The sequence below is a fragment of the Sciurus vulgaris genome (assembly GCF_902686455.1).
Source record: "Sciurus vulgaris genome assembly, chromosome: X".
Classification (NCBI taxonomy): domain Eukaryota; kingdom Metazoa; phylum Chordata; class Mammalia; order Rodentia; family Sciuridae; genus Sciurus; species Sciurus vulgaris.
This window is the reverse complement of record NC_136471.1, coordinates 38,008,730-38,080,818: the sequence shown is the minus strand read 5'-3', so window position 1 is coordinate 38,080,818 and position 72,089 is coordinate 38,008,730. Positions and strand designations below refer to the sequence as shown.

Here is a 72,089-nt window from a genome sequence, read left to right as displayed (position 1 = left end):
AGCAGAACCTACAACTTTTGGAACACTGCTTGCAACTTCTGTACTACCCAGCTTCAGAGCTGCCATCCCTTGGTCTATAGTATTCATGCCAGGAGCCTTATTGAGGGTCTCATTGGCAAAAGCTGACTGTCCATCAATCATGGCTCCACCTAAGGAGCTAGGTGCATAAGCATAATTGCTACTATATCCAGAGCTGTGAGTAGACTGTCCCTGAGAACTGTTATTTCCCCATGCTGAGAAGTTGATCCCACTAGGAAAGAAATTAAAGCCAGGCTGACCAAGAAATGGAGGGCTACCTAGGGCTCCTGGCCACCCAAACATTGCATCTGGTAAGAAGTAGGGCTCTCTGTTGCTCAGCTGTCTATAAGACGTTAGACAGGGCATGGCTGTGTCACCCCCAGTTGACCAAGCAGCTTCACCCAAAGAATAGGAGAAGCCAATGGAGGGGCTGTAGTAACTGGGTAAGTAGGAGTCTGACATAGCAGTACATGCATTATTGGGCCTTGCCTGTGGACTCAAGTAAGGTTCAAAATCATCATCATTTAATCCATCCTTTTGATGTACAGATCCATTTTGTACTTTGTTTCCTTGACCTTGGGGTCTCTGCTCCAAGAGGCTGCTGGCCGACATGGCTCTCGGATCCTCACGGGTGGCGACAGCTGTTGAGTCCCGGTGGCGGTGGCTTTTGTCCCTGACACCTCCCATTATTAATTCTAATATTATTTCTTCCCATATTTCTTTCTTTTTCATGTCCTTCTGGATATACCCTTTCAGATCCATGTTATTATCCTTAATGGTATCCCACAGATCTTTGAGTCTGTTTTTCTTCATCTTTTGGTTTTTAGGTCAGACACTCTCAATTGATCTTTAAGTTTGCTTATTCTTTTCCCTGACTGCTTAAATCTGTTATTGAATCCTTCTAGCGAATTTTTTATTCCAGACTTCATTTCTTTATATTTTTCAACTCCAGAATTTGTTTCCTTTTTATAATTTCTGTTTATTTATATTCCCAGTTTGGTGAGATATCACTCTCATATTTCATGTAAGTTTTTTTAGCCATGGTTTCTATCAGTTCTACATAGATTTTTTTTTTTTTTTTTTTTTTCAGTGCTGGGGATCAAACCCAGAGCCTTGTGCATGCTAGGCAAGTTCTGTACTACTGAACTGCATCCCCAGCCCTATTTTAGTCATACTTAAAATGGCTGATTCAGAGTCTTCATCTAACAAGCCCAGCATCTGGCTCTTCTTAAGGAGACTTTGTATTATTTTTCCCCTGTACATGAGCCATACTTTCCTGTTTCTTTGCTTATCACATAGCTTTTGTTGAAAACAGGACTTTTCAAATATTCTAACATAGTAACTTTAGTCAGACTTTCCTCACTCCCTAAGGTCTATTTTGCAACTGTTTGTTGCCATTCATTTGTTTAGTTCCTTTTCTGAACCGATTCACGATGTCTCTATTCTTTGTTGTATGCAGTCACTGAAGTTTTTACTTAATTATCTTAGTGGTCATGTGACATCAGTAATTCACCCAGTGTTTGCCAAAGAGCTTTTTGTGCATGTTCAGGTCCACATTCAACTCTCTGTCAGGCAATTGTAAACTCCAATTTATCTTTCACTTTCCACCTGTGTAATGTCTTAAAGTTATCAGGAAGTGAAAGCTTAACGACTTCTCATATCTTTCATGGATATGCACACAAGTAAACACATGCAGGCAACTTTCTATATTTCCAGGAATATATGTGAACTTCCAAAACTACTTTGGTCATCTTAATTCCTAGATTTTCCTTTTAAGTTTTTTATTCATGCAGCAATTGTCTTAATTTCTTTCTTTCTCCTTTCCTTTTACTTCCTTTCCTTTCCTTCCTTCCTTCCTTCTCTCTCTTTTTTTGACAAATGTCCCAAGAGAAAAAGCTTTTCACCTGAGCAAGTTCTATGTCTAGTCAAATAAAGACAGATTGGCAAGTTGAATCTTCCAAGTTACCACAAGGAAGGTTGTATAATGAAAAGTCTCTGAGATGAAACTCTGAAAGGTCTCCCACTTCATTCTGCCTCCTGGCAGAACAAGATTAAAGGATTTGTCCTGGGTTTGTAGCTCAGTGGTAGAGCACTTGTCTAGCATGTGTGAGGCACTGGGTTTGATTCTCAGCACCACATAAAAATAAATAAATAAAATAAAGGTCCATCAACAACTAATATATATATATACACACACATGTATATACCTATATACATATAAACAAGTAAAACGTGTGTGTGTGTGTGTGTGTGTGTGTGTGTGTGTGTGTATGATTAAGGGATCTTGTTTTTCAAGACTACTGTGCAGCTAGAAGAGAGGGACAGGAATTGGACAAATTAAAATGCCACCAAGTTTACTGTTCTTCCTAAGACAGCTCTCTTTTGTCCTTGAATAGTAGGTTCATCAGATTGCTGCAAGCTTTTGGTGAATTTCTGTAGTTCTGAGAAGATTGATTTTTTTCATTTCTGTCTGCTTTCTCATTGCTTTTATGGAGGGAATTTACTTCACCATTTTTGCTGATGTCTCTTTGTCTATTTTTGTAAATAACTTTGCACTGGGAAACAGCCATACTCATTCCTTTATGTATTGTCTATGTATGCCATTGCAATGACAGAGCTGATTAGTCATGACAGACTGTATGTGCTACAATTTCTAAAATATTCACTACTTAGCCTTCTACAGAAAAAGGTGACCATCTTCTGTTACAGAAGACATTTTTATTTTGTGTTGGAAGTTAGACTGGTTCAGCTGTCCATAACCTGGATTCTAGTCAGAACCACCTATGAGACTGGCTTAAAACTCAGATTTGAGGGCTCCATACCCAGAAGGTCCAATTCAGTGACTATGGGGTAGAGTCAGCAGGTTTATATTTTTTGTGTGTTTCAGACTTCTGATGCAAACAATCCTATCATTAGTAAAAACTGAAACAACTTATTTCTAGTGTCCTTTCTAAATGTATGATTCCGTATGTTAGACTTCAGATAGCAAGAATGAGTAAGAGAAAATGGAGAAAATGGTCATATGTTCATTACGTTTTCAGTTCTATTATTAATTTTATTTAGATTGATTCATCTCTAGCTTATTATAGTCATTAGTCCATGGAGGAAGAATTAATAACTTGAAAGCCTACATTTTTACAAGTATGCATGAATTGTCCTTTATTGATATTTCCTAAGGGCCCAGACTTACTTAATTTTCTTACTTGACTGATCTCAAGAAGACTGAAGGCACTACTTAAGATTATAAACAGTTCTTTACATAATAGAATTATAAGTAAGCTTTTAATTGATGAATTTGAAGCAGAGGCTATTTTTCCATGGATCCATCCTATGTTTATGACATGTATTTAATTACTTCATTTGATGAATGGGCAATTACTAAAAGAGGGACTTAGCCATAAATTAGAAAAGACCACTTAACATTATTTATTCTTCCATCTTAAATCCTTTTCTGATATTCTTTTTATAAATGATTTTTTAGTTGTAGATGGACACAATACCTTTATTTTATTTATTTTTATGTGGCACTGAGGATGGAAGCCAGTACCTCAGATGTGCTAGGCAAGCATTCTACCACTGAGCCACAACCTCCAACCCCCTTTCCTGATATTCTTTATTTGTAAAAGTTTTTACTAATAAATTGCACTTAGATATTAGGGCAATATTTAACTAATTTGGCCCCTTATCATAGGCAATAAAATTACTAATGCATTCTAAAAACTCCCAGAATTACCCTTTCAATTTAATATAAAATATCTCTAAGAGTAAATGCTTCTGTGTGGATGGCTAGAAGATGTAATGGATTTTGATTCCCTAGGCCCACAATTACTGAAGTATGAAAGTGAATTTACCACCCACAGTTTCACTTCTGCTCAAGAAAAAATAAATAAACAAAAAATATCTGAAATTTTCTCTGTCTCAAAAAGATGTTTAGGTAGGCTATAACATCAAAGGTACCTTTGATTGGCCAATAATAAAAATATCAAATATTATAGAGCAGGCTCAAGTAATTCAATGAATCATTTATTTTCTAGTTTGAAAATGTTTTTCTTTATTGTAAACAGGATTATTTCTCATTATTTAATGAACAAAAGGTGAGTTCAAATGAATTGTAGTAGTCTTCTATGGCAATCACAAACTATATAGCACTAACCCAGTGTCTTAAACAATAGACATTGATCATCTAACAGAAGTCTAAGATTAAAGTGTTAATAGGGTTGGTTTTCTCTGAGGCCTTTCTCCTTGTAGATGACTACTCTCTTGCTGCTGCTTTGCATGATCATCCCTGCACACACAGGCACCATTGGTGTCTCTTCCTGTTCTTACAAGGGCCCTAGTGATATGGGATTAGGACCCTATCCTGTCAAACTTATTTTTAATTAGTCACCTCTTTAAAGACCTTATCTCCAAATAGTTACACTCTGAGAAACTAGTGGTTAGGACTGCAACATATGCATTTGGGGGGAAAGTCATTCAGCTCATTACAGATGATTACAGAGGCAACTGCAATTTATGACAGTCATGTTTATATGGGATAGTAAGTCTTTATAAAATCATGCAAATGATACATTTGTAGAAAAGACAGATGCTGAGCATGGTGGCACACACCTCTAATTCCAGCTGCTCAGGAGGCTAAGGCAGAAGGATGGCAAATTTGAGGCTGGCCTCAGCAACTTAGAGAAGCCCTAAGCAAATTAGAAAAACCCTGTCTCAAAATTTAAAATAAAAAGGGCTGGGGATGTGGCTCAGTGGTTAAGCATCCCTGGGTTCAATACCCAGTACTGCAAAAAACAAAAACAAAACCAGAAAACAACAGGACAGATCACATAGGAATGATGGAACCTATAATATGAATATATACTTAAAGTTAAAAAGTAAGAATCTCTTTCATGCAGCAACAGTAGAAGAAATGTTGTAGAGGTAATAAACTTCATTAGTCAAGTGGTACTTCAGTTGTATTCTACAAGTTATGTACAATGTTGTCATTGTCATCTACTCCAATTATGTTCTCTTTCTGATTGTCTATTTATTGATCAGATAATTATTTTAATAATTTTTTATATTTCCAGAATTATGAGATTTTAGTCATCATTACTAATTATGAATTTTAATATACTGTGGTACTAGAATGTGGCTAACAGTATTAACTTTGGGTATTTATTAAACTGTTTTTTGTACTAGTACATGGTCAGATTTTAGAAATACTCTATTTGTACTTGAAAATAATGAATATTCTGGAATTATTGGGTGCACAGTTTTACAAATATCCATTAAATTAAACTGGCTGAGCTGTTCAAATATTTTATAGTGTTATAAATTATTGGTTTGCAGAAGCATTCAGTGACTGAGATAGGTGTTAAAAATTTGTCAGTATGAATTGCACTTAATAATGTCTATATGTCTATATATATATAATTTTTTATACTTCAGACTATATTATTTTTGATGTATGCAGGCTCAGAGTTGTACATTTTTCTAGTGAAATGCTCCTTGTGATTGTTATGTAAACATGTTATTTTTCAAAATACCTTTAAGTTAAATGTCTGTATTGACAATATTTCTGCCAAACCAACTTTCTTTTGGATTGCATCTATTTTGTGTATTTTTTTATTTCTTTATATTTTGTTTTAAAATTTTGTTATGGAAATGCTTAAGGTTGCAAAAACCAGAGATTGGCTTAATGGACTGTCAATGTAATTACCTATACACTTAATTATCCATATTTTGCAAATCTTATTTTATCTCTCTCATACCTGTATACTTACCTAGTTTTCTTATGGATTTTAGGAAAACAACTTAAAGTATTTTATTTTACATTACACACTTCCCAACTTATATTTATGTATTTTATTTAGTATTTCATTTCTTCCTGGTAGTATTAAAGGTAATCTTGTTTGGGCATATTACTGACCTGATTTTACTTTTGAGTGGGAGAAATTACAGATAAAAATCATTCAGCTAGAATGATCAAGAATTGAGGGCTGGGAACATAGCTCAGTTGGTAGAGTGCTTGCCTTGCATGCACAAGGCCCTGGGTTCAATCCGCAGCACCACCAAAAAAAAAAAAAAAAAGGGAATTAGGAGACAGAATAGTTAACCCAGAAAATAAAGGGCGATTTTGAGGTATCCACAGAAGTAGGAATGTAAAAGACTCTCTACTGTACGATACACAAGTACTTCAGTTGTTGGATCATGAGGAAGTGTGAAGTTCAATAGAAGGAATCAGGCAGTGAGAGTAAATGGGTAGTGGGAGGTAGCACCCTAGGAGCTTATGGAAAAAGTTATTTGTTAACCTGTGAGGAAATATTTTAGTACTGTAACAAAGAGTATAACCTTACCAACTTTACCAGGTATCAGACTTGGGAAAACAGTCAAGGAGCCCAATAGCATAGCTATCACATGTAGTGAGTGTCTAAATTAAAATTCCTAAAATTAATGGTAGTGAGTTTGTAAGGAAGTCATAGAGACATTAGGGTGTTTTTTAAAGCATCCCTCCAATTTCACATTTGAGGCAGTTTACTGCTCTTCTTATATTTTGAGTTCATCCTTATGTATGGTTCTCTTGTGGAATTTTAATCTGCTCTAAAGGAAATATAATTTCTCCTCAACCCTCCTAAATTTGTAGGTGGGACTAATCCCTGAAACAAAAAACAGGGAGAAAAACAAGCAAGTTTATTGATGAATGCAGGGCACATCACACGAGAGAAATCTTAAAGCCAACTCAGGGCAGTGACTTAGAACTCTGGCTTTTATAGCATCTTCTACAAAGAACAATAGATTCAGAGAGAAATGATAGGACAAAGCAAAGTGGTTTTCAGCTCCCAAAGGTGGGAAAACTGCAGGAAAGTAAATATGTGGGACAATTAATGAAATAATTTTTGTTTACAGATTCCTCTAGTGCCATCTCTGTGCTAATATGCATTATTTCTACAAAGGAAAATTTATATTCTCTCTTTAAGCATTAAAAAAGTGGAGGACAAGGAGAGCTTTTCCTCCAGTTTCTGCTTCTAAATTGCCTTTAGCTCGAAAATAATTTTATGTCAAATATGCATAGTTTGGGTGACATAGTCTGGATTTCTTTAATGTCATTAATTACACATCTTAGGACTAAATGTAGTATGTTTTTGACATTTTGCCATCACTAAAATGAGAGAAATTCTACTCTCTACCCACATCTATATGCAAACATTTGGCACAAGACCTGAGAAAACCAATAGGATATAGTTTTACCTGTTCCATTCTGTCAATTTTCAGATCATTGATTTTACACCAGGCTTATGAGTGTTATTTCTTCAATATGTTTACTATTTCATTTAAATTGGACAAATTATATAAAATGATTATTTTAACTGAAGAGTAAATATAGAAAACAAAGGTAAGTTAGTGAATATAACTTATTCTAAAAAAATTTAACTAGAAAAATGGGCAGAAAACATCAATTTTATATTTTTGCAATGCTAAAAAGTTACTAAATAGCAGAGGTAGTTTGTGCTATTTACTGCTATTTATAGAGTTACAACTTGCCTTCTTAGCTCTATATGTTGTACTTTCATGAAGAGAGTTCATATTAAGATAAGAATATTTTAGAATATATGTAAAATTGAATCAGTTGTTATTCCTAAAATTTTAGCACAATATTGGTTCAGATATATTACTCAGTGTAACAGAGATTGAAGTTGCAAACTAGGTGAAGCCTTAAGTATATATACCAGAAAGGAAGAAGATGAGGAGAAATGAGAGTTGAATTTAGGCCACCATTCTAATTCCCCACCATCTGGATGAAGTACATGGACTTGGGGAAGTGACATATAAAAGGAAGACATTAAGAGAAAATGATGTTGCCTCATTCACTTGGTGTTCATACTATCCTGAAGAAAACTTCCTGTTTCAGCTCGAGCATGTAAAAAGCTTAGAAGTTATTGCTTCAATTCTTGTAATAAGAAAAAACTGAAAATCGATTCTTTTTTTCTTGACTTTTTAAAGAACTAAATACATAGCCCAACAGTAGGCCAAGACTGGAGTGAATGGTGAATCTGAAGTGTTATAGCTAAGATCTGCTTACTTGGAAAGCTTCTGTAAGCCATGGATTTCTAGTAAAAGAAGTGATAATTTTGATGAATTGCTAGATACTGAGCATAATACAGAGGGAGAAACTCCTGGGGGATGCAGTGTCAGAGAGGAACCAACATTTCTCAGGCTTTATGTCTAGGGAAGCTCACCACATTTTCACAATAAGAATCGAAGTAAGATCTCCTCAAGTCCCTGGAAGGGGAAGGAAAAGAGCAATCTTCAGGAAATATTTCTGAGCATTTTCCATAACAAAGGTATGCTCCATAGGGGTAAAGTCCTTGTCCCAGGGTCTTATTTAAATTTGGAGATGAAAACAAATTCTGTACCTAATAAGCACTTATAAAGGTAATAGTCTAAAGACATCCATGTACTAAAAATTATTATTTAATTAGAAAATTATAGAATTCTTCTGCTTTCCCATACTTAATCACCATAATAGCAGAAAACCAGTATAAAAAATGATTACGGCTAAAAGAGTTACAAGATACAGAATCTTACTGTAAGGAAGAGTACTTAGGAAAGACCAAGTCAAAGTTGAGATGAAAATAAGAACACCAGAGGAATTTAAAAACTTTGTCATTTACAGCTAAAGCAAATATTAAATGAGGCCTGATTGTTAGCCACATCACCACCAATTTTCACATTAGGGGATTATTTACCTCAGTTCCCATTACTTAATATATCATGCACAGCTTTCATCAAAAAAGTATAAGGCACACCAAAAGTCAAGTGAAAACATGATCTAAAGAGCCAATGCATTAAAACCACATTCAAATATGACAGAGATGCATACAAGGAATTTAAAATAATTATGATTAATATGGTAAGGGCTCTAATGGAAAAAAATAGCTTGTAAGAACAGATATAAGTAGAGAGATGAAAATTCTAAGAGAAAAATCAAAGGGAAATCTTAGAAATAAAAAACATCATAAAAGGAAATAAAAAATGCTTTTAATGGGCACATCAGTACAAAGGATAAGGCGAGGAAAGAATGAATACACTTCAATAAAAGTGAATAAAAATGTTCCAGACTGAAATTCAAATTTTAAAATGAAGGAAAAGAACATCCAAGACATGTGGGACAATTTCAAAAGATTATAAAATATGCATTAGGAAAAAATGAACAAAAGAAATATTTGACGAAATTGTAGACACGAACTTTTCAAAATTAATGACAGACACCAAACCAAAGACCAAGGAAGCTCAGAGAACATCAAGTAGAATATATGGCAGAAGGACTAAAAGTATCCTGTTCAAATTGAAGAAAAGCAAACACAAAGAGAACAACTTGAAAGAAGGAATGGGAGGAGATCCATTACTTATAGAGGAACAAGAATAAGAATCATAGCAGACCTGGAGATATGGCTCAGTGGTAGAGTGTTTGCCTGGCAAATGGGAGGCCCTGCGTTTGATCCCCAGCACTGGAAAAAAGGGAAAAAAAACAGCAGAATTCTCATCAAAACTCATATGAGAGGGGAGTAAAATATTTAGTGTTGAAAGAAATCTATCAACAGCAATTCAATACCCAGTGATATAATTGTTCAAAAGGGAGGGAAAAATAATTTATTCTAAAAGTAATATTAACTATTTTCTTCAAGTAGAAGGAAAATTATATAAGTCAGGAACTTGAATCTACAAAAATAAAGGAAGAGCATTGGAAAACAAATGAGTGAAAGTAAAATAAAGTATTTTATTATTCTTATTTAATGATGGAAAACATAACTTTGGTGTAATGAAGAACAATGTATTGAACAATGTGTTGAATAATGTATTGAATGATTTTAGCATGTGAATAAGTGAAATGAATGACAGTAATGTCACAAGAGAAAGGAAGGAGGATATGGGAATGCTCTATTAGAAGGTTTTGGCCTTACATGTAATGGAGAATAGCATTATTTGAAGGTTGATTTAGATTGCTAAAGATCTGTGTTTCAGCTCTAGAGAAACTGCTATTTTTTTAATAACAATAATTGTTACACCAAGAAAAGAGACTAAATATAATCATATAAGTGTTCAGTTAAAACTAGATGAGGCAGAAAAAGATGCCTGTCAATGAATAAATGTGGTTACAAATATATTTGAAATTTATCCATGCTATTAATCCTAATTTATCAATAATCACTATAAATGTAAATGGTTCAAACATGGCAATTAAAATAGAGATTATAAATGTAGATAAGAAAACAAGACCCAAATATATATTTCTACAATAAATCTCCTTTATATATAAAAAGTCCATAAGTTAAAAATAATGGAGTGGAGAAAGGTATATCAGGCTAATGCTAAACAAAAGAAAGTTGGAATAACTCTATATGAATTTCATGAAAGTAGACGTCAAAGCAATAAAAATCCTCAGTGATAAAAAGGATACTACACAATAATTGAAGATATCAATTATTCAATGTGATAGAACAATTCTAAACATATATGTACCTAATATTAAAGCATGACCATGATTTTTTGTTTTTTTGCTGTTAATACTGATTTAGATTTTTTTCTAATATAAATATTTGGTGCTATGGATTTCCTTGTAAGTATTGCTTCTATTTCTCACAAAGTTAAATATGTTGTATGTTCAGTTCTTAATATTTTCTAAATCTCTTTATGACTTACACTTCCCTCATGGATTATTTAGAAGTGCATTGTTTATATTGAAATATTTTGAAAATTTCCCTCTTCTTGTAATTTTCTTCTTTACAGTTGATAATGCTTTTTCTTAATTTTACTTTGTCTGATATTAATATAATAATCCAACTGTCTTCTGATAGAGTTTGTATGACATCCTTTTCCTTTTTTTCATTTTTAAAGTAGAATTTAATTTTTGTTGGCATGGCCTCTTTAACAATGGCATACGCAACATTTGGCAAAACCTTTTGTTTTTAATGTATCTATGTTTTAATATTTAAAGTGGATTCTTGTAGATAGCATGTAGTTTTATGTCTTACTCTTATGCTCACTCTGGCAATCTTCAAATTTGCATTGATGTACTTAGATTATTTACATTTAACTTGACTATCAATATGATTGGATTGAAATCTGTCATGTTGATTGTTGTTTTCTATATGATCTCTGTTATTTTTCTCTTTCTGCTCCTTTTAAATTATTTCTTGTTGAATTTGTTTCCACTATTGGCTTATTATTCTCACTTCTTTTAAAAAAATCCAGTGGTTTTACTAGCTTTACTTGATGTATTTTCAGTTTACAACAGACTACTCCCAAACAATATTATTCAGAGTTCCAAGACTATAGCAACTATACATGTCTATATCTTCTTCCTTCTCCTTTTCCGTGCTGTTATACATCTTAATTCTACATATGTTATTGACACACAATACTGCTATTTTCTTTTATAGTTATTTAAATTAGAGTGATTCACTTTAATTGCACCTACAGTTGTCCTTAGTTTCATCTTTATTTCTATATTCAAATTATTTTCTATAGATAATTATGCTTAGAGAAGTGGTAATAAAATTTTTCCTACTATGAATTTATCCTTTATCCATTTTTGGCCTATAATAATTTTTTTCATTTTTTTCTGGCATGTAAAAGTATATTTCTCCTTTTCTATTTTTATTTTCAGTTGACAATCTCTATGTATTTATGGGGCGTAGTAGGGTAAGTTGATATATATATGTACATATATATATGTAATATTTTCCTTCATTTTTGAAAAATATTTTTGCTTGATATAGAATTTGAATTGCTGTGATTTACATTGATTATTTTAAATATGTTATTTCATTGTATTCTTAGTTTTCTATTGTCTGATGAGATATATACATTATTTACTTTCTTCTTTTCTATAAAAATGTGTCATTTTTCTCTGACTGCCTTCAAAATCCTCCTTTAATCATGAGTTTATGCAGTTTGAGGATGATGTTTCTAAATTTTTTATTATCTTGCTCAAGGTCCTCTGAACTTTTTGATTATAATAACTATTTTTAGAAATTTCTATGTCCTATGTTTCTTCAATATTTCTTCTTCCCTGTTTTATTACTTTGCTATGATATAATGACTCTAATGTTAGACTGATATTGTTCCACAGCTCTGGGACGCTTCATTCTGCTTTTTTCTATTATTGTTTTCCTTTTTGTGTATCAATTTGGGTAATGTATTTTGACCTACCTTTTAATTTATTGATTCTTCTCTCAACAACATTGTCTGTCTAAAGAACTATTAAAGGCATTCTTCATTTCTGTTACCATGTTCTAAGGTCCAGCATTTCAATTTTACTGTTTTTTATGGATTCCATCTTTTTGCTGAAATTCCATATTTATTCATTCATATTGCTCACGTTTTTCACTAGAACCTTTGGTATATTCAACCAGTTATTTTTAAATCTCTATTTGGTAATTCCAACATTTGGTTCATCCCTGAAGCTGGTTTTGTGGTACAATGGAAAATCGTGTGCAGCATGTGAGAATGAGGACATCGTGACACCTGCCAACATGGAGGAGTAATGACAGCCAAGAACTAGAATGGATGATCAAAGAGGATGCAGGGTTCAGGTCCCTGTTCATGTGCCAGCTGTAAAGGTTAATTGGGGTTCACCTGTAAGGGATAACGGCAAAGCAATAAAGAGGCAAGCACACAGGATGGCAAAGAGCAGGAATTAGCTCCCATGGGAAAGTCAGTTCAGTTTATTATCTATTCCAAGGTCATATCAAGTTATACTAGGTTACATAGTACAGTTAGCTTTGTGCATGTGCACATCACATAACTTGCTTGCTTCTCAGAGTCCACTACTACCAAAGGTTATTATAATAAGATAATGTCTCCAGGCCTCAAGGACAGAGGAGTTGTAGAGCATCTCTAAGTCATTCAAACAGAGCACCTTTTGTCCCAGGGAGTGTGCTCAACTCAAAGGACTTCTGTACATTGACTGACCTGAAATTCCTACAATGCCAATATAAGACCAGACTTCATGATGTTCCATAAGTTTCCTAGAATGAAGATGTCATAAGGAAGAAAGAAAACCAAGGGAAATTTTTGAATTAACTACATTTTAAAAGGATGGTAATCAGTTTAACTAGAATTAATTGAGATTATATATTCTATTTTTAAGTGGAATGAGACTCAGAATATAGAACACTCTGAGCCACAAAGAAAATACATGCTTGCACACCTTAACTCTGGAGATGAAGAACTTTGTATTTTCTCCCTGTTTGAAGAATGTGTATTGAGGAAGAGTAGCAGCATAGAGCTCACACTAATTCTCACTTATGGATAATACATCCTTTAGGAATGTCTATGATCTAAAGTAGAGAAGCTGAGTCAACTTGGAGTTGATTAACTCCACTGTACTCTTTCATTAAAATCTATTTGTTCACTGGGCATAATGGTACAGCCTGTCATCCAAGCAGTTTGGGAATCTAAGGCAGGAGGATCACAAGTTCAAAGCCAGCCTCAGCAATTTAGCAAGGCCCTAATCAACTTAGCAAGACCCTCTCTCTAAATAAAATATAAAAAGGGCTGGGGATGTTCCTCGGTGGTTAAGCGCCCCTGGGTTCAATTCCGATACCCAAATAAGAAAAAAAAAATCTATTTGTTCATTAAAAGTAAACTGTGCCTCAGCACAGTTTTAGAAGTGGCATATTTCAGTAAGTAAATAGACAAGGAAAGTTATTGACATTCTGAAATGTGTATTGCAGGTGGGACAGCATGCTCATGAGGTAGGATTTTGTAAATGGTAAGACCATTCCTCAAGTTTTAACTTATACTTCCATAGGAATAACAACAATAATCACTAGTTATTTTCTACTAAAGGACTAACCTTAGAAAAAAATCATATAAGTATCAGAGAAACTATGATTCATTGGATTTAATCTCTGGTATATTAGGGAATTTAGAAAACACATTTGGGGGTTACTGTTGCAATTTAGTACTCCCAAAGATCTCTGAATCACCAAAGTTAACTTTTCAGGACTGGCTTTTAGGGGATTGTTGGCTTGCCTGTGATCTCTTTAAAACCTGATTTCAACTCTCTGGGAAAGATTAAGTGGTTCTTAGTAAGGGGTGATAATTACTAATGCAGTTATTTAGATAAGCCTTGACACATTCAGAGAAAACATGAGCAAATCAAATGTGTTCTTTATTTGGCATCTCTAAGCCTGGGTCCTTACTAGTGTTCTGGTTCAGTGACTTCTATGAAAATATTACTTTATCCTTAATCACAAAGAATGAAAAGGTAAAAACACGTATGCAGCTACTTGTGTAACTAGCATCATCTTTCTTTTCAACTTGGAAAGGACAGCTCCTGCATGGTAGGTAATTGCAGACTATCTTCTTGAACATCCTAACAGATGAACATGTTAGCTAAAGAAAGATGAATTAAGGTCACTTTGAAATCAACTTGCATACTAATCTCTTAATTTTTCCAGCATTCTTTTATTATGGACTTGCTGAACAGCATCTACCAAATAAGAAATGTGATTTGAACTATGAGCAAGATCACATGTTATGTTTTATAATATTTATTTTTATTTTAGTATGAAACACGAAATATTTCATCACTTAAAAATCCAAAAATAAGTTTTAGAAGAGCATAGTGTACCTAGCATGGAGCATACAAAATACCATATTCTGGACCTTGTCTTCTCTGTGTACCCCTTTCTGATCATATTTGCCTCCCTCCTAGAGATAACTACTAAATTTTTTTCATTATTGTTTGCTTTATGTTATAATTTACCATTGCCCCAACATGAAATATCCTTTAATTTTGGATGCATAATTGTATAAAGAGGATGGAACTGTATTCTTCTGTAATCTCTTTGTTCATCAAGTTTGAGATTCATCCTCATCAACCCATTAAGTCCAAAGTTTTCAATTTTTCAAATATTTCAGTGAAATTCACAAGGCACATTAAAATAAGTTGGAAATTTAATCTAGAGTTTATATATGTTATTGTATTAAATAATATGATTAAAGTTATAATTATTATAGTATATTTTTCTTATTATTAGTATGTAATCACATTATATACTATATTTGTTTTGGGGAGGGTAGATTTTGGTACCAGGGATTGAACTCAGGGGCACCTGACCCTAAGCAACATCCCCAGCCCTGTTTTGTATTTTTATTAGAGACAGGGTCTCACTCAATTGCTTAGCGACTCACCTTCACCAAGGCTGACTTTGAACTCTCAATCCTCCTGTCCCAACTTCCAGAGTTATCAGGATAACAGGCTTGGGCCACCAAGCATGACTTATATTTAAGTCTTAATAGGTATTACACATCTGGGACAATGGGACAAAATGAGTTAAGATGGATAGGTATAAGTCTTTCAATTTCACTGCTATATGACTTTCCATTGTATAAGCACACTATTATATATATATATTATTTTGTTCTTTAAATAAATTTGGTTGTTTTCAGTGTTTTGTTTCTAATATCCTGATATGCACATTCTTCTACATGTCACATTGCCTATATATACATATATATATATATATGTATGTGTATATATATATATATATATATATATATACATGCACACACATGAAAGTTTCCCTAAGGTCTAGATCCATATATAAACAGAATAATTGTATCATAGTACATATATATTACCAATTTTACTAGATAATGCTTAATATATTTTTTCAAAGGAGTTAAAATAATTTATACTCCCAGCAGTAGCATATGGAAGTTCTAACAGTTTTACAACATCACAAATGTGCAACAATATCAGATTTATAATCTTTGTTTTTCTAGTGGGTGTGAAATGTTATGATTTTAATATACATTTTCCATGTTATTTAATAAAGTTATGCTTCTATTCATAGATTTTTATTGTCTTTTTTCTTTTCTGTGACATGGCTGCTCCTGTCTTTTGCCTTTTTCTATTTTTTTTTAAAATTTTTACTTGTTGATCTGTAGAATTTGGGTAGTGTACTTATAGATGGGTACATGCCCAGTACCATATTTTCCCAATTTGCTGATTTCTTTTTGCTATCTTTGTTATATCTCCTAATAAATAATAGTTTTTCATTTCAATGTAGTTGAACTTTGCAATCTTTTTCATTTTGGTTTCAATTTTGTGTGACTTCTGTAAGAAATCTTTTCCTACCCCAAGTTCTAATATTAACATCCTATATATTTTATATTTTTTATTTAAATTTTGCCATTCACTTCAAGTGTGTAACCTACCAATAATTGTAAATTCTGTACCTATACTTCAATCCCTTATTTAGTTGCCAAGCTGTGTGTTTGCATGTGTCTGTGTGTCTCTGTTCATGTTTTTTGCCTCCATCAATATGCCTGAGGGTTTTTAAAGTTATCAATATGTTACCAAAAGCTCGGTCCTTGTCACCAGTGCTAATTCATGCCAATTTAATAATGAGGACATGGTTTTAAGAACTAGGAAAAAGAAGGGTTATGACTTTGCTAGAGAAGGAGAAACACGGGGGACTCCAGGCCCAAAGGTTGTGGTTCTTCTGCTCATCAGGGAAAACAGGGTTTTTAAAGAAACTCTTTAAGGGCTGCATTCCTGGTGTGCCTGCCTGGGGTTCCCAGGTGTGCCCTGATGGTGCCTTGAAATTCACTTGTTAATTTGGGAGATATTCACTTCCTACATCCTGTGGCAGAGATCTCCTTCCTGTGGAGGACAGATAACAAGGTGATCTTGTTCCCTGCCCCCAGGTTAGGGAGGGGGAGAGGGAGAAGAGAAAAAGAAAAACTTGTCCTTTTAAAATAAGCAGCAAGGGCTATATTCAAAAGGTGAAGTGGATCACTGTTACAAGCATATTTTAATAATTTGCCTTTGTTGATTCTCTTTTTTAAATTATATACTGTTAATTTCCACTTTTGCCCTTGTTATTAAATTACTTTTGTTTAATTTGGACCTGTAATGTTGATTTTTTTCTAACTTCTTAAGTTGTACACTTAGATAAGTAATTTTAGAATCTTTAGGTAGTGCAGAAGCTGCGTATCCCATGTTTTGCTATATAGTATTTCCTTTGGTCAGTCCGAATGATTCTGAAATTAAAAAAATATTCCTTTCAAACTTTTAAGGTTCTATCAATTATTGTCTCCTGGTCTTATTAATTACTAAGACAGGCATGTGAAATATTTTTTTTCTTTCTGAGACATAATATCACTATGCTGCAGAGGCTGGTCTCGAATGTGGGACCTCAAATGATCCTCCCACCTCAGCTTCTAGACTAGCTCAGACTACAGGTATGTGCTACCATACCTGGCTTGAAATAATTTTGCATTTACAAAAATCAGTTGCAAAGACAGTACCCAGTTTCATAAACCATTCCTTAACTTTCTCAAATATTGAAATCTTATATAACTATATTTTAATCAATAAAATCAGAAAGTGTAAATGGGCAAATGAATAAAACAGACACTTCTTGAAAGAAGAAATACAAATGGCCAACAAATATATGAAGAAATGTTCAACTTCATTAGCAATTAAGGAAATGCAAATCAAAACTACACCAAGATTTCCTTTCACTCTAGTTGGAATGGCAGTCATCAAGAATGCAAACACAAATAATTGCTGGAGAGGACATGGAGAGAAAGGAACATTTTTACACTGTTGGTGGGATTGTAAATTAGTACAACCACTATGGAAATCAGTATGGTAGGGCATACCACTCCTCGGTATTTATCCTAAAGAACTGAAGTCATCATAATACAATGATAAATGCATACTCATATTTATAGCAGCACAACTCACAACAACCAAACTATGGAACCAGTCTAGGTGTCCACCAGTGGTTGAATGGATAAAGAAAATGTGCTATATACACACAATGGAGTTCAGTCATGAAGACGAATTAAATTATGTCATTTTCAGGAAAATGGATGGAACTTGAGACCATTATGTTAAGCAAAATAAGCCAAACTCAGAAGGTCGAGGGTCGTATGTTTTCTCTCATACATAGAAGCTAAAGGACAAAAAGGAAAAGAAAGGTGTGGGGGCGGGGAGGCAGAGATCTAATGAAAGTCAAAGGGAGACCAGTAGAGGAGAAGGATCAAGGAGCAAAGGGCTCGGGAGGGGAGAAGTGCTAGGAATTGGTATTGGTCAAGCTATATAGTTATATTATGTACATGCATGAATGTGTAAGAACAAATCCCATCATTATGTTCAACTATAAAAATACACCAATAAAAAATAGGAAAAGAAAAAAGAAGTAAACAAATGAACAAAGCACCCAGAAATTATCACTGATATCTGGCTCTCATTGCTGATGATATATTTACATTTTGCTCCATCATATTATGTACATAGTTCCAGAACTGCTAACACATGCCTTCATGAAAAACGAATTTGCACACTAAAATATAGTTGAGAACCAAGCTTTCAACACATGAACTTTTGAAGGACACTCTCATATTGTATCTAAAGCATAGCAATGTATATGTTAAAACACAATTTTCTAACTTTGCTTAGATTAGTTCTTTTCTTCCCTGCCCCCCTCATTGTGACTGTTACTGGTTTGTAATGAAGTTAGGTTGACATGTCAGTATCTCTATTTTCCTTCGTTCCCTATATTCCAGTTGAATCCAATGATTTACTAATTTTTTGACTGCATGAAATAATATCAAGGTTCTAAAAGTGAGAAATATTTTGTGAAATCCCCAAAGAGGTTTCATCGCTTGGCCACTATTCCCATTTCCCTGTTCCGCCCAGTCCATTCCTACCCATCTCCTGTACTTAACTAATCTCATGGGTTTCTTGATCATTCCTCTTGTTTTTGCTTTGTTTTCCTTTTATTTTGTCATATAGATGAAATACTTGTCAATTTTCTAATTGACCCTTCTTTTTTTACATGAAAGTTATTACGGGTATTATAGATACACAGTCTTTGACCTTCGTTTTTATTTTTTTTTTCCACTTAAAACAGATTGGAAATCATTCAACCTCAGTTAACAGTTCTTTTCCTCATTCTTCCTTAGCCCTGCATGAGACTCCAGTTTGTGGTTGTATTATGGATCTTTATCTTGTTGGAAGTGTGGTATTGATCTATGTGTCTCATCTTTTCCTAAAACCACAGCGCCTTGATTATTTGTTTTGATTATTTAAATTTTTGTTCATATCCCATTTTATCTTATATGTTGACTTTCACACATTCTCTTGCATTTTTTGTGATTGTACTGTAGATTTTAGTATGCATTCTCACAGTCTACTTAAAGTGTCTATAGTGTCTCATAAACATATAGATCTATTATTCTCTCCCCTTCATGTTAGGGTTGTCATAGGTATTACATCTATATACTTTAAAATGCTCTCCAGGAAGTGTTATAAATTCTTTCAACAGTCATATATCTTACATCAAAGATTTTAAGAGGAAAAGGATTATGCATTATACCTACCTGAATGTTAATGCCTATTACTCTCCCTTTAATAATCTGAAGATTATTACTTAGAATTATTACTTCCTTTAATAATGTGAAGATTAATAAATCGTCTGAAGATTATTCCGGTATCATTTCCTTTCACCTTGCAGAAGATCCTTTAGCACTCTTTCACAGTAGTTCTGCTAGTGATGAATCTTCTTAGTTTTCCTTTATCTAAAAATGGTCTGATTTTGCCGTCATTCCTAAAGGTTATTTTCACTAGTTATATCATTCGACATTGACAGTTCCCTTCTTTCAGCACTTTAAAGGTATTTTAGACTTTATGGTTTCTAATTAGAAATACTATAATTATTCCAATTGTTGCTCCCTTTTATGCAGGGAACATCTTTTCTTCATCTTTGGTGTTCAGTAGACTATGATGTGTCTGAGCATCGTCTTTGAGTTTTTCCGGTTTGTGGTTCACAGAGCTTCAGTAATATGTTAATTTATATATTTTACCAAATCTTAGAAGTTTCATCATTAGCTTTTTTCAAATATTAGTTTTTCAAGTCCTTTTTTCTGCAAGCAAAGAATCTCCTCTTCTCACGGACATGAGTATTGAATATTTTGAAACCATTCAAGAAGTCCCTGAAGTTCTGTTCACTGTTTTCATTGCTTTTTTCTCTTGGTTCTTCAGTTTGGATGGTTCCTATTGATCTAATTTCAAATTCACTCATTTTTTTCCTTTATCTTCTTTATTCCATTACTGAGATCCTGTAGTACATTTTTTATTTCAAATTTGTAATTTTGCTCAAAATCTCTATTTGCTTTTGTTTATACAGTTTATATTTCTCTGTTGACAATTTGTCCCTTTACATTTGTTTTGAGAGCATTCACTTGGACTTCTTGGCATGTAATAAAAAAATTATTACTTAACAATGCTGAACTCTATCTCAGAGCTGGTATTATTTATCTACTAATTGTCTTTTCTTTTGAGATTTTGTCAGATTTTCCTGTTTCTTCATATATTAAATAATTTTGCATTGTATCCTGGACATTTGAACAATTTGATAAGGACTTTGTTCCTTTAAAAATTCTCTAGAGAAGCTTATTTGTTGTTGTTGCTATTGCTTGTGCTGTTGCTATTACTGTTGTTATTGTGGCAGACAACTTTAATTAAACTAAATCCTTATAACCAATTTATCTCCTAGACTGATGGGATTCGAACCCATAAAACTTTAGTTAACAGGTAAACACCCTGATCAATTGAATTCAATCTACTTCTCCCACCATCTAAGAAATCATCCTGATTAGATTCGACTCCACAATCTTTCTTGTCTTCTGTGTGAGGGATTCTGGTGCCAGTTCATTTTTCAAAGCATTTTCAGTAATGTATGTGTGTGTGTACCTCACAGGAACCACCAAAGTTTGGCCTGGACCTTTGACAATTTTTATTTTGTAGTCAGTAGTCAAATGTACTATTATCTTTTGTGGGTATATTTAATGCATTCACTGATTGGGGATGAGCCCTGGGCTTTTGTTAGTTCATTATCAGAATTAGTCTTCTCCTTCTATTCTTTCTTATTTGGGGGGATTTCTCCAATGTTCTCCAGCTATGAAGGATCTATATTCCCATTCCTCTGACTCAAAATTTGTAATTCTCGAAGTTGTAGCTTCCCATGATGATGCACATGTCCTTGCCACTTGGACTGTACTTGGGATCAAGGGGTAAGAAAAAAGAGACATATACTGATTATGAGGTTTCCCCTGCACTGTGCAAAACAGGGTCCCTGCTTCCCAGTTCCTCTTTTCAGAGAGATGGACTTTCTGTCTTGGTTTTGGGTGATCATGCCATACTTGCTGTGCCTCAGATGGGACCAGTGTTAAGGCAAGGCTGAGAGAAAGAAAGGAAGTAAAAGAAAATAGAGATTTCTACTTTTCTGTTGCACTGAAAGATAGAATTTTGGGGGGGACCATTTGTTGATTTCTGCTACCTAATTACTGATACACCCTACCCCAGAGTTAAAACTGGAAGATGAAGTAAGAAGAAAAAAGTAAACAAAACAAAAAAATACCTCCTCCATATAGGTCTTTTCTTAAGTTTTGATTTCCTGTCCCAATGTGCCTATCATTTACTTTTTGAAGATATCAGGTAATTTATTTTATTTTTTTATTTGTCAGTTTTAGTTTTCATATGTAATTAATGTAATGCTGTAGGCTTATTGTGAGTGGAATCATGTCCTATATTCTTATTCTTAAGTGATAAATAAAGTAGTTTTATAGGTAGTTCACAAATAACAATGTAAAGTAATAGCAGATGCTAAAACTTGATGTTAATATTTTATGAATGAAATCTAATTCTCGTTACCACCAGCCATCCATTAGTTTTAAAAAATCTCCAGTTCTTATGGGGAAATGAAATTGACCAAATTATGCTATGTGCATGTGTGAATATAACCCAATCAATCCCACTATTATGTATAATTATAATGCACCCATTAAACACTTTTTAATCACCGGTACCTAAAGCTGAAGGAAGGAAAAGTGGAATGAACTCCACTTCTCATTGTGCTGTCTGTTTTCCCCTTTGAATGAGAAGGCAGATCTCATTTATCTCAATCTGAATACAAAACAAGAGTGTTTTATCTTAAGACAAATCACAGTCAACAGACTAGACACAGGAAGAAGAGAAAGTTCTTAAAATTTGCTTCCAAACAAAGTTAGCAATGACTTTCCAGGTGTCAGGTTATCTTCAGTTTTCCAAAGAACAACACTTTTCTAAACAATTGCTTATACAGTGTATCCCCAACAATCTGAGTAGACTAGAAGTCACTACGCAATTTCTTTTAAACTGGAGATCTCATAATGGAAAAGACACACCTCAGCAGGCATACTGAAATTTCAGATAATCAAATAACAGGTAATCATTTTGTGATTTTCAGAATGTAACTGCGTATATTTTCTTAGCAGGTAATTTCTGCAAATGGCCATATCACCAAACCTATGTGTTTGCTATTTTTTGATGATTATCAGAGACTAACAAAACTTTTCTTTAGTAACCCTGAAAGTGAAAATATGTAATAAGTCTGCTTTTTTCATCATAAAATGGGTTAGGGAAATTGACAGAAGCCCATTTTAGTAGATACATTTACTCAAGTCAGTACTCCAATAAAGCTCACATTATGTCCTATTTCTCTCGCCTACCATTCAAGATTTCAAGTTAAAATATAGAGTATTTTTAAAGAAAATTACACTCTACTTAAAAGATTGAAAACGTAAGTAAATAAGAGCATCTTATTAATTCTATTATATTTAAGTTCAACTTCAAAATTCAGCACACGTACAAAAAATTGATGTGATTTATAAATTTTAATTAAAAAGAAAGTTTAAAAGTTATAAACAAATCCTTAAAACTAAACTCTATGAATAATTACTGATTGACCAATATATGAGAAATGTTAAAGTAAAAGGCACGCTCACATCTCTGTCTCTCCGAAAACACTAATGTTCTAAGATAATTTAATTCATTTTATTTATCTTGACACCAAAGTAAATAAGTAAAGCACAGGGAATAATATTATTAAAATATGGAGAAGTTCTTTTTTCAGAGAATTGGAAATACATAATTGTTGAGTGATCTTAATTGATTTATCAGAAGTTCCTCTTACCTTTGGCTTCCAATTGAGTTGACCCTTCTACAATTATTTTTAACTTAGCTGTTTAGAAAAAACTTTTTACTCCTTTTTTTTTTTTTTTTTTTTTAAATAGCTCTGTTGGGAATGAACCCAGGGTCTCATGCAAGCTAATACTTTACCACTGAGCTCCACCCTGGCCATAATTGAGCTATTAAAATACATGATACATTTAAACTTGAATATTTTTTAACTTGAAGAAGTTGGATAAATACAAGTTTGTGTGTTTAGGGTGCCCTCAAATTATAATAAAGTTCTGCTTATTGGTAACTTTGGGTTCTGTTCTGCACATTATTGATTGGGTTGAGGGTATAGTACAGTGATAGAACACTTTCCTAGCACACATGAGGTCCTGGGTTCCATCCCCAGCCTGGTTAAAAAAAAAAAAAAATGAAAAACACGTATGTGAGCGGGCATGTATATGTATGTATGTGTGTGTGTGTGTGTGTGTGTGTGTGTGTGTGTGTGTGCAGTTGACCATGTGCCATTTGCCAGGAGAAGCTTTAGTCGAAAATATAAAAACTACACTCGAGAATATAAAATACGTAATTTTATTTGGTCCTCTTTTCAAGAAATAGCAGAAAGTAACACTATTATAGAAGAGGTCAGACAGCTAAGGCTCAAATCAATGAATAGGGTAAAACTGCCTTCAGAAACCCATTTAAACCACACAGAGCAGTGGGAGACTTTCCCAGAGACAAGTTAAATATCCTTCCTACTAAAAATATCTGAACTTCCCTGAAAAATATGCAAGATTTTAAAATGGAGGAGACCTTAACGATCTTTCATCCTAAAGGCTACAAATTCATTCTGCACATTATCTGCAAGTATATCACAGATTTGAAGCAGGATTGATATGTGACAACAGAAAGATTGGGGTAGTTACCAAAGAAAAGTTGGGAGTGGGGTTTGGGCAGTTTTTACACTGAAATTCAATTCTCAAAGACTTTTCTATTTTTCTCTGGATATAATCTGTGCAGTTCAGGAGTGAAGGGAGGGACTTTGGCAAGTCTGAGATCACAGGCCTACCTGAATCTTTCTAATTCATTTCCTAATGTTACACAGACCAAAACACTTTTATAAAACCCATCTAATACGGTATTTGAACCGTGATATTCCAGTTTGCCACTTATGATCTGTTAAAACATATATTTTTCCAGAAGAGAAAACCGGGGTCCTAAAAGAAAGTGATTTAGCCTAAAAACAATTTGTTTAATTAGTAAGAAAGTAAGGATTGGAACCTAGGTCATCTATGGCCCCATCTAGTACGTTTTCCCCCAATCTCAAACACCTTTCTCTATTACTCTATTTTGAATAATAGTAAATTCCTAAACAGAAATAAAATATAAGAAGAATAGCTAGGAACACATTTAATTTCAGGTTAAATAAAAAAAGGCATCTTACTTTGAGAGAATTAGCAAAGCAGAACTGAGATGCTGGGAATAACTCAGAAACACCCTAAATAAGTTTTCTGGGAATCAAGCACCTTCCTGTTAGTTTCAAGAGTTAAATTTCTTTCAGAAAAATGCATTTAAACAGATGCTGTACATAATAGCACCAAAGGAGATACTTACTAGAAATTAATGTTCATAGATATGCTTTATTCCTTGGGCTGCTTCTAGGTAAGACTGTGCCTGTGAGCAGTGGCCTACATGACCTTTCTCATCAACTATAATGAGGTCACCTTGTAGGCTTTCCAATCCCTGACATGTGGAATCACTTTCAGTTAATTAAAACATAGTCGCAAAATATAGCCCTCCAAATGAAGCCTATTATAAAGATAATTGCCTAATGTGAAGCATTCGGACATTACAAAATAAACACCTTAGTTTCCTGTCTTCTGTCTCAACTTGAAAAAATATTAGAGCCCCAAATCAGATTCAGAATGCATGTTGTGGGGAGGTTTTTCCCTTTATGTTTACCCCTTCTCTCCTCCTTCTCTTCTGCTTTCCTCTTCTTTCACCTTAAATCTCTTATTCTAATTCAAAGTTTTAATCAAACATTCTTTCACTTAACAACCATTTGTTAAGATTGTTGCTAGGCCCAGAGAATATAAAGATTTTCAAATTATGCTAATATGACTTAGAGTCTACTCAGAGAGCAAGATATATAAATAAATAAAAGTAATAGGTAATAACTATTATAGTAGAGATGTGCAAAAGTGGGGACACAGAAGAGGGAGGGGCTACCTTTAATTGGTATAATCAGGAAAGGCTTCACAGAGGAAGCTATGTTTAAGCTCATTCTAAATGAATAGAGTTTTCCAGACTGACAAAATGAGAAATACATTATGGATAGGAGAAATACTATGATTAAAGGAAGTTATTGAATGAATAGTCTTTGTCATCCATCTTTTATACATAATATCTAGTTCCGTGTCTGGGATATTATAGGCAAGCAATAAATGTTCGTGGTAAGAAAAGAGTTGTCTATGAGGAGCTATAAATATTTGCTTTTGATGAGAGCCTAAGATTAATGTGAAGGAGATGCAGAAATGACACAGATCACAAAAGATCATTAATACCAAGCTAAGGAGTTCAACCTTTACATAATGATCAGATGAAAGGCATAACAGTTTACAATATAATATTGACTGATTTGAGCAGAGTAATAATGGGAAGAAAATGCAAATTAGTAGGCTCTAGAAGTAGTCCTAATAAGAGACAATATGCCTTGATGAAGAGAGGTGGACTTGAAAATAGCAATTCAAAAGACAAAATAGATAGGGCAAACTTGGGGAGAGTAGGGCCAATTAGGAATCCATTACAATAATGCATGGAGAAAATGATAAGGCCCTAAATGAAGACTGGGATGAACAGGACTAAAAGGAAGGGATGGACTTTAAATATATACTTTGAAGGTATAATTTCCATGTCATAGTGCTTGAGGATCATTGTTGCAGAAAGAAATCAAAGATGAAAGTTACATTCCTGGCTTGAGCACATAGTTGAATGATGACTTCACTAACTTAGGAAAAGAGAAAAAAAACCAAGTTTTGGGTGAACTGTGGAAATGAAAATCTGTTTTGGAGATAATACATTTGAAAGAGCATGGGTTAAGTGAAATTGACAATTAAGAAATCAGAACTTAGAAAAGAGGTGGTTTTGTTGTTGATGATGTTATTTGAGCAAGGTAGATATTTTCCATTTGCCCTCTCTCCAAATTTCTTTTCTACCCTTCTCTGCCCAGCTCTTGTTTCAGGAGGCTAAACTTTATGGACTACATCCCTGGAATCTCGTGCCCTCGTGTTACCCTTGAAGTTAGCCAATGAAAGGAATCAGCAGAAGGTAAGATGGCAGTTGGAAGTAAATCCCAGTGACTCAGGAGCCTGAGACAGGAGGATTGCAAGTTCAAGGCCAGCCTCAGCAACTTAGCAGGACCCTAATCAACTTAGCAAGACCCTGTCTCTAAATACAATATAAAAAGGGCTGGGGATATGACCCCTGGGTTCAATTCCTAGTACCAAAAAAAAAAAAAAAAAAAAAAAAGAGGGTAGTAGAGGAGAGTTATAGAGTTATGTGTGAGTATTTATTTCTTTGATCCTTGCCTGTAAGGCCATGGCCTGATTCTGTTCCTCTATTGAAGCCCCTCCCCTTTCTGTGAACCCATATCCCTGAACACTAATATAAGCTCTAGCTGTCTATCCAGATTTTAGTAATTATGCTTGCCCCTCCTTTTTTTTTCTTCAGGTCTAAGATTTGTAACAGCTTTCTTCTTTTGTTACTGCATTATACTACACTGCCCCTAGCTGGCTCCCTTTAAACCTTTCCCATATCTGTATAAATAATCTCTTTATTAAACTCTCCTTAATTCCCTATTTGACTGTGGCTATTCTCTGCCATACCCTGCTCTATACAATCAGCAATGCAGGTGTTTGCTATAAACCTGTAAAAGTAAATAGGAAAATGAAATTAGAAAGCCAATGGAATAAGTATCAATAAAGTCATCACAAATTTGTAATCAATGAGCCAAGAAGAACTTTTAACCAAAGAACAAAGAAAAGAATTAAAAAAAAAAAAAGATATAATCAGAACTTGGGAAAAGAGCTGAAAATCTAAATAAATAAATTATAGAGGAAATAATTTGTTACATAGGAAGAAATTTTGAAGGCTCAGGATGACATTAAATTAAGATTAAAAAATAAATAGGAATTCATAATCTTAAAAACAAGATTTTGTTTTCCCAAAATACTATAGTAGCCTGTAGTATTGTTACCATATGCATCACCAGTGCATGTCTGGGATCATCTTAGCTGTAAGTTCATGACTGAGTTTTGGTATCAATAGAGTTTTCCACTAAAAGAAATGAAAAAAAGTTGCAAAGTAAAGGGCCAACAAACATGAGCCTGTCCATCTTTTTTTTAATTCTAGAGTCTAAAAGATCTAAAATTCTCTAAGGTAGCACTGAAAGGACAAAAGTTCCAAATTAAAATGCTTGTGATCATTTGGGCATCAAAAAAGAAAACATTAATTCTAAATTATTGAACCACATGCAATCTGTGAAAACACTGAATCTGTAAAGTCCAAATATTTAATATAGAGAATATAAAATGTCAATATAAACAAAATTAAAGAAGGATGAAAATAACAGTGTAGACAGAGGTGGTTATCTGTTTTGTTGTGTCAGTTTTCATAATCAATATTTTTCTGTTTCTCTATTTAAATCATAAGTCCATATTCCATTTTATATCTCCCTACTCATACAGAGAGAAATTCGATTTCCAAAAGCGTGAATGTGTTTTCTTACTTGCAAAATTTCTCTTCAACAACATCACTACCAACAATAAGTCTACTAAAAATTCCAAGCTTTCTTTACAATTATTTTAGTATTAGATTATACTGTGCTTGAAAGTTAACAGATTCTGTTTCTCTGTATTTATCAAGTTTGTATGTTGTGTTCATTTATATCTGTATACATTTTAGTGTTTTTTTCCCAATCTTTTCTATTCATTTCTATTTTTGAAAATGTAAAAGAGTCACATCCTTAGAAATCTTATCCACAACAGTGACTAGATTTGCCCTTCCAACTGAAATGATTTTTTAAATCAATAAAATATATAAGATGATGGATTTCAAAATACTGGGCTTCAGAGAATGAAAGTGACCCCAAGAGAAAGAAATGAGAAATAAATCCTGTTCCCAACAATCAGAGCAGAAAACCTCATAATTCATGAAGCAGTAGGAAGGGTGCTCAGACGAGTTTTGCCTCTAAAGTAGGACAAATTATTCCCAGATTAATTGCTGCTCTCTGCCTTTCAAACCTTGAAAACAAGATTCACGAGGATCAAAATGATTCCAAGTAACTTAACTGCATCTCAGAACAAAGCTCAAAAAGACCTTTTGGAGTACAAAATAATACAGCATCGGGCAAGGTAAAATTTATCACATCTGACATCCAATAAAAGATTATAAGGCATATAAAGAGGTGGAAAAATAGGACCCAAAATGAGGAAGAAAGACAAAGTACAAATAAAAGAGACCAAATTTTGTTTTGTTATGATCAGAGAATGTTGGTTTTAGCTTTTCCTCTTAGTGGTACTTACTGAACTTTTCTTCATGACCTGACAATACATGACTAATTCTGAAGCTGTATTATGATATTACAGTCATTTGAGAAGATATATTCTCTATTATTACTTCATCTCACTTGTTATATCATTTAGATCTTCCACATTCTTTTCTATTTGTCTGAAAGTCTACTAAATGTATTTCGTCCTGAATTCACTTTTCCTAGCATCAGGATCATTATGTCTACTTACACCTTGCATATCCTTTGCATACACTTGTTCTTTACTTTATATTTCAGTCTTTCTGTGAGTTTCACTATGTGAATGAATCTGAAATTTAATAGGTAAACTCAATCCAAAATTCTTTTAATAGGTGAGCTAAACCCATTTTCCTTTACAGAAATGAATTATTTTGGTAGCAATTATTTCATGCTATTTTATGCTGTACTAATATGTGTTGTTATATTTTCTAGGTGTGTTTTATTTGCTCTTTATTTATCTTCACACACACATGCACACACATTTATGTATGCATTATACTTTTATGGTTTTATGGTTATCTTCTAAAATGCTCTGTATCCCCCTTTTAATTTGAATTTGCTATTTTTAATCACCTTTAAATAACATCTTGACTCCCACTTATTACTTTTCATTGACATATAAAATTATATATATTTTAAGGTATACAATATTTTGATGTACATATATATTATGAAATGATCGCCACATTCTAGCTTATCAATCTATCTATACATACACACATATACATAAGTAGTAATAAGAAATTTGTGTGTGTGTGTATATGTGTGTGTGTATATATATATATCTTTATATATATATTTATATAAAACCTCTATCTTATTGCCATTTGTGTGTGTATGTACGTGTCAAATATCAATGGGGGTGATAGTTTAAAATATTGTATAGGTTTTGCCTTAGTCATGTTGCCCCCTCTCCAACTCAAGACTGTGGAAGTTAGTGAGGATATTTAGTCATGAAATCAAAACACGGAACTTCTGCAGAGATGCAGGAGCCAAGTTTCCAGGTAATTCCATTTTTTGATGCTGGGAATTGAAACCAGAGCCAGACACATGCTATGCAAGCGCTCTTCCACTGAGGAACACCTTCAGCCCCTCCAGGTGATTTTACAACTTGATACTGCTCTCTCCAGAGGGATGCTCATACTGTCAGCTACACAAGCCTACATTATCCTGACTGTCCAGCTCTTTGCATTGTGAAACTGTCTGTAGAAGCAGGCACTTTAGCAATTTAGTATAATTTTGAAAATGCATCTAGGACATTTGGTGATCTTCCAGCAAGATTTGGTTATAGATTTCCAGCTGAAAGTTTAAAGGGTTTTTTGATGAACTCAGAACCAGAGAATGCATACAAACCCAAAGTGCCTCTGCAACTAAAAGACAATTCATCTGGCACTTTTGCAATATTAATTAGAAGACTTGATTGTAATTTTTAAATATATTTTTAGTTGTAGATGAGCACGACACCTTTATTTCATTTATTTATTTTTATGTAGTGCTGAGGATCGAACCCAGTACCTCATACATGCAAGGCAAGCAATCCACCACTGAGCCACAGCCCCAGCCCTTGATTATAATTTTGGTGTAAAAGTTTTAAATACACAGAACAGGATACAAAGCAGCCATAACCTGCAATGTTGATTCTTATGACCTCATTAGCATGGGATCCAACAACACTGATGTTAAAGAAAATTGACATTCTATCTTTATTAATGAATCATCAGCTAATCACCTGAAAGATAAATTCACATATGAAAAAGGGTGTCACATTATCTTAGTTCCAGAATTTCGACTTCCTTGTCCCATTCCTCATCAGAATGGGCATGTGTCTTATCTTGATAATCATTTTCACCATCACAGTATTTGTATAGGACAGGTGTAGAGTTAAAAGAAATAGACTTCCTAAAGATCGACTTCAGAAATGCCCTATATATACCCTCAAGCAGGGAGATGAGTATGATGTAAGCCCCATCTGTTAGGATGAACACGAAGATGGAGACAAGCTCAGAATCCTCCCCTGTTCCCATGCTTATCACTGCAACTGTGTAGATCCTTGGCTCACTAAAACAAACAAAAAAACCCTGTCCAGTTTGCAAGCAACAAGTTGTTCCTTCTCAAGGTGATTCAGACTGTGACACAGATAATAATCAAGATGAAAACAAGGTGTCAGAACATAATCCTTTACTTAGACCTTTAGCGTCTGTCAGCACCCAGTCTATTTAGAGCTTTGTCAGAATCCCATTGACATCAGAACCTGACAATCTTCAGACTATGAGGAAGATGACAATGAACATACACACAATAAGTAATGCAGAAAAATGAAATTAATGAACACAGTGTTGTGGTCCAATGGCAGCCTAAAGGTGGATGGAATTACAACATAATATCATTTAACTTTCAGAGGATGATTGGTTTATTTTCTTTTAAAATGTTTATTTTAGGTATACAGTTCTTTTGTTCTTTGTTTTCTTGTTTTTTTGGCTTAGAAATAGGTGATTCTTTAGTATTCAGATTACGGAAACAGGCTTTATGATCTGGTATTTATCTCCTGGAGTGTACTACTAGTAAGTAGTACCAGACCAGTGCTATAACTCAAGCAACAGATAAGTTCTTTTAGGATGAAATAGAGCCAAAACATTTTTAGAAATCCTTAATACAATTTAAGACCTAAATGATAATATAAAAATGTTTTATGTTTTCACAAGAAGTCATGAGCTAAATCAACTCTCACAGCCATAAAGTTACCTAGAGTTGTTGAGGTAGATTGTTTGTTGTAGTATTTCCCCAAATTGCCATCATTAGTGATAGGCAACAGGTAATTTAGTATTTTTCCTCCTATCAGTACCACAAAGAAACTCTGCTATCTTTTTCCCTCCTTTTCCTAAGTAGCTTTATTCTGACAGGAAAGTTCTGTAGCCAGTGCAGATTTCAAAACGTTTCTTAAGGTTTTTAACATAGTGCAATGTATTAATTTGATTCAATACTGAACATCTCTGATTTGACTTACAGAATTTTTGTGTCATTAGGGGTTTGCGTTGTTGTGATCAAAGCAAAAAGGAAACAGAAACACCAAATTTTAGCAACTGTTAAGATTTGGAGCATGTATCTCTTAATAACAGCATCTTACGTTAATTAGCTCTGTTAAACTATGTACAGAGGAAAGTATTCTAGTATTGGATTTGAAAATAAGTGTTGATGTTTAACAAAATGAACAATATATTGATGCAACACATTTTGAAAGTTAAATTATATTGTACATCACAATAACTACGTAGAAAATATAGACATTATAATTCAGGTGCTAAGAATTTTTTAAAATTTATTTATTTTTTGCCATTTTTTAAAAATTTATTTTTATTGTAAACAAATGGGATACATCATGTTTCTCTGTACATGAAGTAGAGGCATACCATTTCTGAAATCATACATCTACATAACGTAATACTATTTGATTCATTCTGTTAAATTTTTTTCCTTCCCTCCCTTCTCCCACCCCTCTTTTCCCTCTACACAGTCCCTCTTTCCTCCATTCTTGTCCCCTTCCCACCCTGCATTATGTGTCATCATCTGCCTATCAGTGAGATCATTCATTCGTCTTTTGATTTTTCGAGATTAGCTTACCTTGCTTAGCATGATATTCTCCAATTCCATTATATGCCTGCAAATGCCATAATTTTATTATTCTTTATGGCTGAGTAATATTCCATTGTATATATATACCACAGTTTCTTTATCCATTCATCAATTGAAGGACATCTCGGTTGGTTCAACAATCTGACTATTGTGAATTGAGCAGCTATGATCATTGGTGTGGCTGTATCTCTGTAGTATGCTGATTTTAAGTCCTTTGGGTATAGACCGAGGAGTGGGATAGCTGGGTCAAATGGTGGTTCTATTCCAAGTTTTCTAAGGAATCTCCACACTGCTTTCCAGAGTGGCTTCACTAATTTGCAAACCCACCAACAATGTACGAGTGTACCTTTTTCTCCATATCCTCACCAACACCTATTGTTGCTTGTATTCTTGATAATTGCCATTCTAATTGGGGTGAGATGGAATCTTAGGGTGGTTTTGATTTGCACTTCTCTTATTACTAGAGATGTTGAACATTCTTTCATATGTTTGTTGATTGCTTGTAGATCTTCTGTGAAGTGTCTGTTCATTTCCTTAGCCCATTTGTTGATTGGGTTGTTTGTATTCTTGGTGTAGAGTTTTTTGAGTTCTTTATGTATTCTGGAAATTAGTGCTTTATCTGAAGTATGAGTGGCAAAGATTTTCTCCCACTCTGTAGGCTCTCGCTTCACATTGCTGATAGTTTCCTTTGCTGAGAGAAAGCTTTTTAAGTTTGAATCTATCTCAGTTATTGATTCTTGCTTTTATTTCTTCTGCTATGGGAGTCCTGTTAAGGAAGTCTGATCCTAACCTTTCATGTTTAAGATTTGGATCTGCTTTTTCTTCTATAAAATGCAGGGTCTCTGATTGGATTTCAAGGTCTGTGATCCATTTTGAGTTGAGTTTTGTGCAGGTTGAGAGATAGGGGTTCAGTTTCATTCTGTTGCATATGGATTTCCAATTTTCCCAGCACCATTTGTTGAAGAGGCCATCTTTTCTCCATTGCATATCTTTGGCACCTTTGTCTAGTATGAGAAAATTGTATTTATTAGGGTTTGTGTCCATGTCCTCTATTCTGTACCATTGTTCCACCTACTTTGGTACCAATACCATGCCGTTTTTGTTACTCTTGCTTTGTAGTATAGTTGAAGTTTTGGTATTGCAATACCCCCTGCTTCATTCTTCCTGTTAAGGATTGCTTGAGCTATTCTGGGTTTCTTATTCTTCCAGATGAATTTCATGATTTCTTGCTCTATTTCTGTGAGGTACGTCATTGAGATTTCAGTTGGAATTGCATTGAATCTGTATAGTACTTTTGGTAGTATGGCCATTTTGACAATATTAATTCTGCCTATCCAAGAACATGGGAGATCTTTCCATTTTCTAAGGTTTTCTTTAATTTCTTTCTTTAGTGTTCTGTAGTTCTCATTGTAGAGGTCTTTCACCTCTTTTGTTAGATTGATTCTCAAGTATTTTATTTTTTGAGGCTATTGTGAATGGGGTAGTTTTCCTAACTTCTCTTTCTGAAGATTCATCACCTATGTATAAAAATGCATTAGATTTATGAGCATTGATCTTATATCCTACTACTTTACTGAATTCACTTATGAGTTCTAAGAGTTTTCTGGTGGAATTTCCTGGTTCCTCTAAATACATAATCATGTCATCAGCAAATAGGGATAGTTTGAGTTCTTCTTTTCCTATTTGTATCCCTTTAATTTCTTTGGTCTGTCTAATTGTTCTGGCTAGAGTTTTGAGGACAATGTTGAATAGAAATGGTGAAAGAGGGCATCCCTGCCTTGTTCCAGTTTTTAGGGGGAATGCTTTCAGTTTTTTACCATTTAGAATGATATTGGCCATGGCTTAGCATAGATGGCTTTTACAATGTTAAGGAATGTTCCCACTATCCCTATTTTTTCTAGTGTTTTGAGCATGAAGGGATGCTGTATTTTATCAAATGCTTTTTCTGCATCTATCAAAATAATCATGTGATTCTTGACTTTAAGTCTATTGATATGGTGAATTACATTTATTGATTTCCAGATGTTGAACCAACCTTGCATCCCTGGGATAAAACCCACTTGATTGTGGTGCACTATCTTTTTAATATATTTTTGTATGCAATTTGCTAAAATTTTGTTGAGAATTTTTGCATCAATGTTCATTAAGGATATTGGTCTGAAATTTTCTTTCCTTGATGTGTCTCTGTCTGGTTTAGGTATCAAGGTGATATTGGCTTCATAGAATGAGTTTGGGAGGGTTCCCTCCTCTTCTATTTCATGGAATACTTTGAGAAGTATTGGAATGAGCTCTTCTTTAAAGGTTTTGTAGAACTCGGCTGAGAATCCATCTGGTCCTGGACTTTTCTTTGTTGGTAGGCTTTTGATGACTTCTTCTATTTCATTACTTGAAACTGATCTATTTATATTGTGTATGTCCTCCTGGTTCAGTTTAGGTAATTCATATGTCTCTAGAAACCTGTTGATATCTTCAAGATTTTCTATTTTGTTGGAGTATATATTTTCAAAATAGTTTCTAATTATGTTTTGCATTTCACTCGTGTCTGTCATATTTCCTTGTTCATTCTGAATTTTAGTAATTTTGAGTTTTTTCCCTCCTTCTCTTTGTTAGTGTGGCTAAGGGTTTATCAATTTTGTTTATTTTTTCAAAGAATCAACTATTTATTTTGTCGATTTTTTCTATTGTTTCTTTTGTTTCAATTTCATTGATTTCAGCTCTGATTTTAACTATTTCCTGTCTTCTACTACTTTTGGTGTTGCTCTGTTCTTCTTTTTCTAGGGCTTTGAGCTGTAGTATTAGGTCGTTTATTTGTTGATTTTTTCTTATTTTATTGAATGCACTCCATGAATTAAATTTTCCTCTAAGTACTGCTTTCATAGTGTCCCAGAGATTTTGATATGATGTATCTTTGTTCTCATTTACCTCTAAGAATTTTTTTTATTTCCCTCCTGATGTCTTCTGTTATCCATTCATCATACAATAGCATATTATTTAATCTCCAGATGTTGGAGTAGTTTCTGTTTTTTATTCTGTCATTGATTTCTAATTTTGATCCATTATGATCTGATAAAATACTAGGTAGTATCTCTATCTTCTTGTATTTGCTAACATTAGCTTTGTGGCATAGAATATTGTCTATTTTAGAGAGGGATCCATGTGCTGCTGAGAAGAAAGTGTATCCGCTCTTTGTTGGATGGTATGTTCTATATATATTCGTTAAGTCTAAATTATTGATTGTGTTATTGAGATCTATGGTTTCTTTGTTCAATTTTTGTTTGGAGGATCTGTCCAGTGGTGAGAGAGGTGTGTTAAAATCCCCTAGTATTATTGTGTTGTGGTCTATTCAATTTCTGGAATTGAGAAGGATTTGTTTGACGTATATGGATGAGCCAATGTTCGGGGCATAGATATTTATGATTGTTATGTCTTGCTGATTTATGCTTCCCTTAAGCAGTATGAAATGTCCTTCTTTATTCCCTTCTGACTAACTTTGGCTTGAAGTCCACATTATCTGAAATGAGGATGGATATTCAGGCTTTTTTGCTATGTCCATGTGCATGGTATGTTTTTTCCCATCCTTTCACCTTTAGTCTGTGGGTATCTCTTTCTATGAGATGAGTTTCTTGCAGGCAGAAAATTGTTGGATTTTTCTTTTTAATCCAATCTGCCAGTCTATGTCTTTTGATTGACGAGATCAGGCCATTAACATTCAGGGTTATTATTGAGATATGATTTGTATTCCCGGTCATTTGGCTCATTTTTTTTTTTTTTTTTGATACGACTTGATTTCTCCTTTATTTGGTTGTTCCTTTAGGGTAGTTCCTCCCTTTGCTGATTAACATCATTGTTTTTCATCTCTTCCTCATGGAATATTTTGCTGAGAATGTTCTGTAATGCCAGCTTTCTTTTTGTAAATTCTTTTAGCTTTTGTTTATCATGGAAGGATTTTATTTTGTTGTCAAATCTGAAGGTAAGTTTTGCTGGGTATAAGATTCTTGGTTGGCATCTGTTTTCTTTCAGGGCTTGAAAAATGTTGTTCCAGGCCCTTCTAGCTTTTAGGGTCTAGGTTGAAAAATCTGCTGATATCCATATTCGTTTCCCCATGAATGTAGTTTGATTCTTTTCTCTTGCAGCCTTTAAAATTCTGTCTTGATTTTGTATGTTAGGTATTTTCATTATAATGTGCCTTGGTTGGGTCTATTGTAATTTTGTGTATTTGGAGTCCTATAAGCCTCTTGTACTTGATTTTCCATTTCATTCTTCAGATTTGGGAAATTTTCTGATATTATTTCATTGAATAGATTGTTCATTCCTTTGGTTTGTTTCTCTAGGCCTTCCTCAATCCCAATAATTCTTAAATTTGGCCTTTTCATGATATCCCATAATTCTTGTAGATTCTGTTCATGATTTCTTACCATCTTCTCTGTTTGTTCAACTTTGTTCTCAAGGTTAAATATTTTGTCTTCAATGTCTGAGGTTCTGTCTTTCAGGTGTTCTATCCTATTGCTTATGCTTTCTATGGAGTTTTTAATTTGGCTTACTATTTCCTTCATTTCAAGGATTTCTGTCTGGTTTTTTTTTTTTTTCAGTATCTCTAACTCTTTATTGAAATGATCTTTTGCTTCCCACATTTGCTCTTTTAACTGTTGAGTGGTGCAGTCATTCAAAGCCTGCATTTGCTCTTTCATCTCATCATTTTGCTTCTCTGATCATTTCAATTATGTACATTCTGAACTCCCTTTCTGACATTTCTTCTGCCATGCTGTCATTGGATTTTATTGATGTAGCATCTAGGTTTGTTTGGGACATTTTCTTCCCTTGTTTTCTCATATTGGTCAGATATCTACCCCTCTAGTAGTGAAACTCTATTGACTTATAGTGTCCCTGTAGATTTCCCATAACTCACCTCCTAGCCTTCAGTACCTGAAGTCTTGGAGGAACTTGATAATGCAGTGATACACAAGGAAGCTGCCCCTCTAGGGGTGGTGGCCTTTAGGTGGGGTATATTTCCTGCTGGTGGGAAGAGGCACCTCCACTTGTTGACTGATGGTCTGTCAAAAGGGGGACTTAACTGTGGGCTGGGGCATGGCTGGTCTGGGCCTGTGTCTCTGGTTCTACCACCCTGGTGGGAAAGCCTCGCCCAGCAGGGAAGACTCACCCGGTGGGGATGTCTCGCTGGGCAGCTCTCCTCTGAGAAGTTCCCTTCAGTCCAGAACTACCACCTGGGATGGGCAGCCCTCCTCTGCAATGTTCCCAGGGGTCTGGACCTACCTCCTGGGCCAGGGGGCTTTGCCCTGCGATTGAGACTCTTGCTGGGCAGCCCTCCTCTGTGATGTTCCCTGAAGCCCAGAACTACCACCTCGTCTGGGGTCCTGGCCCTGCGAGGGACTCTGTCACTGATCGGCCCTCATCTGTGATGTTCCATGGGGACTGGACCTACTGCCCAGGCCTGGGACCCTTGCTCTGCACTGAAGCCTCTCGCTGTGCGGCCCTCCTCTACAATGCTCCCGGTTGTCTGGGTTCACGGCTCCAGCAAGGAGTCTCACTGGGCCACTCTACTCCACCAAGTTCCCTGTATTCCAGGACTAATGACCCGTCCTGGGAGCCTCGCCCAATGGGAGAGACTCACCCGGTGGCTCTGAGTTGGTCCCGAGTCTCTCATTACCTCCTCTTCTTAAATCCTGGATCCTCTCAAAGGGCTTCCAGTCTCTTGTAGGTGTCTCAGGAAGGGAGACGTCCTTCCAATGATGATGGCCACGCCCTGAGGAATAATTCAAAATGCCTGCCCAGCCTCTGAAGTAGCTGGGGCGCCCCAGCAAGGGTGTGATGAGTCAGCACAGAGGCAGGTGCAGTGTCCCTCAGTAGTAGGGGGGCAGGCAGGCAGGCTCAGTGCTAGCATCCAGCCTTGGTTTGGGGGTCAGCGGGCCCTAAAATTTATTTTTTAGCTAATACATAAAAGCACAAGATGCTAAAAGTTTTTGTATGTCCTTGTATGAGAGAAATTTGAAGGTTAATGCATGTTTTCCACCTTAAGAAAAAATATTTTATATATTTCACTTACTACTCATGTAACATCAATAAAGTTTATTTATTTACATGTCTCTCTTTACTTCCCATTTTTAGTGTGATATTTCTACTTTATCTGAACATATAACATTTACCTTCTAATTTTGTATTCTTATTCCCACTTTTTAATCTTAGTTTCATGATTGCAAATATTCAGCACTCATCTTTAGTTTTTTGCCTGAACTCCCCAGTCATATCTTGATTAAACAAAGTTAGTCTTTACTAGATTGTTCTGAAAGAGCTCATGCCTGTAATATCATCTAAGCATATTTAAGTGGTTGCAATGTTTTCCCCTACAGCCTTGAAAACTGAATGATAATTTGGTTAGATGAAAAATCTTTTGCTTGTGATCTATTTCTTTGAGAACTTTTTTGTTTAGGTCTTTTAAAAAATATTTATTAGTTACAGATGGACACAATACCTTTATCTTTTTTTTTTTTTTTTTTTTTTTTAATGTGGTGCTGAGGATCAAACCCACTGCCTCACACATGCCAGGCAAGTACTCTACCACTGAGCCACAACCCCAGTCCAGGTTTAGTTTTTAATAAAACTCTACCAGTTGACTTGCTCTGCCACTGCCTATGAAGACTAATGCCACTTGATTTTCTTTCCTTTGTAAAAGATGAGTCTCCCCCAATCCCCAAAGACCTGAGGATGAAATATTTATATATTAACTCTAATTGTTTTATTAGCATATTCCAGAATAGACTACTCAGGTATCACAATAGGTCCTTTAGATATTTAGATTTGTATCATCTTCTCCTCCACCTCCTTCTGCCATGCTGGGGATTAAACCCCAGGCCTCATACATGCTAGGCAAACACTCTACCACTAAGCTACACACCAGCCCTCTTCTTTTTGGGCCAAAAAAAAAAAAAAAAAAAAAAAAGATTTTTTTAAATTATAGTCCTGAATATTATTTGTCTCATTTTTTGCTTCTCTTTTTTTTTAGGATTCAAATTAAATATGCTGTATTACTTTGTTTATCTGCTATAACAATTCTCATGTAATTTTTATCTCCTCACTATTATGTTTTCATTTCCTTACTTTTTTAACCCAACATTCCAGAGGCATAACATATAAAACAAATTGTAAAATACATTTTAAGTATACAGTTGTATACCTCTTTCTCTTCTTAACATTTTCTTTACATATTCCATTTACAAGGCATTGTCATAGATGTTGGCAAATATCTTCATTTGGTCTGTGTCTTGACTTTTCATTTGCTGTGGCTTGACTTTTCATTTTCTTCACTGTGTCTTTTGACAAAGATGTTTAATTGTAACAAAGGGTATACTGCCTTGCATTCTGTGACCTTAGTAAATTAAAAAGTTGTGGTAGCACTATTGCAATTTCCTTAAGGTTTTCAATGCATATGGTCAAGTCATGTATATTCCTCAAGGATTCATAAGTAGACAATCATGTCTTCTATGAACAGAGATAGTCTTATTCTTTCTGGTTAAACTATGCCACTATCCATCTGCCCTAATTGTTCCAAGGTCGAATACCAAACCACCAGAGACAGCCCCTATGCCCCTATGCCCCAGTGCCTGTTGATATGGTTCAAACTAGCCAATTCTAAACCTACTTGAGGTAGGTGATAGCAACCTAGAATGAAAGAGCCTGATAAAGAAGGTGTTTGGGGGTATGGAATTATTTGGCTGCTTTAAAAAGAAACTGACCCGTCTCTGACTTGGGCCAAGACAGTTTTTTAAAATCGTAGTGAAGGATTATAAATACCTCCTTAACATTTTATAATCCACTTAGAGCCAATGTTGCATAGCTTCAAATAAAATGTAAAAACATTTGCAATCATAAAAGTCAGCTAACCTCCTTCCTTTTTTTTTCCCTCACACATTCAAGGCAAGTGCTCTACCACTGAGCTATATCCCCAGTCCCCCTTCACTTCCTCTCTTGTATGCTATAGTTTTATGTATTACATCACCACAGAGTGTACACCCTAAAAGATGTTATAAAGTTTTCCTTAAACTGCCATATATGTAAAAAGTGATTTAAAGGAAAAACAATTCATCCTTTTATATTTTCCATTTCTAGTGCTCTTCATTTCTTTCTGAGGATCCTTGGAATCAACTTCCTCTGCCTAAAGAAATTCCGTTACAAATTTCTGTGATATAGGTCTAATGGCAACAAGTCCTCTTCTGTTTTATATAAAAATGTCTTTATTTTCTTTCATTCTTGAAGGATATTTTCACTGGAAAAAAAAGTCATGGATCTTTTACTGTCTCTATAGTTTTGCTTTTTCTAAAATGTCACATAGTTGAACTCATACAGTATGTGGCCTTCTTTCTTTTGTTACCTCCATTCTACTATAAAGTCCATCAATAATGTTTTTTTAATCTAGTGATTTTTTTCATTATTCAATTTGTATTTTTAAATTTTTTGATTTGTCTGCCGAGATTTTTTTCTCTTTCCATTATTTGAGTGTGTTTTTTCATATTGTTGAGAATAATGATTTAATAGCTGCTTCAAAATCTTTGTTTACTAATTCCCTCAATGGCAGATCTTGGGGTTTGTGCCAGCTGATTGTCTTTTTCTCTTGAAAAGGATTAATTTATTCCCAGTTCTCCTTATCTCTTATTATTTGGATTGTATCCAGGACATTATGGACTCTTAAGTTCTGCAGAATCTGTGTTCACATGTTCTTCTGTGATGTGTGTTATTTCTTTTGTTTTAGCAAGCAATTAATTTGGTTAGGTTCTAACTGAAAACTGTTGCTTGCATAGTACGTTCCATAAAATATTTTTTTGTTATGTTCCACACATATGTGGTTTGGGCATCATCCAGATATATTAGGGGATAGAATTCAAAAGTCTTCACTCTTGTTCTTTGCCTTCTTGGTTCCCTTCTCTTTCTTTCTGATGTTCATGATTGCTCCAGACTCAACCTTCTTATTCTCCAACCCAGGAAGCCTGAAGTTTTTTCCTACAGAGCACCAGCTGTGCCAACTTTCATGCTAAATGCTATGAAAACAGGGAGCTCACAGTGTACATCTGCCTTGTCAGTGCATGGACCCTCTAGCCAAATCTTCCTGCTTTTGTTTACTCCCTTGTGACTTTGATTTATGCCCAGCGTTTATAATTGTAATTTATGAAAGAGGCTCTGAGTCATTATCAGGCACTTAGTCATTTTTCTTTTCTTCCCCCTCTTAGATATTTATTTGAATTTTTTCTCCTTTGGGCACCTAGCAAAATAATCTTTATTTCTTAAACTTTTTCTTCAATTTCATTCCTGAGTTGGCTCACCTCTCACTTCTTTTTGTTTATTTGCATGCTGAAGTTCGAATTCCAGATTAGAGGTTTATTTCATATTTGCAAATTATTTTTCCTGAAGATTAAATTCTGTGAAGAGTACTTAGGGTCTTTATTTCTGGAGAATTTTTATCAGCTGAAATCATTTCATCCTCATTTTGTATTTTTTATAATAGTTTTATATAGGTTTAGGCTGATGTTTTCTTTTTTAAATGTTTTAACCTCTTCCAGAACAGCAACACTTGCCAACTGCAAGACGTTTTGGTGACTGACTACGTTGCTTATTTTGAATGAAGTATGTGTACACGTGTGTTTTTAATCAAGGTTACATTTTTCTCCGGGTGCAAGGGTTTTTGATTTTACGATTCACTTTGGTTTCTCTATGACCCTTAATTTACTCTCCTTGTTTCGTTTTCTTTTCTCTGTATCAGGCATCCAAGGGATACATCCCCCCTCTAAGTGGCCACCCTTGCTATCAGACATATTATCTTCTCAAGATTGCTACTTTCGAGTCTGAGCACTTCCTTACCCATTTCTTATAATTCATCACTATCCAGGTCTGTGATCTAGTAGCTTTCAGATTTTTCTAAGCATTTTCTTTCTCAAGGAGGATTCCTCTTTTTTTCTGGGAGTCATGTGTTTCTGGTTCTCTCTTGCTTCCCTGTTCCTTTCTCCTATTTTTCCACATATTCTACTTAATTTTATACTTTGTCTTGGGTCTTGGTCATGATTATACAAGTTTGGAATGTTTAGTTCACACTGTAAGTACTTCAAAATTTATACTAGTCTCCATATCTTGCTTAAGTTGTAGACATGAGATATAAAGAATGTAGTTTGCTCTTCTTGATTGTGTGATTTTTTGATTATATATATACAAAGATTCAGATAGTGGTAGTTGAATTTAGCCTATGGGAACCCAGAAGTTCCTAGACTTTCCTTTGTTATTAATGTGCACAAAGTCAGCATTGCTCCTCTAGAACTATATTTCTCTTGATATTTTTTTTCATTTTACTAAAAGATATGCCACTATTTCTTAATGCTAATGTGGTGATATAAGGGCTTTTTACTACTGTCTATTCAAGAAAAATTGCTAACACAACTCAATTCAATCAAGTTCTTACAATGTACTCACCAAGATGGAACATTTTTTTGAAGTACTAATTGTAGTGGCTGTCATTTCTAGGTAGAAGACGATAATATTTCTAAACAGTATGTTTATTATTGTACTCTTTTTGTAGACCAATTAAAATGCAAAATTTATATAGCAAGACCATTTTTGTAATCTCTATCATCATGTTTCACTACAAATCTGTTAAAATTTAATTATGTGGAACTTACATATTGAGAAGGAAATAATCTTTTTTGTTAGTGCTAGGCCTTTTATGCAGCCATCTGTGCTCAGCAAGTCATAAGACCTGGAAAGGGTCTCTAAGCTCTTTGTAAAAGATTCCATTGCAAAGGCCATGATCCTTTTTAACTGCCTTTACCATCAGCTTGTTCACTTCAGAACATTTACACATTTCTGCTTAACATATGATAATTTATTCAGTATGTCTGCTGAGCCTCTCCTGAAATTTCTCACTAAGAAAACAGTAGAAACCAATTAAGAACCTAGATAACAAGAGACGTTCTTAATGAACTCTGTAGATATCATTTTAAAGGTTCCTTAATGCAATGATTGTGACCAACCAGAAATTCATATTGGTTCTGTTTTTTGCAACAGAGTGAGTTCAGTTAGTTTGCATGACTTTTCCTACAGGGCCATGCTTTTAACTCTCTATCCTGAAAGTCCATGTTATATTGTCAGTACACAAAAGATGGCAAATAGTAAAGGAATAATCCAAAAATAGATGAAGTATTGGAACACAGCACTGGAGAATATTTTCTTATTAGATTATAAAGTGAAGATAGGATCTTTCATATATTTAGCAAATGATTACTGATGTTGTAATATCATAATGTAATATCTGGTCTTATGAAATACAGAGTAGTCTATTATGAAGTGATCCATTGTCTAGTTATGGAAAGAGACAGAAACCCACAAATATTAGTATGATAGTGTCCAGCGTGGAAAGTCAGCACAGGGCTTGGTGAGCAGATAACCCTTTCTGCTAGGTTCGTTTAGAACTAGAATTGTGGTGGGTCCTGTTCAGTATAGTCTACAAGATTATTAAACTCCTTCTGGCTATTATTTATTCATTCACTTGGAGAGTGTTTATGGCCTCGTGTGGAAATGGGTAGGGGGACTTCTCTTTTGAAAGTTGTATATAGCAGGGTGTGGTGTTGCACACCTGTAATCCCAGCAGCTTGGGAGACTGAGGCAGGAGGATGGCAAGTTCAAGGCCAGCCTCAGCAACTTGGTGAGGCTCTAAGCAACTTATCAAGACTCTGTCACAAAATTTTAAAAAAGGGCTGGAGATGTAGTTCAGTGGTTTAGCATTTCTGGGTTCAATTCCCAGGAAGAAAGGAAGGCAGGCAGGCAGGGAGGGAGGGAAAGAGAAAGGAGTTGTGTTGTTTTGTGCATATTCTGCCATGGGAGAGAGGCAAAGCCCTACTTTTCCTAAGCCTTCTCTTAAACAAATTAGAGAAAGGCTTGGAGGGTACTTTTGGGAGAGTTTGAAAAGCTTATAGAATTGGGAAACATAATAACACTTGCTCAAGAAAACAAAAGGTGAGAGACTAGTTAGTACTATTGGCCTAAATGATCGGTCTGAAGATGGGGCAAAGACACATGTGTTCAAGAAGCAAATGTAGACCTCTTTAAGGAAAAAAAAAAAAAAACTGTCAACTTTTTTTTTTCTTTTTGGTGCCAGGGGATTGAACCCAGAGGTGCTTAACTACTAAGCAACATCCCCAGATCTTTTTTATATTTTAATAGAGAGAGGGCCTTACTAAATTGCTGAGGCTGGCTTTGAACTTGTCATCTTCCTGCTTCAGCCTTCTGAGTCACTGGGATTACAGGCATGCACCACACCCAGCACCCTGGTGACTCTGAAAAGGGACCATGTGGGGTGATCTGCATCCAATATTGTGATGAAATCCAAAAGTTACGAGATAAAGGAGAAGATTTTTTAAAGTCAGTTAAAGAAGAATCATTTTCTCATTAAAAGACCTGCATTGGGAGATTCCTAGTAGGGAAACTCCAAAAAGAATTCCAAGGTATTGAGGGAAGGGGTATGTGGGTAGGAAGAATAGTAGAAGGAATCAAACATTATTACCCTATGTACACATATGATTGCAAGACTGGTGTGATTCTACATCATGTACAACCAGAAGAATGAGAAATTATACTCCATTTATGTATGATGTGACAAAGTGCATTCTACTGTCATATATAACTAATCAGAACAACAAGAAAAAAGTACTATGGACAACTAGGAGCAACACCCCAAGACTGAAGTTGAAATGCAATGGAGAATTTCTGTGCCTTTGAAATAAATTATGGGCATCCCACTATCATTTTCTTTGAATTCTAAGTTTTCTTTAAAGAGCCACAGATTGAAAAGGTATTAAAAATTGAACCATATTTTGCAGATTAAAAAAAATAAATCCTGGGCTGGAGCTATAGCTCAGTTCATAGAGTGCTTGCCTGTCAAGCACAAGGCTCTGGGTTCAATCCCCAGCACTGCAGGGGCGGGGGGGGGGGGGGGGAGGGGAGAAAGAAGAAAAGAAAATCCCAAAGTAAAAGAATCACTAATATTGCATTCTCCATCTTCAGAAAAAAAAAATGCCATTTTGCCATTTTTCTGTACTTATGTTTCTCCCTTGATGAAACTTGGTAAGAGGCAGAAATCTTAGATAGCAAGCGAAGAAGAAAAACATCAGAAAATAGAGAAACTATCTACTGTGTCATCCTCCTCAACTCCAAGATTTTTCTTCAGGTCAGGCCCCAGTTCAAAGAAGGCAAAAGCTTCAAACTAAATTAGAACTTAAGGGTTCTGTTGATTATATTGGACTGAACTGAATAATGCAACCACTACATTGAATTAGATCCTTTAATATTCAGTAAAGGAACTATTTGCTTATGACCTAAGAAAAGGAGAAAAACTCTGATATATGAGTGAGTTTCCATTCAGGAGTGGTTAAAAAGAAAATCTCAGGGCAGGTTTTAAAGAACAATGGAAAAAATAATAAAATTCGTTTCTGCTTCCAACCCATTGATTGATTCCTGGTGCTTCAGTAAACAAGTCAAGAAAATATCAGATGAAATGATTTGAGAAATTGTTGTTATTTATCTCTTGCGTGGCTGTGTTTAGATTTGTGGACTAATTTCTATGAAAAGTCTTTGTTTTAGTCAGTTTTTTCACTACTGTGACTAAAAGGACTAAATAAGCACAGTTAGAGAGGAGGAAAAGTTTATGGGAGGGCTCATGGTTCCAGAGGTCTCAGTCTGTAGAAGGCTGGCTCCATTCCTCAGGGCTCAAGGTAAGGCAGAACATCATGGCAGAAGAGTGAGGTGGAGGGAAGCAGCTCACATGATGATCAGGAAGCGAGAGACTACTCTCTAAATACCAATATATACCCAAAGCCACGCCCAATTCCCACCCCCTCCAGCCACACCCGTCTATTTCAGAAATTAATCCCTCTCAGGGGATTAAATAACTGATTGGTTAAGACTCTTACAACCCAATCATTTCTCCTCTGAAACTTCTTGCATTGTCTCACATGTGAGCTTTTGGGGGACACCTCGCATTCAAACCATAAATCTTATACTGAAACTTAATATGTTTTTTCTTTTGAAAGATGATTATTTTTAAATTCATTTTAATGTTCATAATGCTCATTAAAAATTTTTGAATTCACAGAAAAGCAGAAAGGAAAAACTAATGGTCTGACCTTCATTAATAATTTGGCATATTTCCTCCCAGTTATTTTAGGCACATTTTCTTATTTCTTTCTAGCATATTTGTAAGCATGTTTTTTGTTTTCTGTTTTTTTGTTTTTTGGTACAAGAGATTGAACCCAAGGGTGCTTAACCACCAAGTCACATCCCAGTCCTTTGTATTATTTTATTTTGAGAGATGGGATCTTACAAAGTTGCTTAGGGCCTTGCTAAATTGCTAAGACTGGTTTCGAACTGATGATCCTCCTGCCTCAGCCTCAGCATGCTATTTTCAAAAGTTTACATTCCATATTTTTTCTACCTAATAATAAAATAAAAAGCATTTTTAGTATTATTTCAATCACTTTGAACCATTACTTTTTTCCTTTTACTTGCCAGAGTTTATATTTGATATATTAATAAGTAGAAATCCTAATTATATAGTTCATTGAGTTTTGATAATATTCATTCATGTAACCATCAACCAAAAGACAATAAAGAACATTCCTAATACTTTGAAAGTTTCCTTGTGCCCCTTTAAAGTAATGGCTTCCTATCAAGTGTCAACCATTGTTCTGATTTCCCATTATAGATTTCATTTTAGCTTGCCTTCAAATTTCACACAAATGAAATCATGCATTTGATGATCCTGTGGGTCTGGCTTTTAATGCTCAACGTATTTTGGAGATTAATCTGTATTGTCATGTGTATCAGCAGTTAATTGTTTTTTATTGCTAAATAATATTCCAATGTGCAACTACTTCACAGTTTGCTTACCCATTCTCATATTGAAGGACATTTGGGTATTTCTACATTGCGCCTACTAGGAAGATCACAAGACTGCCTTGAACATCATTGTAAACATCTTTTTGGTATTTATGTGTTTTCACATTGTATGAATAGGTGTGTGTCAAAAATTTCATGAAATCCTATTCCATATGCATATAACATTTATAGTCAAGACATAGAACTGCTCCATCATCACAAAGAACTTCCCTGTACTACCACTGTTTAGTTGCACTCCTCTACCCATCCAGTCTAGCAACCACAGCAACCACAGCAGTGCTCTTAGTCTCTTTAAATTTTATTGGTTTGTTTGTTTTTATGTGTTTGGGGGTTTTGTTTTTTGTTTTCTGTTTTTGTTTGTTTTTTACAAGGCATCCTCAAACTCAAGCTATTCCTGCCTCGGCCTCATGAATAACTGCGATTACAGGTATGCCACCATGTCTGGCTTCAATTTTTATAATTTTGTCATTTAGAATATGTTATGTAAGTGGAATCATATAAGAGGTGACCTTCTGTGATTAACTTTTTTTGCTAACCATATTGCCCTTGAGATTCATCCACATTGTTGGGTATGTCATTAGTTTGTTCCATTTTATTGCTGAGAAATTTTCCACAGTATGGATGTACTTGTTTAATCATTCACTTGTTGAAGGACCTTTGAGTTGCTTCCAGTTTTTGTCTTTTGTAAATAGAGGACTATGAAAATTCATGTATAGGTTTCTGCATGAATGTGAGTTTTCATTTTCCTGGAATGAATGAGCAAGAGTAAAGTGCTGGTTTGCATGGTGACTACATTTTTAGTTTTATAAGAAACCGACTGTTTTCTGAAATGGCTGTATCATTTTACATTTCTACTAGCAATGTATAAGTACATCCTCACCAGCATTTGGCATTGTTGCTGTTATTATTATTATTTTAGTTGTTCTAATAGGTGATGTGAAACTTCTTTTTGCTAATTTGCTATATATATATATCATATTCAGGTCTCTTCACATCTTTTGCATATTTTCTATTGAATCTTTTGGGGTTTTTTGATTCTTGAGTTTCAATATTTCCTTATATTCTAGATTCAAGTCCTTCGGTGGGTTTTTGGTTGGCAGATATTTCCTCAGAGGTTCCACCTCATCTTTTCATTTTCTTAAGCCTTTTTCAGAACAAAAATTTTTATTTTTAATTAAATCTCTCTATTTTTCCTTTTTATAAATTATGCTTTTGTGTCATGCCTAAAAACTTATAACCTAGCCTAAGGTTTCAAAATTTTTCTTCTAAGAATTATTCCAAATTACTTATAGTCTTACATTTTACATTTAAATCCATAATCCACTTTGAAATAATTTGTGTACAATGTGAGAATTTTAGGTCAAGGTTCACATTTTGCCTATGGGTATCTAATTGCTCAAGCAACATTCTTTGGAAAGACTTTCCTTCACTGAAAAGATTCTGCAACTTTGTCAAAGATCAACTGGGGATAATTGTATGGACCTACTTCTGGTCTCTTGATTCTACTGCATTGATCTGTGTATCTGTCTTTTGGCCAGTAACACACTTTCCTGATGCTATAGCTAGACAGTAAGTTTTAACAATAGGTCAAATGATTCATCCCAATTTATTCTTTTACAAAACTGTTTTACTGTGTAAGAATTTTTTGCCCTTCCATATAAATTTTAGTTTAAGTTTGTCAATATTTGATGAAAATCCCAATAGAATTTTAATAGGAATTGCACTAAACATTTTTATCTGGGGGAAATTGGTATCTTTACTATGTTGATTCTTCCAGTTCATGGACACACTATGTATCTTCATTTACTTAGATATTCTTCAATTTCTTTCATCTGCATTTTATTTATAGCATACCATTCCTACATTTTTGTTGGGTTTATATTAGTTTTTTATTTCCATGATTAAAATGGTATTAAACTTTTCATTTTGGTTTTTAAGTGTTCATTGCTAGAATATAGAAATAAGATAATTTGTTGTTTTGATCTCATATCCTGAGACTTTGCCTAATTCCATACTTCTAAAGGTTGTTTTTGTTGTTTTCTTTTGTTTTTTTGTTTGTATGTTTTTAATTTCCATGGAATTTTTTACATTGAAAAAGTGTGTCATTTATAAACAATGACAATCGTATTTCACTTTTTCTAATCTGACTTTTCTACTTTATTTCTATGGCAAGGATGTTCAATACTATGTTGAATAAGAAGAGTAAAAGTATTTTTTGAAGGGAGTCAGTTATTGGGGATTGAACCCAGGGGCACTAAACCACCTAGCCACATCCCCAATCCTTTTTATTTTTTATTTAGAGATAGTGTCTCACTGAGTCGCTTAGGGCCTTGCTAAGTTGCTGAGGCTGGCTTTGAACTCACAATCCTCCTGCCTCAGCCTCCTGAGCTACTGGGATTATAGGCGTGCACCACTGAACCCAGCTTGTTCAGTCTTTTTCATTGGAAATTCTAGAATGTGAGTTTTAATAACTCATTGCAGTATAGTTTGCATTTTCATGATGAATAAAAATAATGAGAGCTTTTGAGCATGCTTAATATTCATGCATTTTTTTGAAAAAGCTTTTTTCTTATGTTCTATTCTAAAAGCATTAAATAATAGACATCAAAATAATTTTGGTATGTAGAAGTAGGGTTCCTTCCTTTCATGTGAATATTTTGTTGTAGCACGATTTGTCACAAAACATTTTCTGTCCCCACTGAACCACACTGGTGACTTAATTTAAAACTAGGTAATATTACATGTATGAATTAATTTCAGACATTCTATTCTGTTCTCTTAGCCTATCCTTAATAACATTACCACAATGTCTTTATTATTGTAACTTTATAGATATCTTGAAATAAAGTAGTGTGAAGTCATCAAACTTTGTACTTCTTAAGCAATTTTTCTGGCTATTTCAAATTATTTACATTTCTACATAAACTTCAGTATTAAATTGTCAATTCTGGAAAAGGAAGTCTGCAAGAACTTCTAGAGGAATATGTTGCATCTACTGATAAATTTAGGAGAAATTATGCCTTACAAACATTTTTCCTATCTGTGAAAATATTATATCTCTTCATTTATTTAGGCCCTCTTAAACCCAATTTTAGTTCTTCCACTAGTTTTTAGCTATAGTTCTTTTTTACACTTTCTTTTCCGATGGCAAATGCATAGTTAGCTTATTTTATATATTTTAAATCCTTATGATGTCATTTGACTTATCAAGTAAAATGCAAGAATTAGTTACAATTTACTCTATTCCAAACCAGTGTGTTAGTGTTGTTTGATATTTCACTTTCACATATGCTATAAACTCCAAAATACAGATTTTTTAATTGATTGCATTTTCTGCACTTGATTTTCTATTCATTGATATTAAAGTAAAATTCTGTGTTTGTTCAGCATTTCATCTTTCTTTAATAAGTACTGAGGGGTGAAATGGCTAAGGTTTACAATAGGTACATACTGAAATTTTAAAAAATAAATAAATAAAAAATAAAAAAAACAAAGTATTTCCAAAGTGTTTGTAACTTTTTACATTCTACCAGCATTACAAGCATATTCTAATTATGCTATCTTTACTAACTCACATTATAGTTATGTTTTAAAATATAACCTGCCCAAGTTGACTGAAGCAGTGTTTTTTCCTTGTGGTTTTAATTTGTATTTCCTTAATGACTAATGACATTGAGCATCTTTTCATGAGCTTATTTGTCATTTGTGTATTTTTTCCAATTGTTAAAATCTTTGAACTATTTTAAATTAGGTTTCCTTAAAACTGAGTTCCAGGAGTTCTTTATATATTCTAGATATGTGTCCTTTATCGTAAGTTTTACAAATATTTCTCCTACTCTAAAATTTTATTTTTTCTAAGAGCTTTTTGAGGAATGAAAGATTTGAGCTGGGACTCAGTGGAGGGTGTTTGCCTAGTATGTATGAGGCCCTGGCTTCTATTCCCAGCACCAAACAGACACACAAAGAAGAATGAAGGGATTATTCTAATTTTTTAAACATTCAACTAATTGAACTTTTCTTTTATAGCTTATGGGGATTTTTTCCATTGTATCTTAAGACATATTTGTATTTATGATGCCTTTTTAGTAAATATTTGCATATGGTACTAGAAAAAGGCAATGACCTTTTTTAGCATAGGTATATCAAATTATCTCCTTTCTCGGTTTGTACATATGTGTGTGATTGCTTTAGAGTTTACAGTATACTTCTTTAACATATTATGATCTATTTTTAAGTGATATTTTTTTAAGTGATATTTTACTATTTCATGAATAATAATAAGAACCTTACACTGGTATATTTCTATTTTCTCCTTGTAGCATTTGGACAATTGCTGGTACACATTCTATGTCTTCATTTCTTATAAACCTCAAAACATTATTACTATTTTGCTTAAAATCATCGTTATCTTCTAAATAAATGTATTTAAAATATACACTCACATATTTTATCATTTCCATGCTTTTCATTCCTTTTTGTAGATTCAGATTTCTATCTAATATTATTTTCCTTTGGCCTGAATGATTCAACCTTTTTTTTTTTTAATTTTGCTCAAAAAGTATTTTATTGTATTTAACCTGTTAAACTGATATAATATAAACATAGCAATATTGATACACAAATTTTAACAGCCATTTACAAATATTTATTAAATATTGCTTAACTTCATACCTTAAGAAATACCAACACTTGTGAACATTCAATGGGACAGGCCAAAACAGTTAAGAATACTGAACTGCTGGAGGAGCACAGGCGGCCCACAGGCCACCCTGGCGGGCACACTTGACAGAAGCAGGAATGTGCGCAGGCGCACTACTCACGATGGCCCCAGACAGACACCACTACAACAGGTGGGAAACCCTCACACATGCACACAAACACGAGAGCAGGGAAAGGACCCCTGCACACGGCAACAAAAGCACCTCTTCATGGAGACCTTTGGGGACGGCAGGGTGGCGGGTGTGACAGGGAGCAGGCGCCATGAGAAGCAGCATCCTGTGGCAAGGGAATGGTAAACTGATGAATGCTACGGAAAGGTCACCCAGAGTGCGACCGAAGCCAGGGAAAGTCGATACGCAGAGGCAGCCTGGACGAATGCAAACCCACAGGGAGGTCATCTCTGTGCCCCAACAGGAACAAAGAAAAGGAAAAAAACAGGTGCACAAACTGTACCCCTTTTATCACAACGGTTTTAAATACCCTCAGGCCACGTGGGCCAGTTACTTCCCACGGCTGACTTGTAACCACTCCCTTTACTGAATTCTGAGAAGCTAAACTTGATATAAAATCTGTGCTATAGAATTAGAGGCTATTACAAGTAATATTCCACAATAAATTAATTTTACAATATTCTTCACTAAAAATCTGCTACCTTTAATAAAGGTGGAAGAGATAAAAGATTATTTAAAATATCAAAAATTTATTTCCTTTTAAGATTTTTAAAACAGATAAAGACTCCAAACTTGAGTACCCTGCCATCACCAAACGCCACACCTTTAGATTATCTAGGTTTTGGCATGTCTAGCACTATGGAGATTAACATCGGTTCAGGGAATGAGTTTTAATACCATTAGTAAAGGAATATTCAGCTTAACCAAATACCCGGCAGGATTCCTGAGACATATATATTTTGAGAAGACTATATAAATATTAATAGATTTTAAAACCTTTAAGAGCAAGAAAGAACAAAAAATACCTAAAACTGCACAGGCAGAACAAACTGGGCAGGTGTAGGTAGGGTGGAGTAAACCCAGCACCCTGAGACGTGAACCTTTTCTTTTTGAGATGGTGGTTTCAAGCTCAGGAGCTCAAAGCTACCCTTGTACCTCAGCTTTCCGAGTAGCCGGTACTACAAGCACATACACAAATACCAACTCTCTTCTACTGGAGTGAAACAACACTGCTGGCTATGTGAGCCAGACTCTAACCACAGACTGGGTGTTGACCAGAGCCCCCCATGACTGGCCGTGGTTCTTGAGGTTACAGGCAGCATGTGAGAATCCAACCCTTTACAGAGGCTTCTCAGCTTCTGGCTCCAAGGCCATCACCTTCTAGGCACCAGTCCAAGTGCTCATTGATCTGCGACTCCAGAACTTCATTCTGACAAACTGGACAGCTGACCAGCAGGCTCTGAGCACAGGAGCTGCTAGAACTTGGACCTGCCGCTGCAGGGTACGAGCTGCTCTTCAGATCACTGCCACCACTCTGCATTTGCTCTTTCTTGATAAAAAAATTGTCAAGAACAGTCTTGTCTTCCAGCCTGGATCGTTTGCTTGGTGACCTCTCTTTTTTGACCCACTCCCTCCCTGGGCGGCAGCTGCAGATGCCGATGATTTCGATCTGGAGGAATTGCTCAGGGATATCTTAGAAGCCAGAACCCTTCTCTGAGAACCAGAAGAGATAGCATGCTTAGCGACATTGCCAATGGTTCCACTTCTGAAATTCTTCTGATTGGCAACTGAGACTCTGGGAAAGTAGCTGCTTAGGACACTTTGGTGACTGGTACTGACAACAAGGGAGACCAGATGAGATAATTTTTTACTTAAGCCATTTTGTTCAGATTTCGCCTCAATGTTGGAATCAGATCTTAGGGCATCTGCTGAATGGCCTTGATTAAAAAGATCTTTGGTTTCTTTGATGGCATGTGAGGTAATGACTTTCTCAGGCACAGGTGAACCGCTCCTCTTTCCCAGAACATACCCTTTCCCACTGAAAGGGACCAAGGGCTGTGCCTCCCATCTACTGGGCTTGTCTGCACCCCTCTGCTGCTGACGCTGGATGCCTGCTGGGTTTGGCCTTCCCTTTGCCTTTTTTTAAGTAGTTCTCTGGCTCCTTGATCTTGACGTAGGTGCCTCCACAGGTTTTCTGGTGCTCGGCCCTCCAGAAGTTGTGAGCAGAGGGGCCCTGTTGGTGGCGCATCTGACATAGCCGTAGTATGGCTGGCTGTGCTGGCAAGACCGGTAGCAGCGCCACTAATGCCGCGGATACTCATTCACCTCGTCTGCCTCCAGTCAGGCTGCTGATGCGATGCATGTTTACAAAACTCTGGACCATGTCCTTTCCGGTATTTATCATTATTGGTGACAAATAAATAAGCATGTATCATTTCATGCAAGAGAGTCTCCAGACTGACAGATCCTTTCTTGGTCTCAGCTTTAAAAGGGCTTCACTGAGATGGATGGAACACATTCCATCCCTCCCTTCATAGCTGCAAATCCCAGCACACCTGGAGAGCGAGATGTACCCGCTCAGCCACCTGCTGACGAGCAAAAGAGCACCTGGAAAGCATCCCGCTTGCGCTGCTGCCTGCCGCCGCCGTGGGCACCACCGCGGGCGCCACCGCCGCTGAGGACCCAGCGGGCACCGGGGCCCGGTAACATTTCTTATAATATAAATCTGTTGGTGATAAACTCGTTCAACTTTTGCATGTGTGAAAAAAAAATTTGCTGTCATTTTTGAAAGATTTTTTTTTTTTTTTTTTTTTTTTACTAGTTCTAGAATTGCTGTGGCTGTCACTGGTTTTTTGTTTGTTTGCGCGTTTGATCTGTCCTTACTTTAATGATGACACCCCACAGCACTCTGGCTTGCATTTTTCTGAAGACTTATCTGATCTTATATTTCTCCCTCTGTTTAAATGAGGTGACATTTCCTATACTCTTAGAAGAAGAAAATAGAAGTTTTCCTGACTTCTTAACTGTAAAATTCCTTCTTTATTGTTTCTGTGAAGTGTTAAATCAATGTGACTTTTTTTTTTCCCTTGAGATATGCCTTTTTTCCATACTGATCACATCCTCTACTTTTCTCTAGGTTTCCATGATCTGTTCAAATTCGATTATACTCACAGTAGTTTTCCTATGTGTGTGTAAAGCAGGGATTTGGTTAATTTATTTCAAGTACACAGAGCCAAAGTTCATAGGTTCATTAACTATCAGATGATTACATGGTCTCTTTTGTGCTCCTTGGAAAACCAGAGCTTATATAACTCTCTTCCAGTTTTAGATACTGACCTTAAAGATACTTTAGAGACTGGTCATAAAGCTTCCCATGCTTACTGATAACCCTTCATTTTGAGGGCAAGTATCTGTTATCAATTCAATTTCTAAGTGTTCTGGCTCCTAAAGCCATTCTATTATTTTTAGTGTCCTTTCTTCCTCATATTTAGTAATACTTTATATTTGGTTAAAGTATGATATAGAGTTTAGGATTTAAGCCTAATATCTCTTATGTTGGAATGCATAATATTCATACAACCTATAAACTTTGAGACTCCGTTTTTTCTTTTATACTAAAAATAAATTAAGAGTGAGTTTTCTGAGCCCTAGTGCAACTAGAAATAAGATTTAAATTCTTGTTTCCAAATTTAATGTGGTTTCTATCATATAAGGCAAATAAAATATATATCATCAAAGTGAATAACATAGTTTTGGGTTCTTCAAATAGTAGAAACCACACTCAAAACTGCATTTATATATATTTTATATGTGTGTGTTTATATATATGTATACACACACACACACACACACACACACACACACACATACATATAGTCTCCAGAGATACTATTTAATTCATGAAATTATGTGTGCTTTTCTTTTTCAGGATCTGTAATTCTATGTTATAAATTCTGGTTTCTGTAAAGATTTATATATATTTGCTATTTTCCTATCAGAAATAAAGCAATTTTCCCTTTCTGTTCATAGAGTCTTAAAATGATTTCCTAGGCCTGACTTTTGGAAAATATGGACTGACAGAAAAAAATTTCTAGCAATACAGCCATAGAATATAATTATATTAGATTATTATCTAATCCAAGTTATTCATTTAACAGATCAACAAAGACAAGTCAAGCATCTGGTGACAGAATCTGGACTAGAAGTCAGTCTTCCCCATGCTCACAGTCCATAGCTATTTCAGCTCCATTAGGCTGCCTACCCCTTCATGTAATGACACCCCCCTTGGATAGCTCAGCCTCTGCTTCACCTCTCACAATTTTGCTTCACTTACATCATTAGAATTTTTAGAATCACACAGTGGTAACTCCCTTTACAATGTATGTACCTCAGATAGCTATTGAACATAAACAAGCAAGAAGACTATCCAAAATGCAATAGAAATTTAATCTCCTCACAGCCTACTAACCACTGAGTTCATCTTTAAAACATCCTTATGTGATTGTACTGATTTGAAATTATCAGAATGCAAAGTAAATGGCAGTACATTATATTCTGCATGTGGAGAGTTAATTGTTACTGTACTATAATATAAAATTAAGAGAAAATTGTACTTCTGAGATGAATATAGACTTAATTCAACTTCCCAAATGTGTTTATGCTCACAAGAATAAGAACTGACCATTTTATAAAAATATTAAAAGGCAAATGATTATCTAGTTGCAAGAGCAGAATACTTTTTGTTGTCCTTTAAGCTTAGTTCTCCATTATGTAAATTCTTCGACTAATTTTAAAACTAACAAATATAAGTTAAAATACATTGGCTGGTAACTACAATCGACCAGTGAACCAACTTATAGTTGTCAGATTATGATTGTCAATTTATTTCTACCACCCTCCTTGGTAATAGGTTATTGGGCATTCATTGATCATCATTTAGGATAATAGTCTACCAGATGGGGTATGTATTTGATACAATGTAATTTCTCAAAAGACTTTTAATACCAGAATTTCTGAAGCTGCCATTTGGGTTATTATATGTTTTGGTGTACAGCACAATTTTATGTCCTGAAAAACAGATTGTAGCCATTTCATTACTGTCTCTGCCTGACCAGTGCAGATATTATGTATTAGCAACAAATCACTATTAGGAATATATTCCTTGATAATGCTGAGAAATTATGTTGGGAAGTTCTGAAAGATAACTATTTTAATACTGTTGGGCTGGGAAAGAGTTTCAAAGTTCATTCAGTCTCCTTAATCTTCCCCTAAATCTAATTTGTGTTTTTAATCTTTGAAAAGAGGAGAATTTTGTTTTCCCTTTGTGATCATTCTAATATGTAGGTTTTTGAAAAATATATTACAACCCAAGGCAAACAAATAAAACATTCATTTGGACATTGCATCATCTGAAATATTACAAATAATTATAATAACTAAAACTTGAGAAGCAATTTGATTTTACAAAGGGATTGCTAGCAATATTAACATTATCCCCAGTTTATAGAAGAGTCAGAGGCTTAGACCTTTATTCCTGGAAGTCAAATTTTATCCTCCCAAGCTGGATTAGGTGGCCCTTCTCCATCATTACACAGCACATTTTATGTTCTCTAACTTAACACTTACTGTTCCCCAGCATTATAATTGTTCTATTATTTGCTGTCTGTTCAACTAGATTGTGTGCAATTCAAGGGTAGGTACTTTTTGTTTCCCTTGTTCATTCCAGAGCTCTAGTGCCTAACATAATTCCTGGTACATAGATGTTATAAAAAATCTTAATGAAAGACTGAATTTAACTGTTAATAGTGGCACTAGATAGGTATGGTTCTAAATGGCTGATATTTTGAACCTTTACTGAGAGTGTTTCCAGATCTGAATTGATTGGGATTTTGTAATGAACAATCTGTTCTGTTTCTACTTCTACCTTAAGCCAACATCTATTGCTCAGATAAGAGAGATGAAAACCATTGTCCTGCCAGTTGTACAGATGTTCTCTCAATATTCAGGCATTACAAATTTAAGAACTAATCATTGGTGATGTCTGAGTCAATGATTGAGTTGTAGGTTGATTGTTTTCTGATGATTAATGATTCTTAGAAACCTGCCATAACAGAAGGCCTAGTTTCATTTTCTCATAGGACCCCTTATTCTACTCTACCCAAAGATAGGTGTCCAGAGGAAGTTGGTTAAAGATTACATCCGATTTGGAACAAAAATCAATCTTCATCGTTGAATATACACCTTAAAGTACCTGCTCAAATTTTTACAGGCCACCAAATCATTGCAGAGGAGACTATAGATTCTAATTATGGTGTGACTCTGAAATTATGACAGAAAGCCAGAAAAACATCATACTCCAAACCTTACAGTGATTAGGTGCACTGTTAAATGAGATTGATCATATACAGAAGTCCTCTACCATAAAAGATGAATTACAAATGTTATTTTGAATGGGGTTTCTCCCACAACTTGATCCTAAGTTCTATTTCTCCATCTTATCAAAAGGACTAAAATATATAAGTCTATTAAGTTTTGAAAATATATTCTTGTAAAACTTTCATGGTGAAAACACTCTGTTTGCAGACAGAGTGTTTCAGAATTAAGATTGGATTGGTGTTGATCCAGCCCTGTCCAAGAGAATGAATACTATATCCAACAGATATGATTTTTATTTTCATATATCCAAAGTGTTCTTTATAGTGGAATGGAGAGTTCTCTGGGTTTCCCACCACTTGCATTAACTATCGACGTTAGATTTCTTCAATTGACTTACTCATTAAAGGGCCTCTCATTGACTTAAGTACTCAATACCAGATGAAGAGTAAACAACAGGTAACAGGGATTATCAGGAAAGACTTGTTTGACCATGTCTTTTTAAAATATGTACCTTTTGAATGTATCAATCCATTTCAAGTAAGTGGTAGGGAAGAAATTTCCAGAGAGCTTCTCTCTACCAGCTAATACATGGGTGCACATAACAGTTTAGGTAATACTGCACTTGGACAGTTCTATCTTGAGTGGTTATAATAATTTCCTTTTCCTTTTCACTTTCCAAATAGTCCTTTTTTCTTAAGAGCACTTGAAAAGAAAATATTTTCTATCACTTCAAAACAAAACAAAAAATCCCACCTTTTATAGAAATGTCCCTTCTGTGTGTACTCATTTATATGCCTCCTTGCACAACTTCACTTTTCCTTCTAGAAAGAACTATGATGTCAACTCATCAATTTATTAATAATATATCCAATGAGCCTCTGAGTGCACATTACAAAGATTAAAACTATAAATTAATCACAAAAGCTTAAGAGAAGCTCTTTCCTGCCTCCCTGTCTCTTTCTTTGATAACAACATAGGGATTTCTGGTATCAAAATTGAAGACTCTGCCCTAAGTATTTTATTCTCCAGAAGCACATGCATAAAAAGTTGTAAGCACTTATACAGTATTTTCAGTAGAAAAATCACCTCGAAGTGCACATTGCGTATTTTGTAGTGTTTGACTTGTATAAAGTCAGATGGGCACAACCTAGTATATAGTCAAATTTTAGAGACTCACTTTCTCTAGAATGCACACACACACATTGGTTTTAATGCTCAATATGACACTATCAGACATGCATTCCTATGAACTTTAAATATAAATAAAACTGAGTAGAGGAACTCTTAAGCCTCTATCAGATGAATCATTCTCTAAGAATCATGTAACACAGGAATACCATCAGAGTTTTAAATGAAGGATTTCAGGAACACAGCAGTTTAATAGAAATGTCTAAAGAATGGCTGCAGAGAAATAAACTCCAGTATTCCTCATTTCAAATTTTTGTTGGAGCTTAATGCAACCATGTAAGCAAGCACGTTTGTTCAGTGAAATATTATGTAAGCATTAAACATTTAGGAAAACATTTGAGCAAGAAGAAACCTTAGAGATCTTCTTAATTCAAATCCTTCGTATTATATAGGAAGAACAGCAAGAAAGAGTGACTTGAGTCCCAATTCAGTATGTCTCCTCTATACCGAACTGATCTTGTTACTGTGCTATAGAGAAAGTGTTGGTATAAACTTACTAATTGAAGTACTTTATATGACAGGAAAGTATTCCTGCCTCTTGGTAACATAAGCTGCGTGTTCTGGCATTGTCCTCGTTTTCTAAAGTGAAAGTAGTCTGTGCAAGCAAGATAACTTACCACACAGGTTGAGAGAAGAAAAATGTCTTATTTAACACACATTGAGAGCTCATTTGTATTGCAAATGGTGTCCTAGGTCTAAAAAGTCTTCTCAGCTGAAAAGGTTTTAATCTGTCAGATTGCTTCCCAGGTATCCTCCTAGTAGATGGCACTTCACATAGGAATGGGTGATCAACAAGGCAAAGTTTGTTAACAAAATCATAAATGGAGTACACAGTTTAATACACTACAAGGCCAACATCCCATTGTGGTCATGGAGCCAAAACTTAAGTTTCCTCCAAAGTCTAACTCCAATCATAAACAAAATAAAAAATATAAGCATTATGTCCTGGACAGTGTGAGTCAGTGAAATTAAACCAGTTAGCTATGACCAATCAGCTTAAACAGCTCTGCTAGCCTTAACAAAAATGTTATGCTTAACAGCCAATCACCAAAAAGGTCAAAATACCTCCTTTTTTATGCTTTGTAAACTGTAACTGCTGTGTAGGGTGTGCATGACGCTTCTTACTGCTTACAGTTTGAGATCTCCTGGTTCACAAAATGTTCTTCTGTATGTATCATAATCCTAATTTTTAAAAAAATTTGACAAGTTTGATAAAGAAATGGAATGATGCAAAGAACATGAGGCACTGCTTAGAGAATTTGGAGCAGGAACAAATGTGATTTCCTCCATATAAACATGTACTGTAGCTTCCGTCTATAAAAGTGCCAAAGTCTGCTCAAGCTTGGAAGTAAAGAAAGTGAAAGATCTAACATTTAGAGTTCTTAACTAGGTCCAATTCTCTGGGTTTATTATTCTGCAGGGCAAGTAGTTGCACATCATTGAGAGACTAATGGTGCAAAATGGAGAGAAAGTTTAAACTCATTGAAAGTCTATTATATCATTCTCAGCATAACACAGTACCCTGGGGATTTCAAATCTAGCCTTGCTACAAATTATACTCAATTCTAGCTGCACTCTGGACCCCTTTTTAGATGGGAAGCTTCAAGAATTAAACTAACTTGAAGTCAATAATACCTTATACTTCCTTTCTATGTGTGTTTCACCTTTACTTTCATTTGCTATTATCTTTTGTTCTGAATTTTTACTCTAAACCAGAACTTGACATTGAATCACAATGTTTTGATGGACAAAGGAGCACCTGCTTCATGCATGTTTCCTATTTTGAAGTAGTTTAACAGCCTATTGTAAGTCTGGAATGTGAAACCAATGTCACCTCTTGCTCATTGGTTTCCTGCCATGGCTCACACCATACCATTCCATTTATTCATTAAGCATTTCCTGAAAACGAGGAAATCTTACAGGTTGCTTAAAACAAATGATCTGTGCATACTAATATGGTCTCCTTGTTCTGGATATCCTGCTGTGTCCAACTTGAGAGTTCAGGATTCCCCACATGGGTGAGGACCATTATAAAATCTATGTTTAGAGAGTAAAAGTTAAAAACTGCCCAGGCTGTGGAACCAGGCTGCCTCTATTCAAATTTTTGTTCCACTTCTTGCATTTTGACATGTGGGATGTGTAACTCCACACCTCCCTATTTCAGTTTCTTTATTTGAATAACTGAGATAATTGACAGTTCTTACTACATGTGGTTTTCCTGAGGGTTTAACAATACAGGTAACATACTTAGAACAGAAAACATTAGCAATGCTATTTATTATTTCTATGATTTTTATTATTTCATTTGATGCCAAGTCCTTTGCATCAAATGAAAGTACAGGGATGAAAATCGCTTTTAGTTGGGGAGGTAAACAGTTGTACCATTTGGTTATTTAGGTAACTAACCAGCTCTCAGGAGAATCAGGGGAAATAATATACTATTCATTGGGAATATTATTCTAAAATTAGACACGGAAGATGAGTAGGAATTAGGCAGAGTCTGAAGGCATGTTGTGGGAGTAAGAATGATGTTCTAAAAAGAAAGAACAGTCATGAAACATGGGACATGTGATAAGTTTGGAGAACTAAGACAAGCTAGAGTATGGTCAATGATGGGTCTCACTGACACAGACTGAGCAAAGATCATAAATAGCTTTGAACTATGTGCCAAGGAATTTCTATTTTACTATTAGGCAATGGGAACTCTTACAGGATTTTAAGCAAATGAATGAGTGGGTCATATTCACATCTTAAAATTATTTACTTTGGCTGCACTATGGTAAAGGTAGGGAGAGTAGGCTCACTAGTTAAGAGACTGTTGGGAGGATGATGAGCCCAACTAATATTGTGGCAGTGGGACACGGATAAGCAGAAGGAATACAGAGATATTAAAAAGGTAGAGTTAGCCTTGTTTGATTTATTTTCTCCAGTTTGTACTGTTATTAAAAGTATTTTATATTATAGAGCTATTCAGATATTTTAAATATAAAGATGTATTGTTTCCATAATATAGATGTATGGACTATATTTAGTAATAGATGCATTACTTGGAAAGTTCTGCTTTGACAAACTGACAAAGTCTAGATTAATTAGTAAATGTTGTATCTCAGTTAGCAGTAAATCAATGGAACATGCCAAGAAAAGGATAAGAACATTTAAAATGGAAACAGTTCTCCAAAGGTGTACAATTTGGACTTGTTCAACTGCTCAATATATGTTACCAATATTACCTCAAGCTCCGACCCCAAAATTTGAATTTCTTCTGGTTCTTAAGAGTTCCTAACTTATAACTGATTTTAAATTAGAAGTTTCTCTTGTGGTTTTAGTTTGGGAATAATCATTTAGTTAAAAGACCAGTGTGGTTTATGAAACCAAATTGCTTGGCATTACAATTGGCCCCTTCTTTAGGTGGGGCCTGGCCTGGAACTGTGGCCAGGTGGCCATGTAAGTTCCATCAGGATACTCACACCCTCTTGCATTTCCACATGAGTTCAGTAACAGTGTAGACTCATGTCCCTGTTCTGATACCCTCTGAGAAGTGCCTGATGATGCTGATGTACTTACAGACACAAGAACAATCTGCTATAATTGTATAAAGCCATGGATGTACATAAAAAAAAAAGGCAGAGTAAGCAGTACTTACTGATTCTTTTAGGAAGATTCAAGGATTTCACTAATAGAATAAAGGTGGTAAACCCATAGTATGGAGACCAAGAGTACCTAAAGTTTTGACTTAGATATTTTTTTCCATACTTCAGTATAGGAAACAGGATGAGGAGCTGTTGACTGGTTTTGGGCATTTTGAGTATGAAGCTATATAGAAGCTATAGAGCTACACAGGCTAAAAATGTCTTGGGAAAATGAATCAGGAGCTCAGAGGAGAGGTCAAGCTTATGTCTTAATAAAATGTGTTGGCTAGGCATGATGGTGCAGCTCTATAATCCCAGCTACTCAGAAGGCTGAGGGAGGAAAATGGCAAGTTCAAGGGGAGGCAAGGCAAAACTTAGTGACATCCTGTCTCGAAATTAAAAATAAAAAGGGCTGAGGGTGCGGCTCAGTAGTAGAGCACTTGCCTAGGTTGCATGAGGTCCTGGGTTCAATCCCCAGTACAGAAGGAGGAGGAGGAGGAAGAGGAAGAATAATAAGAAGGTAGACTGTTGGCTAAAACTGTTGTCAATCACAGTCTAGTGGTGCTTTCAAATTTTTATAAATTTTATATTAATAATTCTCACATAGTTCAGTATAAATCAGCTGAGTGCCTGAAGTACCACATAGTTAACAACTGTACTAACTTCTTCTAGACAACCATAAGCTGTCTAGTCATGGGCTTTGTCATTCTAGGTGTGATCTTTACCAAAGCTATTTATCTTCTGTCCACCAACATATCTACTTTTAATGAAGAGATGATTATAGTCATGTCATCTTGCCCCTTCTTTGCAGAAGCATTTGGTAAGCAATTATGAGTTTTCCAGTTTACTGTTATTTGTCAGCCACTTAATACTAATTTTAAAATGTTCAGATTCCTTGGAGTCAGTGTACTGCACTGACGCTGCTTTGTAATACTCATGAAAACTTACTTTCATCTGCTCAAAGTACCTGCTAAAGTAACTAAGTTGGGACACTAACATCTAGATTTTATTTTGTATATAAATATGAATCCATGGTTTCCTAGTGAAAGGAGATTTATAATGAAGAACACGAATAAAGTTTTAAGGCAGTTGACGTAGTCATAGTCATTTCAGTATGTGTCACAAGTGGTCCAGATCTGGGAACTTTAAACTTCAATGATAACCCTAAGACTTAACATGATTACATTTATTATTGTCCATTTTTATTTGGCATTTTATTACACCAATAATATATCTTTGACTTAGACTTGTCTTCCAATCCAGACTGTAAACTCAGGGTCTGTGGGTATAGCTCAGTGGCAGAGCACTTGTCTAGCATGTACAAGGCCCCATGGTTCAATTCCCTGCCCCCCCCCACACACACATACACACACGAGACTGTAAGCTCACCAACGGGAAAGAGATACTTTAAAGGAAGCAGGTATAATGTACTTGTAAAAGTATAGACTGAATGCAGACCATATGAGATTAGCATAAGGGTACACAGATCAAAGAAACAGAATTAAGGGGCTAGAAAAATATGCTTATATTTTTGATTAATTGATTTTTGCTAAAATAATCCCATGAGAAAAGAATAGTTATTCCAACAAATGATGCTGGGACAACTGGCTGTCCATATGCAAATAAAGATGAATTTAGACCCTTGCCTCACATAATATGCAAAAAATAGCTCCATATGGATTATAAACCTAAATTTAAGAGCTAAAATTTTTAACTTTTAGAAGAAAAACAATCTTTGTGACCTTGAGTTATGTAAAGAATTTTTAGATATCATACTGAAACTACAATCCAAAAAGAAAAAAATAAGTTAGATTTCATCAAAATCAAAAACTTCTGTTCTTTAAAATGCACCATTAAAAAATGAAAAACAAAAAAAAAGTCAGAATGGGGAAAATGGTATTATAATACAAAACACCTGAAATATAATTTCTTTGTTTTTTGTTTGTTTTTTTGTTTGTTTGTTTTTTTTTTTTTGGTGCCAGGGATTGAACCCAGGGGCACTTGACCACTGAGCCACATCCCCAACCCTATTTTTTATTTTATTTAAAGATAGGATCTGAGTTGCTTAGTACCTCAGTTTTGCTGGCTTTGAACTCACCATCCTCCTGCCTCAGCCTCCCAAGCTGCTGGGATTACAGGCATGCACCACCGCGCCCAACTACTCCCTTGATTTTATAAAACATGGTCACCCCAAAAACAAACAAAAAAATGGAAAGAATAAAACATGGTCACCCCAATACATGTGGATTTCAAATGCATTTTAAGTACATACTGCCTAGGGACCCAGGAATATCATTACTTAAAATACACACTGCTAGATGCCCTTCGAAATTCTAACTCATTCAGTTATGAGGAACTTAGTGTGTTGGAATGAGTATCAGGCCTTACCCCAAATACTGTTTTTTAAATATTCTATTCCCTTTTTTATCAGTCCCTCTAAGTGAAACACATGCTATTTACTCTTCACTCTGACTTCTTAAACTATATTGAGGTCGTGAAAAATTACCAGGAGCATAGGCTTTGAAGTAAGTCGGATTGGTTTCCAATTGATTGGGTGGGGTAAGTTAGTTAACCACTCTTTGAGCTTCAGTTTGTTTATCTGTATAATGGGACAATGCTACCTATTTCTCAGGAACTACATGAAATGATGCACTTAAAATTAAAACATCGTATAGTAAGTGGTGTGTAACATTGAAGAAATGTTCACTATTTTTATCACTAGGAAATGGATCTCACCTTTTAACAATAGATAAATATTAAAATGTCACTGTGTATATGGTTACCATTAAGTTAGACACTACATCTCTCCCCAGAGACAGAAAACTAGGGTTGATGTTAGTGAAATTTTCTCAGAGTGTTCAAAATATAAAAATGAGGTGAAAGAACACTGAATTTAATTCTGGCCCTGGGTCTACCCATATCCATTCCTTTAGGTATTAATAGTTATTGAGAACCTTTTAGGTAATATATCTATAGGTGAATTAAACAAATATGGCACCTGAGTCTATGGAGTTTGCAATCTGGTAAGAGTAGCAGAAAATAATGAATCAAAAAATTATATAACTCAGTAAGTCCAGGGAAGAAAATGAATATAGACAGGTGATGACATGTAACGAGGGCCCCATGGTGGGTATGATATCAGGATGGTGTCTTCAAAGAGTCAAAATTTAAGGTATCAATCTTGAAGAATGATAATGAGCCATTCATGTAAGCCAATGATGGAACACATTCTAGATAGGAGGATGAGCATGTATGAAAGTACCAAAATGAGGAGGGGCCTGTCATATGCAATGAACTGAGGGGAGGCCTGAACAACTGGAGAGTAGTGATCAAGGGCAGAGTATCTTCACTGAATTGAAGTGATTAGGGGGCAGATCATTTAAAAACTTGTATGCCATGGAAATTAATTTGGATTTTATTATGAGTGAGGAAAATCATGAGAAGGTATTATGGTTTAGATATGAGATGTTCACCAAAAGTTCATGTGTGAAACAATGCAAGAATGTTCAGAGGTGAAATAATTGGGTTATGAGACCCTTAACCTAATTGGTGCATTAATCTACCCATATGGATTAACTGGGCAGTAACTATAGGCAGGTAGGGTGTGGCTGGAGGAGGTAGGTCACTGGGGTGCATCTTTGGGCTTTATATTTTGTGCCTGGTGAGTGGAGCTCTCTCTTCTTTCTGATTACCATGTCCTGAGTTACCTTCCTCTGCCATTCTCTTCCACCATGATGTTCTGTCTCACCTCAGGCCCAGAGCTATGGAGTCCACCCACTATGGACTGAGATTTCTGAAATCATGAACCAAATAAACTTTTCTTCCTGTTAATGTTTTTGTTGGGTCTTTTGGTCACAGCGACAAAAAAACCAAAAACAAAACAAACAACAATGACAAAAAACTGACTAAGACAAAAGAGTTTTAACTACTAGGGTAATATGATAATTTTTAAAAATTTTCTAAAAGAACTTTGTGACTTCTACATGTAGAAAAAACCATTTAGGAGACTCTAGGAGTACCCTCTGGGAGACATGACAACAGCCTAAACTGTGTTGGTGATAGTGCAGATGAAGAGGTGAATTAAAGAGGTGAATATATATATATATATATATATATATAAATATAAGCATTCATCTATGGATTGTACATGTGGGATAATGGGAAGGAAAATAGTAAAGATATCAAGGATAACTAAAAGGGTTCTAGTTTGAAAAACTAGGTAGACTTTACTGCCATTTATTGAGATATGAAAGACTGAAACATAATAGGTGTTGATGGAGGTAAAGTTAAATTTGAAATGCCAATGAGATAGCCAAATAAAGATAATAAGCAAACAGAAGGAATATAAATCTAGAAATTCCAGGGGCAGATCAGGAATATGTATTGAGATTTGAGAAATTTAAAGTATTCACAGCATTTTGGGTCAGAAGACTGACTAAGAGACTCCAGAGAAAGAGGAAAGATAGAAGAGGGATGTAAGAACTGAGAGCAATGGCACTCTAACGTTTAGTAGTGTGGAACAGAGGAGAGACCAGAAAAGGTTACCTATCTGCAAAAGCTCCCTTACCTTCTTTTGTTACTTTCCCACTACCATGATTTCAGTTCTGACCACCACTAGAGCTCTACTAAATCAAAATGGTGGGGTTTTTCAAGATGCAAGTAATATCTTAGAGATTCATTTTCTTAATTTTTCCTATTTCTATAGTTTACACAAGCTCTGAAAGAGTCTTAGATAGAAACTATAAAATAGATTCATGGCAAGCATGGTGGTGCACGCCTGTGATCCCAACCACTTGGGACACTGAGTCAGAAATATGGCAAGTTGGAGACCAGCCTCAGTGATTTAGTTAGACTCTGTTTCCAAAAAAAAAAAAAATTATAAAGGACTGTGGATATAGTTCAGTGGCAGAGTACCCCTAAGTTCAATCCCCAACACCTGGCCCCCAAAAATAGATGCATATGCTCCACATCAACACAACCATTTCTATAATTATGCACTTCTATAATTATGTAAAACAGTTTATGCACAGAGGTTTAGGTGAAATTTTTGAGGGAATATCAGTTTGGTGTGTCCTTTCAAGGTATAGACCTGCATGCAGGATGTAAGATTAAACAAACACATTTAAGTCTATCTACTCCCTCTACTAATGACACATTTCAGAGCATTCCCCATTTGGGAAATTTACAAATTGCTAAGATGGGAAAATTACAAATTGTAGCTGACTTTTGAAATAAGTGACAAGGATAAACTGGTAAACTCTTCCATCATTCTTGTTTTATGACCTCTGCCTTTTCTCCAGAAGTTAAACAATTAGAAAGGTAGGGCTGAGTGCTTTTTGTTATTCTTGAGTTAGGTATCTTCAAATGGATTAGGGTGACAGGAGATTAACATGCCAATCCAATCATCAGTGTGTGGATTTCCATTCACCTAAATACCTAAGGATATTAACACAGATTTGTTGTATAGGTTGGGGATTATCTTTAGAATTTTCCCATCATTCGATGTCATTAGAAATTAGCCTTTTTTCTTTTTTCTTTTTCAAGAAGTAAGGAAGATTTTATTCAAGGAGGGCTATTATTATGGGGCTTAGCATTAGAAAGGAGAGAGCAGGCTCAACTCCCTAGCCTTTTTTCTTAACATGGGATTTTTAAGGATATCTGAAAAAGGTGCTCTATTTACTTCTGCTGTACTATTAAATCATCTATTCTGAAAGAAATTTTTTTTCTTTTTCAGTACTGGGGATCAAACCTAAGACTTGGCACATGCTAGGCAAGTGCTCTACCACTGAGCTATATTCCCAGCACCAGGGAGAACAGTTTTTATTTTGTACTTTGTGAGGTGAATACACTATAAAGAGTAAAATTTTAATAATTACCCTCGCAAATCACTGCTACTAGTCAAGTGAGTAACATGGCGTCCCCTATCTGCTTTTTAATGAATTCACTCATTACCAGTTAAGAAAACAGGAGGACAAATAAATTTGAAAGACTGAAAGTACTATTCCTGTAAAGTTTTAACCAAAATTCACTAATTTTTCTGTGGTAGTACCCATTAATGCTTGAGACAGAATTTTCTGAAGACTAAAAAAGAAAAAAAAAGTCTGTAAAATTTGTCTGATGTCTAGCTCTTCTTAAAAATATAAATAAAATGAATTAGGAAAAGATTATGTACATATTTGTGTCTCTGTGTCTTAGCTACAGATCAAATTTCAGGTAATGGCTACAATGAGAAGAGTTATAATATCACAATTTGGTTTTCTTTTCAGAGGAGGCAGAGAAAGCATCAAAGTCATTTGTGTCTTCCTGGTACCTAGCTTACAGATGTATCAAAGGTATGCAAAACATGACTGAATGAGAGAATAATACAAATTGTTTAATTTAGAGCTTGTTTGCCTGAGCAAATTATACTTGCATCCTCCAACTTCCTTCAAAGCATCTATTTCACACAGAATTTTTTTCTTATTACACAACAAATATCTTTTTAAAAGTACTGTATAAATTGACTTTCCAGAGAACAGGCACAGGGAATGAAATTGACCAAATTATGCTATGTGAAAATACAAATGTATCACAGTAAATCCCTTCACTTCGTATAAATACAATGTACCAACAAAAAATAAGTTAAAAAATTGATTTCCCAGATCATATTCGTTACTGAAAAAGGTAAGGGTTTGAGTTATGGTCACAGATATATTTGGTCTTTGGTATGACTAAACTTAAATTTGCTTTAATTCTGACAAGGTAGGTATTCTCCATCCTCCATTTCTGTCTTTTATCTCCCTCCGTAAAAGAGAAATGTTCAGAAAGGAGCCAGCCCTCTATTTTCCTATAGGAACTTAATGTAAAGTGTGTGGCCACTTCTCCCTGTTGTTGGTCATGTTATACAACTTCTTATGAATCCACTACCAATCTTCATCAGCTACAGCAAGGTTCCTAGTGATTTAGGGCTGAGCAGAAGAAACCTTTCTGGTCGACCATAGACCACCTGGCTTCTAACAGCTCACTAATGTTTTGTACCCTTGAAGTTGTCTTCCTCTTTCAGGTTTACAGCACCCTCTGTTGGGAAAAGTCTGCCAAATCCAGAAACTATGTAATTGGTTCTACTGGTTAGTTCTTGTTGCTGTTTTATATCAGTGATTTACTAAATTTTCAGGACCCATACGTGTAGAGTTCTTTGTGTAAGGTGCTTAATTTGGGGGATTCAGATACCTGATAAATAGACCATTAAAATCCCTCTTCACATTTCTTTCTACAGGACCCAGGGGACTTGTGAATGAGACTCTTGCTAGCATTCATGAATATCCCAGAATTCCATGGATCTAAGAGATGTCTGTGGATATTGATCCTTATCATAACTCTGACTATACCAACACAAAATAGAATTCATAGAGTTAAGGCTTAATTTATTCTTCAGTTATGCAAGAACATTTTAAGAAGTAGATTAATCAAATTCAAAGCTTAAAACTAAACATAATATGCAATGGAATACAATGAAATATTTCTGTTCCTAGATCAACCTGCACCAAAACTGATGGCCCAACATCTACTGCAGGGCAATTGCCTAGTCTCTGAACCAGTTTGAGAGGTTTGGAGGTCATCTGGCCAAAATATGGGAAATGTCAATTGTTGCACAAGTCATAATGACAAAGGGAGAAAATATATGTAAATATTATATAAATTCTTATTAAATAAAAACTTCATATAGATATAGCAAGGAAATATTCTCAATGGTTCAATTTCATCTTATAATCTTTAATATGTATGTTACCCTAAAAACACAAAGTCATATTCTGCCACATTTTGAAATGAATTTATGCTGAGAAATAGAATAAGTCAGTTCACCTAATAGCCTAATTTCTGGGGCACTGGGCAAAAAGGATGTGTTAGGTATCCATGAATGTGCTGTCTTCATTCCTTTGGAATAGAAAATTATAATGAATTCAATATTTGGATCTCCTTGATAGTGTTTTTGTTAGTTGCACAATACTTAATGGTTCTAGATTAAATTATCTTGATATTTTTTGTGTCATATATGTCCTTTCTTCACAGAATAAAATGTGATGGAATAAGTCTAAAGTTCATAAAATACAAACTCTGGTGTACAGAGTGATTTTTCCCTAAAACAGAATCTATCCTCTCTGTTGTGGAACATCTTAGATTATTTAAACTGAACTCAATGACTGAAATTTTTCTCAGTCAAATGGTGTTTTCTCCTCATACTTGGCATTCTCCCGTTACATCAAAGCTCCAAGGATTCAGTACTGTTGGGAAAACATGTCTTGTGTTTCTGTTTTTGTTGTTTTTTTTTTAAATTGATTTGTTCTAATTAGTTGTACATGACAGTTGAATGCACTTATATACACTTTAATAGATCATATATAAATGGAGTATAACTTCTTATTTTTCTGATTACATATTATAGGATCACATCGGTCATGCAGTCACATATGTACATAAGGTAATAATGTCTGTTTCACTCTACAATCCTTCCTAACACCATACCCCTTCCCTTCCTTTCACTCCCCTCTACCTAATATAAAGTAACTCTATTCTTCTCTACTCCCCCCACCTTATTGTGAATTAGAATCCTCATATCAGAGAAAATATTTGACCTTTCATTTTGGGGGATTGGCTTGTCTCACTTAGCATGATATTCTCCAACTCCATCCATTTACCAGCAAATGCCATAATTTCATTCTTCTTTAAAGCTGAGTAATATTCCATCAAATACACACACACACACACACACCACCTTTTTTTTTAATCCATTCATCTGTTGAAAGGCACCTAGGTTGGTTCCATAGTTTAGCTATTGTGAGTTGAGCTGCATAGACATTGATGTGGCTGCATCACTGTAGTACACTGATTTTAAGTTTTTTTTTTTTTTTTTTTTTTTTGTAGCATCTACTGAAATTCACGTAACATCCAGTTAGCAATCCATCCAGGATGCTTTGTATCTTACTAATCCTGCCGTCTTTAGGTTTGTCATCTCTTTCCTTAGCTACCATGTTCTCTCCTCAAGAGATAGAAAATATTTGAGT

The 72,089-nt window shown here is 34.9% G+C and overlaps 2 pseudogenes across 2 annotated transcripts; one reads left to right on the top strand and one right to left on the bottom strand.

The window, feature by feature from the left end:
* Positions 1-30,244: 30,244 nt before the first annotated feature.
* On the top strand, positions 30,245-52,201 carry LOC306651075 (E3 ubiquitin-protein ligase RNF13-like; annotated as a pseudogene). Its single transcript has 2 exons — positions 30,245-30,973; positions 51,864-52,201. The product of its transcript is annotated as an E3 ubiquitin-protein ligase RNF13-like (transcript).
* A 913-nt stretch (positions 52,202-53,114) lies between these two features.
* On the bottom strand, positions 53,115-58,082 carry LOC306651074 (DNA-dependent metalloprotease SPRTN-like; annotated as a pseudogene). The gene is made up of 2 exons: positions 58,053-58,082; positions 53,115-54,581 (listed from the first exon to the last, which is right to left on the bottom strand). The product of its transcript is annotated as a DNA-dependent metalloprotease SPRTN-like (transcript).
* Between the last annotated feature and the right edge of the window lie 14,007 nt (positions 58,083-72,089).